Raw genomic sequence first — 53,578 nt, 5'->3', positions numbered from 1 at the left:
TGGGATGTCTCGATTGACCGTAGCGTATCGAACCTCGGGGACGAGATGTCTTCTACTCTACATTTCCCTTCTACAGAGCAAATACTCGTCTAGCTGGACTCACATCAGCCAGCGCAACTCCCTTTGAGAACGCCGTGTACCAATGCAGTGAGAAACACGAACCATGCTCTGGACGGCTAAGCGGTTCGCGCTCCCTCATTTTCACCCTCCCAAAACATCCCCCTACATCCTCTCCACAGGGCTCAACCCCAATAACCTCATCCCATTCCCCAGCACCGTCCTCGCCGCCTCATACAGCGCCAGCCTTGCTCTCTTGATCTCATACTCACTGCCCACGACTTGGAGATGGTCATAGCTCGAACTCAACGCATGCGTCATCTTAAACAGATACGTCAGCACCGTAACCGGCTCGAGCGTCTTCAGCGTATTGATAAACACATCCGGCCACTGCGCCAGACTCCGCACTAAATCAATCGCGTGTTTCTCCTTGAGCAGCGACCAGTCGGCGTCCAGGAGGTCGGCGGCCGGGATCTCGGCGCGGCGCGTGATGGAGCACAGCCGCGCGTGCGCATATTGCAGATAGGGGCCTGTGTCGCCTTCGAAGGAGGTCATGCGGTTGATGTCGAAGTCGTAGTTGTTTATCCGCTTGCCGGACATATCTTGCACCATTACGGCGGAGATGCCGAGGGTGTCGGCTGTTTTGTCGGGGTCTTCCACTTGTTCGTACTTTGCTTGGTTTGTGCGCATGACTTCGTGCATCTTGTCTCCGACGTCCCGAAGGATGTCGTCCAGGAATCTGGAGGGTCGATTGTGAGCCTCGGATCAGGGACACACATAAAACACGAATATCGACTTACTTGGCCGTGCCCCTCCTTGTTGACATGCCCATGACCATCCCTACAAGGAGTCAGCAGAAGTCGCGAAACAGTTACAGCCCTATACACACCAAAGTTGATGTGCTGGCACTTCTCAGCAATGTCCTTCATGCCCATCGCCTCCGTGATCTTGAACAGCTGCGCCAGATGCAAGTCCTGCTGCGACGCCACGACATAGATCATCTTGTCGAAGTGGTAATTGTCGTACCGTTCCATTATCGCGCCGATATCCCTGGTGAGGTACAAGCTGGTGCCGTCCTTCTTCTTGACAATCGCCTTGCCTAGCTTCTTCGAGTACTTTGTGAGATCGACGATGATAGCGCCGTCCGAGTTTTCTGAGACGCCCTTCTCCTCCATGATCTTTGCGGCTTTCTCCATGCTTTCGTCCTTGACCTGGCTCTCGCCGCTGTAGTCGTCGTACTCGATGTTGAGGCGCGCGTATGTCTTCATCATCTTCTCGATGCTTAGGTCGCGGAACCGCCGCCATACGCCTAATGCTTCCTCATCACCATCCACCATCCGCTTGAAGTATTTCCGCGCCTGCTCGTCCACGCCCTCGCTAACTATTCTATCCAGCTCTTCCTGTTTCTTCGCTTTCTCCTCCCCTTCCAGCCCCTTAATCTCCACCGCCAACTGCTTACTCCTCTCATCCTCCTCCTTCTGCAGCCTGCTTATCTGCACATACACATCATAAAGATGCCCCACCGGATTCCTCACCAACTCGTCCTCCTGCCCAAATCTCTCAAATCCCACCGCCAGGACGCCATACTGCTTCCCCCAATCTCCCAGATAGTTCATCTTGACAACCTCCCACCCCGCGCGCTCGTACAACTTGGCCAAAAACCCGCCAATAATCGTACTCCTCAGATGCCCCGCGTGGAACGGCTTCGCAATATTCGGCGACGAGAACTCCACAATCGCCTTCTTCTTCCCCTTGCTAGGATCCCGCGGATCCCTGAGCCCAAACGCAGGGTTGAACCCATACCCGCTCCCCCTCTTCAGAATCGCGGGCAGCACGACCCGCTTCAACGGCTCCGGCCGGAAGAAGAACTGCAGGTACGTCCCGCTGACCGTCGGCGCCTCGACCAGCTTGTCATCCTCGGGGAATTTCTCGCCCAGCTCTTTGGCCAGCTGGTCCGGCTTCTTGCCTTTTATCCTCAGCGCCGGCACGGGCAGGACGAGGTCGCCTTTGTCGAGCGTGTTGGTGTATTGCAGCGCGGGATAGATTACGGACGCGTCTTGGCCGCTGAGGGGCGCGAGGAGGGTGGCGAGGTGCGAGCGGTAGAGGTCGAAGGGGTTAAGTTCTGGATATGTATTCGGGGCCTTGGGGACGTCGGAGACGCCCAGGGACTGAAGCGTGGTGGTGAGGTCGTCCATTGCGGTGGTCGTGATGAGGAAGCGCGCTGGTTGCGTGGGAAGGAATCGCGGATGGCAAGATGGCTTTATGGGCGATTGGCTGGAGATGTGATTCAGAGCTCTGCGCGGGTGAGTCAGAGCTCTGAACATAACATTTGGCTGTGGGGTGGAGATGGTCGGTTAAACCTCGCCATGAGATTTTTTGGATGCAGGTCGGGTTCGTAGGGCTGAAGTGTGATGGCAGCGGCTTGGTCGAAGCATCCTGGTTGTGGCCTGAGGCACGATTTGTGCGCCTTTTGACGTCCGACACTGGTTACGAGAAAGCTCTTCCAGGTTCTAGACGAAGATCAATCGAGTACCAACATGCTAATATATGCACCGGCCCCAGCAAGCGTCAGGGGTATCCAAATCCCAATGCACACGCCCAAACTCCCTTGTCCCATCCCCTCCCATCTGCTCACCCCTTTTCTAGAACATCCCCCACATAGCCCAGTCGGTCCCTCGCATCATCGCAAATCCTCGCGAACTCCAGCAACAGCCTGAAGACATAAATCTCCATGTCCTCCGGCCTGAGTACCTTCTCCGCCCACGCCTTTCCCCCAAGCGCCAGCTTCTTCGCCACCTCATCATGTCCTTCCAGATCCCCATAGCCCAGAAAATACTCCATGATGCCGTATATATCGATGAACGTGTTGTCCATCGGCACAAAATGCAGCCACGGCTGCAGCCTCGAATCATGCCACTCGCTATAGATCGTCGCCTTGATCGGCAAGCTCGTCGACCTCAGAAACCCACGGTACCTCCCACTAAACGAATTCCCATCGATATCCGGGAGGTACTTGGCGTCATACTGCTCCTTCATCGGCTGCGGCTGCTTAATCTCAAAGAAGCTCCCCGTGTAGTCGCACTTGCGGTTATCCCCCTCCGGCGCGGGGAAGCATAGCAGATTGACAAACGCGGCGTCGCTGAAGCCGTCCAGCCAGTCTCCCAGATGCGCCTCGCGTGCCGCAGCAAGCGGATACGCCTTGAAGTCCGGCAGCACGAAATTCGGCGCCGCGTCCGCGCTCTCGGCCAGCCGTACCGCGGTCCCGTTCACCATGGCCACGAAGCGGTGCCGCTGGAAGCGCGTCCAGTTCTCGGCCTTGTTGCGCCCGCCAGATGCGGCGCCGCGCCACGTCATCTTGTCGCTTTTCTCGTCCCAGGCGGGGCCGTGCGCTTCGCCGCCAGAGTAGAACTCGTCGCGTGTCCAGTACATGGCGGGCGGGAGGAGGATCTCGTTGTTGATGGGCAATTTGGAGCCGCCGAAGATGGGGAAGAATTGGTGGGTGGTGGATTGCGAGATTGGTTCAGTGAAGGTGCCGTGCAGGCCGAGGATGTTGGGGATGATGCAGGGGTCTTTGGCGAGGGTCCAGTTCTTGACGTAGCCTTCGTATGAGTTTATGGGGTGGCCTGTCGGCATGGGAGGAGGGCCGGAGAAATCGCCGTCGAAGGGGGTTTCGCGCATAGGGGCGCCTGGGGGACAGCCTACGCGCGCGACGTCCCAGTAAGGGCCCATGCGGATCCATTGCGGGTCAGGCGGTTCGCCGGGGTTCTGGTCCAGCTCCGCCAATCCTGTGTATTTTGATACAACATTTGGGAGGTCGACTATCCGCCTGCTCTGCAGCCCGACATCTGTGTAATTTTTGATTGTCTCCCATGGAACCACAACCCTCGACTCATCCATGATGTTGATAGGAACGTCGACATCTGGAAGCTGCTTGGCAATTGTCGAGATTAGCTCGTGCCATAGCCGCATCCACGGCCGGTCGTTGTCGTCGGAAAAGAAGCTCGCCGTGCCATTGCGGACACTGATACGGAACTCGAACGTCCTCGCTTGCTGCCGGATGACACTTGATTCCACGCCCCAGAAGGGGTTCAAGTCGTGATAGATCTGGTCGAAGAAGTCTTCGATGATAATGGCGTCGTGCTTCTGGGCGAATGCGAACCAGTCATCAAACCCCGGGGGAGGATGTCGGCCTCGGCGCAACCGGTACGCTTCCGCAGCGCCTTTAAGATCCTTCGTCTCTTTCTCCAGCACCGCCGCCCATTCACTTCCCGCATCTCGTACTAGCGTGTCTATGGGGTGCGGCTTTTGTGTCGAAACTGATGTAGTGGTTGTAGTAGGCGAGGCAGTTGCCTGTGTGTTCGGTTTGTGTCCAAAGGAAGGAAGGTGCATCTGCTTCGGAGGCCCAAAGGACTCTAGATAGAGCCATCCTCCGAGGGATATGATAGAAGCTATTAGTACAAACTGGAGAAATCGGCCGTTGAGCCTTCCGAGTCTTGGGAATGCTAGCATTGCCGTCATCGTGAGAAGAAGACCCCTAGACCCTGCGCTGTTTTCGCCGCGCTACTGTAGGTGGGTCGCACTGGCACAAGGTTCATCGCTGTGAAGGCATGTTCGAGATGGAGCCGCGAGAGAGGGAGCGAGGAACAGCAAGGAAAAAGTATTCTGGAGGGCGTGAGATGCCGTTCACAAGTAATGCTTCAGGTTTCCAGGCCGCCCGCCAAGCTCATCCGAACAAACTTTGACGGAAGGCTGAACGGGCGACAGGGGCGATCGACCCCAGACTCACCCACGTCCACGTGACTGTCAGCCCTGCATGACTCGTGCATTCCAAAATACCTCTGAATTCAGCTATTAACGAGCACGCTTGAACAGCCTGCTGCATACCGACTGGCACTGTTCGCACTCAAATGCTGCTAGTGGAGTTCCGGAGCGCCCCAGTCTGGGTCAATCCGCTGTTCACGGATGTATCAGCATACGTATCTCACTCTGTATCGCTGTAAATGATACAGCGTTCTGGTATCTTCTTTCCAGCGGGAAACGATAATGACTTCGTGTTGAAGGCCGGGACGAAATGTTCATAATGCGCTGGGTATCTAACTTGACACCAATAAGGATGACACTACAGTCCGCCTGCCTGCGCCAGAGGCCTGCTGCCTAATACAGGCAGCCTTGCCGAAGAACTAGTGGCCATGGAGAGACGAGCTGGTCTGTCCGCCTTCGGGTCGCTTATCCTAAGCTGCTGCAGAGCATTGAGCTGCATCTCCTCCAGCGGAGACCTCAGTGGTACAGCTTCCTCCTCGTCCGCTCCAGGAAGGGAGACCTTTTGCGCCTCAAGGGTACGCTTAATGTCCTCCATCAGGACCTCCATGGGGCAGATGTACGCAACGGCGTTCTTGTTGCACCACGCCAGGACATGGCCGCACACGCGGCCGTGTTCGTTGTCGATGACCCAGGCTCCCGAATCGCCGCCGACTGGGAAAATGTCAGCTTCCGAGCTAGCACTCACACAGCGCATGCTGCCGCTGTAGGTGAGAGTGCATCGTGACTTACCTCCGAACCGACCCACAACATGCCAACTCGAGGAGAAGCTCCTTCTCCCGTAAAACCTGACCCAGCTCATAGTCCGGCTAACTACACCTTCCTGCAGTCCACTAGTTCTCCCCAGACAATGCACCTTTAGCCCACCTAGCTGCCCCGCTTTTGCAAGCTGAATGGGATATTCATCCTCATCCGCCGAGTACGCAACACCCCTGCAGATCGGCTCTTCCAGCTTCGGGCATAACTTCGGCCCCCCATTCGGGCAGTAGCGCTTGCCGCCCTGCACTAGGTTATACGGCTGCAAGCGCTCATCGTCGAGCTTGAAGAGCGCCCAGTCGATCTCATGCTTAATGCCGTTACGGGTCCAGCGGCGGATGCCGGAGGAGGCGTGCACGTAACCAAGCTTGTGCGAGTCGAGGTGGTCTTCGTCGCGGTCTTCGGGGCAGGGGAAAAAGTCATCGTCGACATCATCGATGGCGGGCTGCGTGATGATGATTTCCTCATCATTCTCAGGGTCGACGCCGTCTATATCGCCGAAGGAGCTTGCGGTGCTTGCAATTGATAGAGCATCGTCGGGTTCGTAGGCGGAGAGCGTATCGTCCATTGAGTCGTAGGCGGGATCGTCATGTTCGGAAGCCTGCTTTGGAAAGTCAGAGAAGCGGGAACGAGAAGTTGACTGGCTCCTGAAAGGTGCACTCACTGCAGACGCAGCGTGATGCTGATAACGTACTAGGCGGAGACGGTGGACTTACCTCTTCAGCGTCGTATCCTTCATCATCTTCGTCGTCTGAGATTTCGAACGGATATAGAGCTTCGGGGCAGTCAAGTGCGGGTTGGGAGCCCATGCCTGCTAGCCAAGGGTGATTACTTGGACGGCCACTGGACCGAATAGCTTCTTGGTCTAGCTCAGGCACCTGAACGAAACGTCAGCATGGTCTGTAAGAAAGGGTGTGCTCGGTGGTCATTCTCCGCCTCTTACGTATTTCGTATTAGTGGGAACTCATGTGCTACTGAGAACGACGCGGTTCGCATGACGAAAGCGGATTGAAAGATTCATGTGCCTGTAATTGTTCAAGTGGAACTCACCGTGATATCCTGGCGATGGCTTGGTTCATCTTCGTGCTCGCTGTCTTCGTCGTCGCTTGGTGCGTCAAGCAGATGGTGCACACTCATCCCATAGGGACTATCGTCCACAAGAATAACGCCGCCATAGGATACTGGAGGCAAGTGCTCTCCATTCCTGTAAGCACCGATAGAAGCACCGCATAGCGGACGTTTTTGATGAAAACGGTTCACAGGCTCGGAATCATCTGAGCACCATCTTTCATTCCCCATCGAGCGGTGAGGCACTGGACGCTTCTTTGCTGACTTGTTTGCCTTCGACCGTCTGATCTTCCCCCTCAACACCTTCAGGTCGAAGACATTTGCATCATAAGCTAGTCTTCGGGTCAGCGCGGCCTTGACCTTCTTTGTACTTGTGCAAGTGACAACAATGGTTGGTCGAGTGATGGATTCAGTCTCTCCTATAGCTAAGAGACTGATGCTACAGCTCTCCTTCTCATCTTTAAGTATTCGCTCAACGATGCGGGCAACGCGCGGTCCAAGGCATTGGTGCCATTCCTCGGTGACTTCGGCCGCAAAATGGACCTTGGGATGCACCTTCAGCTTGGCCTTCTCCTTCTTCTCTTGTAGGAGATTACTGGGGTTTGGCTCTGTTGACACAACATACTCCTCAGGTTCTGGCTCGGGGGTAGGGTACCAAGTCTGCGACCGACAGACGCTGCGTGTCTCCGCAGTGGATCTCGCTTGTAGCTGCTTTCTCCACTGGCGCTGTATAAGCGTAACTTTGCGCCTCTTCTCTCGGAAAGCCAGTGCCTCGCTTCGAGCACGCCATGCGCGCTGGATTGTGCTTGTAGCAGCAGCTACCCTTTCTCTGTACAACGAGGCCGTGTCAACAGCGTCATCATTGGATTTGCTCTTGTAGAGTACGGGCCAATGTTGTAGACTAGTTTGCTCCTGGGGTTGAGAGCCTTGCCAATCCATATCCTCGCTTCCGATCGGTGGGATGAGAGGCCGCACTAGCTGAGAGATAGTGGGTGATCTTGGTTTAGAAATCGATGGCCTCCCAGAGCGGAGGCTAGATAGGAGGTCGAACCGACGCTTCTCGGCAATACTGTTGTCCTTCTCTGAGCTTCGACGCTTCTTTCCCATGTCTGCCACGCCGCTAAAGGACGAGCGTGCCGTGCGGCGCATTGGTTCGACAAAGGGACTGGGCAGTCCCAGGTGATTGACAGACAAGGTGGAGTCATCGTTAACATTGATAAAGTCCACTTCGTCCAAGAGACAACAGGTCTCCAATCTGCGGAGTATTCTGGGATAAACTTCAGCAGGCGGAAAGTGTTCGGCGCCAACACTACTAGCCATCAGGACTTGGTCTGCTGCCGAGAGGCAGTCACGGACAACACGCATGTAGGCAGATCCGCATTTGGCGGCCAGCCTTTTCACCCAGATGTCTTCAATCCGAATTTTCCAATCTTCAAGGGTGTACTTCGGTTTGAAAATGTCCGCAAGGGGTACCCAGAGGCCGATCTCAACCAAGATGAGACCCAAGGAGTAGAGATCGAATTGAAATGCGTATTTGCTTTGTGCATCCCCAGTGGCGCGAGGATCAGCTGGATGGCGGTAGATGTTTGTCTTTGATGGAACGGAAGACGCCTCAATATTGAATTCGGAGAACAGGTCCCAAGAAACCAGGAAGGGTGAGCGAATATTCCAGTCAGGCGTCTTATTGTATGGGTACGGAGTCCAGGCCCGACCTCGGAACAAGAGGATATTGCTGCTGTTGACATCCTTGTGCAAGAAACCTTCATGGTGGAATTTACTGAAAGTAGAGACGAGGCTGAGGGCCAGGCGAAAACGATCCTCTAATGCTGGCACGGCTGGAACTGGTGCAGCGGTCGCGGGAGCGACCGACTTCGAGGAGGACTGCAAAACATTCAAGAGGGTCCCAGGCCGAAGCTCCTCCAAGTCCTTCCACTCATCTGTGACACCGCTGCGCCCCGAGATGGGTAGTTCGAAGACGACGCCGAAGCGCGGCTGGTTTGGATCCTCAAAGTAGCCCAAGCATTTGAGTGTCGCGGAAAGTGGCGGCTTCAGATCGCTCCAAGCACGGTCAAGAAGGGCGACGAGCGACTCGAGACGATCCATGGGCGGTGAAACACCCGTAGTTCTGTACGCCGGATCAAAGGGCGCATACTCGATCAGGACTGGGGTAGTCCTGCTCCATGGCTGTGTAGGCCCCTTGTTGTCACGGAGGCGGCCAACAGGACGGCTGCATGAGGTCCTCTCGATGCTTTCGTATGGCGGAGGCTGTTCCTCAGGGAGGTCCAGACAGTCCAGATCAATCTTTGGCGGTAGTGTCGCGATGGACATAGACCTGACAGAACGGATGGTAGGAGGGTTGACAAGCGTCAAGTCCGAAGCGCTGTAATCACCGGTGCTGAAGATTGCCTTCTGTGAGACCGGACCATGAGAGGGTTGGATCGTCCTCGGCTTTTGGCTCTGAGGGTCTACACCTACGTGTCCCTTCTGAGAGTAGAGGATCCTGTATAGATCGTCCACAGAGCCTGTCAATTGTCTTTCCAGCGTCCTGTAATCCGAGTAATTCGTTGCCCGCGTTTTGCTCTGCACTCCAGTCCACAAGCTGGATTTCCGCCAGTTCCTCCCGGCTTGAGGTGTTGCCGCAGTAGGAGACATGAGCTTCGTCTTCTCTGCTTCGTCGAGGATGTTTCTGATATTACTGAGAGTGTCGGATACAGACTTGCTAGTTTCGGCAGCATCGGTGTTTCCTTGCGCAATTGCGACCTGATCTTTCCACTCTTGCGCCCAGGCGAGATATCTGTCTTTCTGCATCCGGAATCTCTGTTGCAGCGGACTGAGCTCCGGGACATCCTTATGTTCCTCTGGTCCCGTGACGACGTCGAAGGACCGTCTGGTGTCTGTAAAGAGCTCCGCAAGCTTCCCAGGCGCAGGAGAGATTGACTCCATCCTCAGTCTTAGATTGGCATCGGCGACCATTCTATAGTACACACTTGCTGTTGAACTTGTCAAATTTCATTGATGGTCTTGCGGTTTTCTTCATGTTGGCAGTTGTTGGGGGTCCCGCGCTTAAGGTAGATGAGGTCCAAAATGCTGCTGCCTGCAAGACCGCGACGACAACCCTTGGGACTCAGCCACAGGCACAAAGCGGAAAACCTATCCCCACCAAGCTTTGCGCAGCACGCCGCGGCACTTGGTAAACTCAGCGCAGGTGTTTTGCGGCCGCAGGCACAGCAGGAAGGTCAAAGCTGCCGAGTTCTCAGGTTGTTTGCTTCGTGATTACGCACGCGCGGTGTTGCAGGACGCTCGCGGTGCTTGGCACTAGCGGTCACGGGCAAACTGAGGTACTGTACGTTTTTTTTGCTGCCTCCACTGGCTTTTAGGCAGCGTTAATTGAACCACGCGTCGCTTACAAGTGCGTGAAGTATTACTCCGTACATGGGCCATGCAGAAATAGAAACGCCCGGCGAAGGCGGCACTGATCGCCTAGTCCTACACAAGGCCGGATGACCGTTCACCACAAGAGGGCACTACATCCTCTGACTGCTACTTCTACCATCCCAGACCACTGGGTTGCCTCTTGCCCGTCATATTCTAGGTCACGACAGTGACAAGCATGATCATGCCAATAGCAGCCGACGGCTAGGCGACATTTAGGCAATCGCCAGATATAAACACAAAGAGTATCACCATCAGCAAACAGATGAGTAGGACTAGACGTTGATCATGCTGAACAGTACGGTCAAATTAAATGCACAAACAACTCATCCAATGCAACTGTGATAGAAGGCTTACAAGACTTCACTCTAATGTTGTGAATGCCGCTCAGGACCGTTTAGCAGTGAGAATGCTTAAACTGAATCCGATGGATTCGAGCATATTTAACTTGTATCTTAGCTTTGAGCAGCTGCTTTGTATAACCTCTTGCATCTCTCATCCCGACAGAAATAGTCATTCCGACTTGAAGGATTAGAACCCCGTTGAACTGCGTTGACAAAAGAGATTCTCGAGCACCTAAATAATAGAACACTGCGCTTACGTTCTACATTCGCAGCCGCCGTTCGGGCGCAACGCTGGACATTGGGCCCAAAACCATATGTATTTTGCTTGAGCATCTCTCGATCACAATGTATGCCGCATCTTGTCGCGTGTGGTGTGTCTTCATGGCTTGTCTGCATGTTCCATCCCATTGATCGACGGGCTATTCGACCTCGTAGCATGCTGTAAGAGGTGACCAGTTGTTCTCTCTTGCTGCTAGTTCTTTCATGGTGCTGAAGAGGATCGCAGTCACGCCTGCGCGAGTGTCCCCAGTGAACCGGCATACCGGCTTCAGATTTGTACATCGCGAGGTGGGACTTGCCTGGGATACAGAGGCGCTGACAGATATGAGAGGGAAAACCACGTGACGCAATCAATATCTGCTTCTAGCATCGGGCAGTCATCCACTAGGTATCCGAGCATTTGCAAAACTGAGGACTTGGTATCTGGTGCTTAATCCAGGCTACCGTCTTGTAGAGGATTCCATGCAGCCAGCAATGTGAATATAGTAGGCGTTGAGTTCGCAGATGTCTGTCAAATGACAAGCGTCAAATCCCGCATTAGCGGGAGATGCGTAGGTAGAATGTAGTCCTTCGCACCGTCTCAACCACTATCAATAGTCAGCTTGGGCGTCTGTTATGTCCCGAGCTTCCAACCTCATCATCTCACTCGAGTCAAGCTGCTGACAGGTCAAGCTTCTGACAGGTCAAGCTCACTTATTATTGAGCAATCCTATCACGAGCAACAATCCAAACCAAATGGCAGCAGCAAGGCCCTACGCCTGGCCTCACGATGCCTCTTTCTCCCGAGAGACCACTGCGCTGGTCATTGTAGACATGCAGCGCGACTGTACATTCCCTGTCTCCTTCCCAATCCCCATCTCCGCCACTCTAACCCACCCCTCCAGGAACAGTCTGCTCCCCGGGCGGCTACCTCACCAGCCAAGGCTACTCCATCACCGCCACGCGCTCCATCATCCCCTGCCTTCAGCGCCTCCTCATCGCCTTTCGCGCCTCCGGCTACCAAATCTACCACACCCGCGAAGGCCACCGCCGGGACCTCTCGACCCTCTCCCCCCGCGAGGCCTTCCGCTCCCGCAACAACGCCTCCGGCCTCGGCATCGGCGACCCGGGGCCCCTCGGTCGCCTCCTTATCCGCGGCGAAGAGGGCCACGACACGATCCCCGAGCTGTATCCGCTGCCAGGGGAGCCCGTTATTGATAAGCCCGGGCGGGGCGCGTTTGCGCATACGGACTTTGAGCTGTTGTTGAGGGTTAGGGGGATTAGGAATCTGGTTGTTTGTGGGGTTACCACGGATGTGTGTGTGAGTAGCACGATGAGGGAGGCGAATGATAGGGGGTTTGACTGTTTGCTACTCGAGGATGGGTGTGCGGCGGCTGAGGAGGAGTTGCATGAAGCGACGGTTAGGGGGGTGCAGATGGAGGGGGGTATTTTTGGGGCGGTGGGGAGGGTAGACGATGTGATTGAGATGCTGAAGCGTGCTGGGGCGGATGAGGTTTGAGGTGGTGGCGTGTAGGGAAATTGAAATGATGTTCTATACCCAGCAGGACGACAGGGACGTGGTATTGTCGGCGATCATGGATTGGCCTTGATCGGTAACCAGGAGAAACAGACATACATGTGTGAGCTGAAAAGCATTGAGCAAACTTAAATCACAGTGAGGACGAGAAATGGGAATAGACTGCTGTGGTTGAGTCTATCGTGAGTGATGGTAGCTACGTTCCGCAATTCTCCCTTCGTAAGATATTCATAAAGCAATCATAAGCAATCCCAAACGCCAATCTTTACCATCCTCCCGTCCGAAACCCTTGAGCCACTGAGATACGCCATCCCTGATCCCTAGATACGCCACGCTTGTGTCCGACCTCTAGCAATCAGGCCGTGACAGCTAGCAAGGCGCAAAAGAATGCCCACGGATTCATGGAGCGCCGGGGAGAAGATAGGCGAAGATGCTTAGCCGCCGAAACCGTACAAGGTACGGCCCTGGCGCTTGAGGGCGTAGACGACATCGAGGGAGGTGACAGTCTTCCGCTTGGCGTGCTCGGTGTAGGTGACGGCATCACGGATGACACCCTCGAGGAAGGACTTGAGGACACCGCGGGTCTCTTCGTAGATCACTGTAGGAAGACGTTTTAGTATACGTAAAGTGAAGTGATGTCTGGTGGATGACTTACTGGCAGAGATACGCTTCACACCGCCACGACGAGCGAGACGACGGATAGCAGGCTTGGTAATGCCCTGAATGTTGTCGCGAAGAATCTTGCGGTGACGCTTGGCGCCGCCCTTTCCGAGACCCTTCCCACCTTTGCCGCCTGTGGTGACAGTATGTTAGCACAGTGCATCATGGTTTTGAGCGACAGCATCGATGATGTTGTGTGCAGGCAGTGGTGGTGAGACGTTGTGGCAGCCATGGTGTTGAGGCTGAACGCGTCGGGTCACGCATCACGAGATGCAGCGACCGTGACCGCGTCGAGGCGACGACAACATCACCAAAGTACCGTATACGATGGCGAGGACGATGGAACAAATGTACTTACGTCCAGTCATGTTGTAGATGTGTTGAAGTTCGATGGATTTGGTGTTGAGAGGCTGATGTGATGGTTATTGATGGTTGGAGTTGATGGCGTTGATGCTTCGTGAGATATGTGTGAGAGAAGAGGAGAAAGAAGAGCAGGAAAACGAGCGGGGCTTTCAATGAAATAAGGGAATCAGTGATCAGACTGCAACTGCCTGGAAAAAGTACGCTAAGCCGTTCTGGCACGGCGAAATGGGTGCACGGGGCGGGAAGAACATCAGAAATCACCCTGCCAGAGCCGAGCACAAGATGCTCTTTACGAGTGCTGGAAAGCGGCACTCGTAAGCTTCTGTGACGTTCCTGCCTGGTTGGCCTGAAATTCGTCGAACTTCGCAGGTTTCGCCGCAGTTTCTCCGCTCCCGCGATTAGATTAGATGCGCTCCGAGATGATCTAAATTGGAGGCTGCCGTATGTTTTGGTTCAAAAAGCATCTGGCATACGGCAACCTTTATTTTGAGTCGCTCTTGGCTTGGGAACGACAGCACGCGAATGAACAGTCGCGGCAACCGAAAGAGCATCTTACCTAGGGGAACAGGCATCATGAGAGTATATGAAGTCTCGCTCAGCTGCAAAGCTGGATGGTCTAAGACCTCCACTTGAAGGATCGCCCGTTCGAGTCACTAAGATTGTCTTTATCTTGCATCAAACAACTGTCCGAACGAAGAACAGCCGAATGGTGCCTATCTTAGTACTGCCAGTAATCTCATTGCACCTATCTTATTCATACGCGTTCGGTGTGGTACAGGGACCGCCGTTCACAGTATCATTCTGGAGTCCCTACAACTCACTCACAACGGTTTGTTACGTCAGATAGCGTGTATCGGCAACGCTACACGTATTAGACTCATCTATATACATTAGGTAGAACTGTGGTAGAACGTGTCTGAATAGCTCTCTTGCGTACTGTCCAGTATCAGAACTTGTGCGCAACGCAAGGGACGGCCTCAGGGCTTCTCCATACCCACTTGGAGTACTGCTTCCTTCCAGAAGTGAGATGATACAAGCAGTACGCTTGACGCTCGGGAAGAGATTTCATATCGTCGAAGTGGCTGCGCAGGCGTGATGTCCGCTGCACAACACATACAGCTGCTTCTTCGCCTACATCCGCCTTGTCACCGATGATTGATGTTTTCTGTCGGTGTCGATATGCGCCAATTCGCCGCCTGCTGTAACCGCGTCCGATCAGCGCCGCTGGAGATGCATACCCACATCGGCCACTGGCTGCTCGAGAGCTCGCTCATCAACTTCGAAAGTGGCCGCATCCTCAGGCACTGTCGGCAGTACCGGTTCATCGGCTACTCGAAGTTTTGCCTCGTCACGCACGCGTGCTACTGTGACGACTACAGCCTTTATTTAGGCAGCACGGAGGAGCCGGAGGAGTGGCGGGCGATGCTGCAGGAGTAGGAACGTACGGGTAAGAAGATCGAGAGGCCAAGGCAAGTGAAGTCCGCAGTTGGATGATGGAGAGCATGAGGTGAAGGGTATGGAAGCGAGGGCGCAGGTTTTGGAACGGGAGCTGAAAGAGGGATCAAGGCAGGTTATGAGAAAGGCAAGGACCCGAAGAGCAAGCTTTGAAGGCTGAGAAGAGTTTTGATAGGAGTGAGGATGGCGCATGTTTATTAAACAAGTGCGCAGCTCTTAAAATGATGTATAAGCGGCCGATTTCCTCCCCTTTACTCTATAATGAGCGATTCTGCAATAATTCCACTTCTGCCACAGCCGGTCTGAGTTTCCGTCCGCTTTCATGACCATTGGCCCGATGATTCAGCTGAACAGCGTATGCTTAGATCCCAGACTCGATGCTGAAGAGTTGATCAAATAGTCGCTAGCTTCGTTCCTGGCCATACCGTGGCGCAGTAGCTATGAACAAGTTAGATACTGCTTCAGAAATCTCCAGGCGAAGGTAGGAAAGCCTACAATGGTCATACGAGAGTCGACAGCGAAGTAAGCCATTGAACTGGCTACAGAACTCAAGTCTTTCAGAGCCAACCAGATCATTTCACCCTGCTGAAGCGCTGACTTTCATCCTCTCCCTTCTTTCTTTCCTCTTGACTTGCAACTGGTAGAAGTCCTTCTCCATGGACAATCACTTCCTTGCTAAGCGGTAGATCTCCGCAAGGCCGAGATGACAGCCTCGTCGTCAAGAATCTCTTCGAACGCGCGCTTCCTGCTGGCTACCTCTGCAATTTTCTCGACGTACGTCTTCACCATGCCGCCCATCAAAACCTTGTCAAAGACCGCGACTTTGCCGATGCGGTCCAACAAATCCCCATCCGCCAACAAATCCTCGTTGGCCTCGAGCACGGCCTTGATCCGCGTCTGGACGAAATCTGAAAACCAGGGGTCCGTTCTTGAGAGCTTCTGAAAAGCTTGGGAAGCGATGTCCAAGAACTCGAAGATGGAAATCTCCTCATTGAGGCTCTTGATCTTGCGTTTTGCTAATGATGCCAGGCCAGGCAATCCGTGTCTCCTGCCGGCGCAATACGCAAATACACCTCTCTTGTACTCGTTGACCTTTGGGGCATCGAGCGAGACGTCTGTCGGCTTGAGTGTCTGGTAGGTGCCGGTGTAAAGGTAATGCACTAATGTGTGGCCGGTATCCTGATCTACCTCGGATAGTTTGATCGGCCTGGAGCTGTGTGCCGATCCCTTCCAACCCGAAGCTGTGAATCCTGGATGCTGCTGAAGGAACGTCTCCAGAACAGTGTACGGTTCGTTGGCAGAGCCGAACCGTAAAAGACAAACTTCTGAGATGTAAGGGCTATATATATCGTTGAGTCAGCAGTGTAGAAGCAGTAGAACTTCGGTGAGGAGTAGTCCCTACGAAGTCTCGAGCCGCTTGATTTCTTCCGTTGAGGTACCGCTGGAGCGAGTCTCCACGGCGGGAATCTTTCTCGGCGTGCTTTGCACGATGTTCACGTCGCTAGCTTCGGTCTGAGCCGTCGTGTGCGCGTCCATGTCACTACTAACGATTCCGACACTATTTTCCGCCGTCTGCGTGTCAGAGACAGCCGACATTAAGAATCGCCTGAAATGACGCGGTTCTGGACCCGAGAAGCTGAAGCACGGTAGTAATTAGAAGTCCCGCCTAGTCACCTTACGGCTACGTCTGGGCAGTGAGAGGCGAGCGTTTCTGTCGAGGTGTTTGCAACGATGACGCGTAGGTATCAGCCGCAAACTGCAACTCGCGATGTCTGGCAAAACAGCCGCGACCTCAGCCCAATGTGCTCGCTCGATGCATAGCACAACTACCTTATGTATGTGAGAAGGAAATGTCGCGCGCAATCACGTGTTGGAGGATTCGTGTCATCGCAGTCAATAAAATCTACAGAAGGCTAACAGACTTACTTCTCCTCCCTCGCGTCAGCGGTACTGCATCTTCTGACCGCCCCTCTTCTCCATCTTCTGCTGTCTCTTGCTCTGCGCCGAATCTCCACCCTCGCCACCCGCGCCTGCCATACCGGCCATTCCCTGACGAGCACCAACGAACGTCGTGTAGGCGAGCCAAGCTGAATAAGCCGGCACAGCAGCCTGCAATGCACACGTATCAGCAAGTATCCCCAGTGTCGCTTCAAACAGACTTCGGTAACTGAACAGAATGAAACGTACCCATGACCACCATGCCCAATCGCCTAGAATCGCTGCGAACCCCAGACAGATATAGGTCCAGTACAGCACGTCCCACATCCACTCTGTCAGCCCCTTCGCCTCAAGATCCTCGCCGCTTCGGCGAAGGTCGCCGGGTGCGGCGCCATAGGTCGGCCGGCCAATGCGCTCAAACCAGAATTGGATGATGAGGGATGGTGCGGAGAGCACCAGGTAGAGCGTGAGTGAGCGGGTGGTGAATGAGTGCCGGAAGAGAAGACCGCGGAGTAAGATGAAGACGGCATGGACGGCGGCTGTGATAATGAGGGTGCGGTTGAGGGTCTGAGTGTTGCGCGCGGCAAGTGTCTTGGCCGCTTTCTGGGAGGGATCAGCTCATGCACAAGTGATCTTGGGGGAAACTTACATACCTGTGCCATTTTGGTATCTTCAATGGCTACGGACAGACAGAGGTGCTGCCTCTAGTTTTGTACTGCTGTCGCAACCAAGTCTAAACTGTCTTCCTACAAAACATCACTTTTCCGCCCCGTAAATTCACAGAGCGCCCTATCCTCGCTGCACACGACAGGTGGTTTGCGGCAATCTTGAATAGGACCACTGATTTGTCGGTGGTGCTCGTTCCTGTGCTCGCCCGTCAGCCGCGCCGAGCCGCCGACTGGCCCTTTTCGTCACCAGGGCAGCGCTTGCTGCTTCCCTGCTTCCGGACTTTCGCCGGCCAGTCAACACCAACACCAACACCAACACCAACACCAAACCGCGACAGCAGCACTAAGAGGGACAATGCAAAGCCCGTGTACACTGGGACGTACCTACCTCACCTCCGACGGCTTCAATCTCCTCCGTGCGATCAAACCTGCGCGTCATTCATAGCCGCACACCTGTTCCATGGCAAGATCCAGCCCAGTTCGCAATTAGCTTTGTAGGACTGCCGAAACCGTCAAAGACATCTCGCCGCGAGTGCAGCACACGCCAGAGCTGCCTACATGAAACCAGCCCACGCGTCCCGCCCTCTGTCCGAACCTCCCTTCACCTCTGTAGCTCTATCGCAGTCTGTGGAGGCCCACCCGCCACTCCACGAAGCCCCGCCGCCCACGGCCCTCTACCATGTCACCCAACCCTGCAATAGCGACACAGCTCCGGCAGCTCATCTACTACCACCTCGATAACGACCTTGCCCAGAACGCGTTCTTCCTCGCTGGGCGACTGCATGCTTTGGAGCCTCGAAGTCCGGAGGCGTCGCACCTCGTGGCCCTCTGCTGCATACGGCTAGGAAGATTAAAAGCCGCCTGCGACTACAGCCGGGACAAGGGTGGGAGAGGGCAGCATTTAGGATGCGCATACGTGTTTGCGCAGGCATGTTTGGGTCTCGAGCGGTACACCGACGGAATCGGAGCACTAGACCGAGCGCGCGGACTATGGGGCGGCAGAAACCACTGGAGTGAGTTGGAAGACTGTGAAAAAGAGCTTAGGGCACACGTCAGGTGCTGACACAATGGTAGATAAGCACTCGGAGAGCTCAAGGCGACACCTACCGGATGCAGCAGCGGTCAACTGTCTGCTGGGGAAGCTATGGAGAGCTTACGGTGACACCAAAAAGGCTGTGGACTGCTATGTTGAGGCTCTCAAGCTCAACCCGTTCATGTGGGACGCATTCCTTGACCTCTGCGACATGGGTATATACGATCACACTGCATTGGGTGCGTGGACTGACAGCAGTACAGGCATCGTTATCCGGCCATCCAACATCTTCAAAATGACACCGGAGATGATTGCATTTCTTACAACATCCACAGCCTCGAATGGCAGCCTGGAAGGCTCTCCACCAAATATCCCTCTACAACCACAAGTGAACGTCAGCAACCAAAGTCTCGCAACACCTGGAAACGACCCCTTCAACCCAACTGTGCGAAACGTTGGCGAAGTGGGACTCAACCTCGGAGGACCGAATCTGCTCTCTCGCCTCAATGGTAGCGTGCCAGCGCCTAACGGAGGCTACGCGCAACTGCAGGATTGGGATAGTCCGGCTGTGAACGGAGGCGCACATGATGACGACATTATGATGGGAGAGGCCGGCGGCCCCGTCAGTCATGCGCAGGCGATGGAGCCGCCACACGCTCCGATGAGAACGAAGACGAGGCCATTGCAGCATCTTGTACCTGGGGGGCCGAGAGAAGCACCAAAGATGCGGTCAGTTTCGACAAGGAGCAGAATCAAAACAGGTTCGGAGACTACCGAGACATCGGAAGGTTCACGACTGGCAATGCCGAGTAATCACAAAAGAACGATATCCGGCCACGCATCACAAGCGAGTTCTGCTCTAGAGCTAGATCCGACCGCAGCACCCCAGCGTCGGAGTGCTCGAATATGGGGTCAACTAGCTCGCCCGTCAAGCAGCAAGCTGGCTTCGGCAGTCGCCAAAGATCCGGAAGCTCAGCAAGCCGGGGAGTTGAAGAAAGCTAGGGCGACGGGGACGAAGGGTCGGTCCGCGACAGGCTCAACTGTGGGACGAGTGGTGAGTGGGAACAGAAAACTAGAGCCTTCGGATCGAGACGCGAAGGAATTGCGCCCGCCTAGCGTCGCTTCTGGCATATCGACAGCGTCGCAGAGAACTTCAGCACCGCAGGCCGAGCCGCAGCGGGATCAAGAGGCTTTGCAGTGGCTTCTGGATCTCTTCGCTAAGCTTGGAAGCGGCTACTACTCTCTGAGCCGATACCAATGCCAAGCCGCTCTGCAGACATTTGCTTCTATGGCGCCGCAACAGCGAGAAACGCCATGGGTTTTGGCTCAGATTGGGAAAGCATACCACGAACGAAATGCATACGCGGAGGCAGAAGAAGTGTTCCAGAGGATCAAGAAGATGGCGCCTTCGCGGATGGAGGACATGGAAGTCTACTCAACCGTTTTGTGGCACTTGAAGAAAGAGACAGACTTGGCCTACCTCTCACATGAGTTGATCGAGGCCGATCGACTATGTCCGCAAGCTTGGTGTGCCATCGGGAACTCATTCTCGCTTCAACGAGAGCACGAGCGGGCCATCAAGTGCTTCAAGCGAGCGACGCAGCTAGACCCCAAGTTTGCATACGCATTCACACTGCAAGGCCATGAGCATATCGCGAATGAGGAGTTCGACAAGGCTCTTTACGCTTACAGATGCGCCATCTCTGCAGATCATCGACACTACAATGGCTGGTATGGTCTTGGTCTTGTCTACGAGAGGATGGGCAAGTACGAAATTGCAGAGAAGCACTACAAGTCCGCGGCGCAGATCAACTCATCCAACTCGGTACTCGTTGTACGCATAGGAATGGTCAGTTGCTCAACTCCGCTCATGTGACTAGCGAACTAATGATGAGTAGGTCCTCGAAAAGATGAAGAAGCCCCAAGCGGCACTGATCCAGTACAGCCATGCGTGCGAGATTGATCCTCGGTCGGCGATGTCGCGTTTCAAGAAGGCACGAGCGTTGATGAACCTACATCATCCCAAAGAAGCCCTCAGGGAACTCCAAATCCTGAAGGACATTGCGCCGGACGAAGCGAACGTGCACTTCACGCTCGGCAGAGTGTACAAGAAGGTGGGCGACAGGGCGTCCGCGCTCCGCCACTTCACGATTGCGTTGAACCTGGATCCAAAGGTGACTCCCCATCCTTCTGTGTTTGCAAAGCCTCAAGGCTAATCATCATGGCAGGCTGCCTCATACATCAAGGAAGCCATGGAATCGCTCGAAGAGGACGACGACGACTTTGATCCCGAGGAAGGGGACGTGTAATGATATCCCCTCGACCTGTATCCCGCCTATTAATACCGTCCGCATCCTCACAGACCTTGATACCGCTTCACTTCTCCATAGTGGTACTATTGACTCGTCATCTGGCGTTTTATACCCCACGATACCACGTATGCACTCGTTGAACGAAGCACTTTAGGGAGTTTTAGGATTAGCGAGCATTGTGCATTTCAGGAGGTGCATCTTGGCGGCGTTTCCGGGTTTCGGCCAAGGACGAATAGGTAGCTTTGGAGCTCACTGGCTGGATGGTATCCGTGTCCATCAGCGGACTTCTTTGGGCATGGTGGATGAATGAGGCCAGCGATAACGAAGGCATAGTCAAATTGGAGTGCGCTTGAGGGTTTGTGTGCAATGTATGACCGTGATAGGGTTCCTGGCTTGCCAAGAAAGTCTGTGATATCGGAGAATACCCATGACGTCCATTTCAGCGGGCCTTATCCATGGATTTACCTTCCGCCCTGACAGCTGAGTATGCATCTGCCGCGGCTTGGATGTCGTGCAGCTGCGCAGTGGTTGAATTTCAGGGATTCTGATGCGGCCATGTGAGCATTCGTCCCCCCACCTTCACCGCCCGCCCTCAACAACAGCCCGCAAAACATCCGCACACCTGATGCTTGAATTCCCATCCTGAGGGCAATCCTCCTCCACCGCCGCTCTCTTCTGGATACAGGAGGGATCACAAGCCTCCATCACAGAAACAGCTCCCTCAATTGCCATTGCACTCCCCATCCACCTGTCACCAGACCAGACCAGACCACCCCACCACCAAACCCACGATGCACGCCCTCATAGCCTACCCCCTTCTCGGCATCTTCTCCTATATCAGCCTAACCGCCGCCCTCTACGCCCTCTCCCTCATCTCGCCCCCCTTCCTCGCCACAAGCATGACATTCTACGCGCGCCTCCTTGCCTCCTGGTTCAGCCTCCTCCTCTGCGCAACCTACGGCGTCATCGCCTCTCTATTGCTGCGCCTCGCCGGCCACGGTGGGCTCTCACAATGGACCGTCGCGCGAGCCTTTAAGTGGAGCATGTACCTGACGACCGGCGTCTGGTTCGCCATCGAGGGTGAAGAGCACCTCCAAACGCGGCCCGCGGTGTTCGTAGGGAACCACCAGACAGAACTCGACGTCGCGGCTCTCGGGCACATCTTCGCGCCTTACACGAGCGTGACGGCGAAGTCGAGCCTCAAGTATATCCCCTTTCTGGGCTGGTTCATGGTGCTGAGCAAGAGCGTGTTCATCGACCGGACGAATCGGGCGACGGCGAGGAACGCGTTCGATGGCGCGGCGGAGGTGATGCGGAGGGAGCGGCAGAGCGTCTTCATCTTCCCCGAGGGCACGAGGAGTTACGCGGAGCAGCCGATGTTGCTCCCGTTTAAGAAGGGGGCGTTTCATCTGGCGGTTAAGGCGCAGGTGCCCGTTGTGCCGGTTGTGGTGGAGAATTATGCGCACATCCTAAATGTTAAGAGGAGGGTGTTTAGGGCGGGGACGATCAGAATTTCAGGTACGTTGCTGTCGGCGAGGACTTTACGGGCTTGTAGAAAGGGAGCTGATTGAGGATAGTATTGCCGCCGATCGAGACCACGGGACTCACGCCGGCGGATGTGGATGACCTGACACAGAGGACGAGAGATGCGATGTTGAAGGAACATCTGCGGATGGCGCAGCGGCACAGCGAGGGCTCGACGATGTCTGCGGATACCGCCGTCTCGTCAGGAGTGGACTCGGGAAAGAAGGTTGTTGCTCAGTTATAGCAGGCAAGAGTGCAAAAAGTGCAAGTCAACGATAGACAAGAGGCCAAGTGGGGTCGAGATGAGACATATACGGCGTGATCAAGTGTTACAGCATGGCGTGGAGTAGGTGGTGCATGTGAGTCTTTACCAATTTTCTGTACACGGTATTTTCCTTCCTCGTAGGCATACATTTTTCATGTCTGTCAATCAAGAACACGAGATTGGGTCGATAACCAATACCACATACGCATCAGGAGGAGGTCGTGCTTCCCTTGTACATCACTGAGTAATCTCGGTGTGAAGAACGGATTTAGATATCACAAGCGTCCAAGCCGTAGACGAATACCATGTACGAGCGATATGATGGATCAAAGTTTAGATAGTCTAGACATCGCGGCAAGCCTCATGGCCGCTGGCGCAGAAGATTTTTGATGCGCTAGATATTCCTCTGCCAATCCGCACATCTTTTCCATACAGCCTGTACATCCAATCCTGAAACCCTCCCCCTACCTTATGCACGATCCCCCATCCCGCCACCCCCCTACCCCTTCATCGTCCTCGCCTTCTCACTCTTCCTCTGCGTCTTCGCCCGTTCCTTCGCAAGATATTTCTCCTGCTCCTTGGCACTCATCCCCTTCAGCAGCTGATCCCTCTTCTCCTTGCGTTCCTTATCGCTCTTAAGCTTCCTCTCCTCGGCCTTCTCGTCCTCATCTACCCGCCGTATCTTCCTGATCTCCTCTTCCCGCGTCGCCCGCACCTTGCGCATCGCTTCAGGCCGGAAGTGCGCGTGCGCGGCGAGCTGGTCCGGCATGCGCAGGAAGTAGTGGAAGAGCGGGAGGGTGGAGTCGTAGGCAGAGGCGGTAGAGGAGGAGGGGAGGTGGAGGGAGAGGGTTATGCGCTTCTTGGGGACGGTTTCGTCGAGTCTGAAGATGAATTAGGGTTAGCGGGTACGGGGTAGGAGATGGGGATGTAATGGGGGAGACGTACTTCTTGGGCTGCTCCAGCGGCTGATCGGTCACGATGAGCGCCTCGAGCGCCTCGCCAGCCTTTTCGACCGCGCTGATTAGCTCGGGCGTGAGCAGCGCGTCGGTGATCTCGGCTGCCTCGCTCATGACGGTCGCCCAGGCGGGAAGCTTGGGGTTGTCTTTGGTGCTCGTGAGGGAGATGTCGTAGCGATCGTCTCTGAGGCGCCTCATGCTGTTCTTGTGGACGATGGCCCACACGAATCCGTCGAATGTCGAGTTGGGAGCTGACTTTGTCTCTGCGCCGCCCATGCTGGGCACGAGCTGGCTCTCCTTCCCATCAAAGCAATAGCTTGTCGCTTCCATGCGCTCGACAGGGGCGTTCAAGCTATCGAAGAAGAACCCGAGCACCATCTCGCTATACTGGCTAAGCGGGTTATACCGCTTCAGCAGGCTCAGCTTAACATCCACAAACGCGACGTTCTGGCGCCCAGTCGCATACGTAACGAACTCATTCCCCGCCTTTTCCTTCATCAGGGTCTCCGGAATGATCAGCTCATCGCTCGTCAGCGCATTCGCGAGACCAGACGCCTGCACGTCGTCCGCCCCGGGTGCCCTGCGGCCGCCGAAGCCGACGACTGCGAACTCTTGCTGCAGCACCGGCGCGTGCGCGCGCATCCAGGCCTTGGCTTTGCGCCGGTTCGTGCGCGTGCCCCAGAGGTGGACTAGCACGATCAGGATGATGAAGGGCAGGATGAAAGCTTCTTGCATGAAGTCGGCGGCGGAGGTGCGCTCCCAGACTCGGTACCATTTCGTGTAGGGCACGCCGGGTCTGCCTCCGAAGGGGGCCGGTGTGGGGCTGATGTGCGCAGCTGTTACCGGGGATATGGAGGCGGGAGAGGGATCGGGAGCTCCGGCGAAGTCGGCGAAGTCTGGTAGGGTAAGCAGTGTGTTAGGCAAAAAGTCGACGGCTGAGGGAGAGGATAGGTAGGTGGAAGCATTTCGCAGACTTACCAGCATCATGTGCCGCCGGTATTGGCGATTGGGCGGCTTTGGGGCCACCGAAGAGGCCCTTGATGTAGTCTGCCATTGTTGCTGCGATTTTACAGCGCCACTGTAACAGACAGTAGCAGGCAATTGTTCGCGGCTACGGAAATTGGAGGATTTCGAGCTGCGGACTTGAAAGCTCGAGGGCTCGGCAGTGAAATGGGGTCAAGCTTCGCGTGGGGACGAGGCTAACCGCGTTTGTCATGCGGTACTGTATTGGATGGCCGCGACGTGTAAACTAAGATGACATAAGCATTCGCCTCCTTTACAGGACTGCTCCTTACTCGAATGCCTCAATCATGATGCTACAGCATTCTCGTAAGCTTATGGGCGGTGATCCTGCAAATCAACTTGTTTGATTCAGGATCTAGAAGTGTGGCAATGTCTCACGACTTTCTTCTCCTGTGCCTCCTGTACGTTGACCGGTGGCTCATCTAAACGCCAAGTGCAATGCAGCCCGCTACCTATAGCCCTCTCCCCTCGGTACTCAAGCCAACTCATCCCTCATCTCCCTGATCACGTTCTTGATCCTCGGCTCCTTCCCCACGTTCTCCGCCCTCTGCAGCGCCCTATCAAAATCAAACACCTCCTTCGCCGCAGTCCTGAAGTCCTCCCCCAAACACAGCAGCGTGCCCGCCCCAACCAACGCCCGATACAGGGCCTCAGAGTCCGTGGCGCTGTTGACGACTTTCGTCAAATCATCCAGCAGCGTAAGCGCCCGGTCCGCATTATGCGCCGGCGCAGCAAGCATGACGCCGAAGTTGATATACAGCGTCGCGATCGCCACGACCAGGTTGCGATTGCTCGAGCCGACGAAGGGCTGGACGAGCTCGTGGATCTTGTCGAACTCGCCGTCGGCGATGAAGCGGCCTTCTTCGGTGTTGAAGAGGTTCACAAAGGTCCGGATCGCCATCATTGTGTTATTTGGGGGTGCGTCTGGCGAGAAGACGCCGGATACTGCTAGCTGATCCACGATGGTTTGGTCGGAGGAGCTGGTGTGAGCCGCCAGATTAGGAGATGCGGCTGCGAGGAGGCGGAGGAGGTCGAGGCCGGGGAGGCGCTTGTCTTGCGGCCAGGCGGTCGCGAGCTTGAGCGCGAGATCTATGCCCTCGTTCAGTGCGGGGGCGGTAGCTTCGGGCTTTGCGGAGGCTTGTTCCAGCTGCTTGGTCATTGCTGACAAAATCTGGAGATCCGAAGGGTTGAGTGATAGGTCTTTTGATCCTTGATCGATAAGATGCTGATTTAGCTCCTGAACTTTCTTCTGGATCGTTTTTAGGTTGGCGGTTGTTATCGAGAGGTATTGAGTTTGGGGGAGTAGTTTTGGTCTGGACTCAGCCGGCATATTTTGAGGCGCTGCCGAGTCCACCTCACCCGGTCTGTAACGCGACTCTGAGCCCCACGGGTCTGAGCCAGGAGCTTGCGTCTGGCTTCCAGCTCCTGGGCCGAGAGAGGCCCCTTGGGTGTTGGTGACAATGAAATTTGCCACCTGGTCCAGGTAAGAGATTGGGAGCTCATTGTCAGCGATGAACTTGTTCGCGGTCTCGTATGGGTTCTGTGAAAGATTGTACGGGAGCTTGAGCGGCGGCTTGCCGTCCTCTATGTCAACATCAAACACATAATCGTAGTCCTGACCCTTGTACGATATCTTTCGCCCGCTACTGCCAGCAGCATCAACGACGGTGCCAACATTGATCCACTGATTGGCAGCCGTCGACCACTGATACGCAGAAACGTTGCCGTTGTCTTCTCGGATCATCTGCACTTGGCCTTCCTTTGTCCCTGATTTCTGTTGGATGAACTCCGGGCCGGGTAGTTGCTCCTTGTTGATGTTACCAACCTGCTGCTGGGGTATTGAAGAGGACTTGACCGAGTCTTCAAAAGCCTTGATTGTGTCGATATTCGCTTGTCGATCCTCTGATCTGCTGAATACTCGTACAACCCGGTCGCTGGCTCCCGTGACAATGTCTCCATTCTCTGGACAGACTGCTACGGACCACACTGATATCGCTGGGTGAGTAATCGTTTGTATGCATTGATTGTTTTTCCAGATTCGAGCTGTCCGATCTTCTGAAGAGCTCACTAGCTCGCCGCTTGGCGACACTGCTAGCGAGTAGATGTAGTTCTCGTGGCCATGCAGCTCTGCGGTCTGTCTTCCTTCCAACGTCCAACATCGGATTACCGCGTCATTCCCTGCTGATGCGAATTGCCCCCCGGACGAATGCTTGGGAGGAAGCCTGCACAAGGCTCGAACAACATCCGAACTCCCTCTAATAGAACGCAGCAGCTTGCCCGATGGGTCAAACACGCGTATGAGCTTGTCGGCGCAGCCTGATATGAGATGCCATGTCAGTAATACAGTGGGGCAAGAGTTACAGAACCATCCCTAGCGGTTCTTGCCCAATCTGCGTAGCTCACCTGTGATGATGGTCTCCCTATCGTAGGCCAGCACCGCCCATACACTCGCCTCGTGTCCTTGGAGTACTGTTACCGCTGCTTCCCAGTTCCCCACTTGCCAAACCCGAGCTTCCTGGTCCCAGCTTCCACTGACGATAATCCGCCCATCCTCACTGACGTCCAGTGAACAGACATTCGAGGAGTGTCCCAGTAGTAGCGCGTCCGCATTGTCCTGCGGTGCTTTTCCGGGCTGCCGCACTTCGATGATGGTGTCTTTGCCGCCGGATACGACCAGGCCTTGGGGGTATGCGGGTGAAGGCGGAACGTAGGTGAGCGAATTGACGAAGGCAGAGCCGTGTGAGATCAAGGTGCAGTCATAGCTTGGCGGTTTGGGGGCCAACAAGTTCCATGACCGGACGGTTGCGTCTCTGGAAGCTGAGAGGATGAACTTGGGATGGGGGAAAGCAACGTCGCGAACCTGGGAGAAGCCGTGTTAGCTGTGTCGTAGGAGCAAGGCCAGCCAAAGTTAGTCACGGCTCGGGGATGTGTCTCGCGCACAGTCATTTCGAGCTGCTCCGCGACAGTGTGCTGGCCCTGATGAGGGAGAGGCTACGCGCAGACAAGTGCTTACGTCGTCCTCATGACCCTCTAGCGAGGCAGATAATTTGAATTCGCCCATGGGTCAATCAAAACGGAGCCAGTGCTAATTTAATTAGTCAAAGCGAAGCAAAGGACCGCGCAGTTGACGAGACTGTGACTAGCCGAGCAGGTCGGTGTAGGTATCTACAATGGCGGCAGCGACGGCTGGATGAAGGCGTGGCTCGCGGTTAAGTTACGTTAGAAAACGCGACACCATGCAACGTCACTCAGGGCTAGTTCACGTGCCTCAGGCATTCGCATTAACCATCACCTGCTTTCGGATCCCTAAAGGTAACTTGCTCTGAGGACATTCACTTCCAATGCCGTTGTTCTTGGAAGCGACACAACGGAATCCCGAGAATCCAATCCCAGGTTCCTGTTTATAGATACCAACCTAGACTCCTCGCTCTTGAATATACAAGCTCTCGGAACTCTCAAAGGCTCTGAGTCGTTGCGGCTTTGCTAGCGTGCAGGAAGGTTAAGATTGACTTGTGCGGTCCTGCCGGCGGTCTACTCTACCTTGGGACACGTCAGCTTCTTTCTTTCGCACTGAGACAGCCATCCAGAGTGGTCTGTCAGGGTCTGTCAGTGTCTGTCCAACGCCAATGTTGAGGGCTCGACCTCTCTCAGCGCTCCTCGGCAGCGCCGATCTGCTGGCGCTCGCGAGCCCGGGCACTGCAATTGTTCCACGCATGGGCCCGTGGACGCTTCGTGGAAGCCAATGAGTCGGTTCTCGGTGCCGCCACAGGGATGCGCCCCAGATGAAGCTAGCCTTCAGCTCTCCACCGGCGATGTGGCGATAGTGGCCATGTTCGAGAGCTTCAAGCGTTGCTCGCTAAGGTGCCATGCGCGCCGGCCGCCCACGTTTTTTGCGGTTTCATCCTGTTCTGGAAGCGGCTGAGGTCGGGTGTCGTGCACTTCCCTGCGCAGCCTTACAGAAGAACCCCTGAGCCAAGTTGCGTAAGGCATGCATGTTGAGCTGCTCTGGAAGTGTGGACCGGCACTCGCAGGCGCTTGCTCAGGCTGAGGGATCGTTTGAGTTGGGAGATGATCGACCCCCCCACGCCAATCGGTGGCCGACCTTATACTCCCGCGTGATTCTCGGTCTCGTCATATGGCACGGGGTATACATACCTACTCCAGTACAAAGGCAGAGGTCTCCCATCCTTGTACTCAGCTTTATCCTCGCCTTCTCTTACCATCAGAACCAGTCACTCTTCCTCGACCCCTCTTCTGTTGCCCAGCAATCGACAACCCGGCTGTAATACACCAGGACTGTTGCTGTGTGCATGTGTTCGATCTACTACTTATAAACACCCTTCAAGTATGGCATACCACCGCTGTCGAGGTAGAATCGTTGCTAATCATCCTACTTCCAGCTGATCTATCAACACGCTTAACTCGTCCACCTTCATTCAATATCACAACACCATTCGATCCACCAGCATGGACGCACCACACAACGAGCTGATGTCCGCTTTGGCGACGCTGCTCGAAGCTGGAAAATATTCAGACCTCACTATTGTGTGTGGAGAGAGGCGATGGGCCGTCCACAGAGCTGTCATCTGTTCGCGGTCCGGTTTCTTCGACGGCGCATGTAGCAATCGCTTTCGAGAAGCCGAGACCGGCATTATTGACCTGAGCGAAGACGAGGAAGACGCTGTTGAGCATATGATCAAATGTACGACTTACTCTACCAACAACATGTCAGAGGCCTTGGCTCACATCACAGCCAGATTTCTACCACCTCGATTACCTGGTCAAATCTCGTCCGTCATCTCCGCGTGCACGAGGAGCGCGCAGCCCTTCCCCAAGAAGACCTCGCAAGCTTAATCTCGCTCTCGTTGAGGACCCGCTGTTGGCGCAAGCCGCAAATACCACCATTCCGTCGCACGCAATACCATTGACACCACCAGACGAGGCTGCCAGCCGGTTTGAGTCCTTATCTCTAAACGAGAAGACCCCTATGACGCCACATGAGATGGAAGAGGAGGCAGACGACTACTTCAGTCTTGCGATGCCTGAGCAGGAGGTAGACTCAGCGGTGCCGCATCTCATCCTCCACGCCAAAATGTACGCAATCGCGGAAAAGTACGTTGGGCTTTTTTCTTTCGACTTACGCGTCCTCTCAACCTCCCAAGTTTGTTCCCTGCATGTCCCAAAGGTGGCGTTCCGAGCGATGCACGCACCCACGCACGCCCCTACCCCCTGCATCAACCCCTCACCTCCTCATCCCTACCCCTCACCCCTCCCCCGCATCGACCCATGGTTCCAGAATCGCGCCTTGCGTTATCTTCTGTTTCACAATGCTGACCGTCTTTCCAACGAATCAGATACGGCATCAAAGGCCTCAAGTCTCTCGCCCGCAGTAAATTCTCGACGCAAGTCGAACAGCATTGGTCATCCGCCGAGTTCCCCGAAACGATTCAGGACGTGTACGAGACGACGGTTGACTCTGACCGCGGGCTACGCGATATTGTCGTTCAAACTTTCCGCGCGCATCCCGAGCTCGCGAGGCGGAAAGATGTCGAGGCGGTTGTGAAGGAGACGCCGGGGGTGGCGTGGGATCTGTTTAGGGTGGGTTGGGGGATGCCCGTTACCGCATGAGGGGTTAGATTTGGTGCTTGGGAAATCCCGGTTTCGGATCAGGTCTTTTTGGACAGGTAGCATGGCGTTTGGGCGAAAGGGGAGATGCATGGCTGGGCGCTGGGCATGAAAGAGGGTGCAGGCAGGATTTTCGCAGACCGCTCGTTTTGCGAATCGAGGCGAATGACACCAGATTTGCTTTCGGTAGGGAGACTTATAGATCTTCGCTCGCCGTTAGAGGAGTACTCTACAGGAACTGTTTCTGAGAAGGCGCTTAACTTTTATGCTGAGAGTCTCATAGTCACACGCTAAGCAGTCCGCTTCCTCACTATACACCACTTCCTTCGCCAACACAATGATGATCTAGGCGGGAGGTGGCTGCAAAGACCTGTCTGTTGTGCCCGATGTTGCACCAAGTCTCACCATCAATCGAAGATATTCCAGAATGGCCCCGTCAGGGGAAAATTCGTCGGGACTCCGATGATGCAGGTTTAAAAAAAAGTTCGTGCAACTGGCCAAGATCCGCCATGTGGTAGATTAAGGAGGTATCTCCTGCAGAGCGGCCACGACGCGTGTTCCTACTGCAACACCGCCCGCCTGCAGACGACCTCCATATCACAGAAGGTCGTGAGACAAGATCAACCGGAGGGCCGGACCATGCGGCAGGGCGAACTGGGAAGACAGCATCACGTGACCATCCGACGCGTCTCACGTGTTTGAGGCTCTGCTCTTCTGTATGTCCATTAGCGCATCGGCTCACCTCATGTTCATCTGTATTTAGTGATACCAATATCATCCAATACCACGTATGCGCCACTTGTGCATGAAAGAGCTGGGGAACGGCGTGCCGTAGCAGCAGAATGGACGGTCAGCAGAAACTCAACCCTACAGCCGCTGCAGCCCTGCGGTTCAGCTTTCGACCACATGCACATTTCCTGCGGCTAGCTGGTTGGCAACGAGGCTGAGACTGCTTCCTGCATGTAAGACCACTCACGCTGCGGGACTGTCCGTTTGAATGCCGCTGCGGCATCCACATTGTCCATCACGTTTCAGTTGATGTGTGGGCCGCTGACCGCTCTGTGAGCATCGCCGACAACCAATGACCAGCCCTGGTAAAGACGCCAACGCACAGATTCCGGAGGACGTGTTGAGGCGTATGCTGCGTCCCCAGGTTTACAGATGTAAGGACTTCTCCCGCGGTCTCCGCCTTCCGCAGCCTCGCAGGGCGTGTTGCAATCCCCGTCCACTTGAACACGCTGTGTGGCACCGAAATCTCTGCAGCAAGACAGACGCTCGCTATCTGGTTGGAGGAGAAAGAGTTTGGGTGGTCAGACGGGACACAAAGGCGTGGTTGACATCCACCGAGCTCACCTTGGCCGGTAGCGCATCCGTTGAAACGAGTCAAGATGGGGCGTCTGCAGCAAGAGGAGCTAGTCAAGTCTCTAAGGAAGTAGGCTATCGCGTATTAATAGTTTCTTACCTCCGGGTAGTGCTAAAGCTTGCTGCCCAGACTGTACGACTCTACCGATTACTCCGACCTCACTATCGTCACAGGCATCGACAGGCACAAGGTGCACAAAGCGGTCCTATGTCCACGCTCGGAGTGGTTTGCGGCGGCATGTAGATTCGGCAAGGTTAGTTAGAGGCCTTACAGATAACACAACACTTGATAGCTGTAGCTAACGAGGTAGCTTAGGAGGCGTTGAGCGGCGAAATTACTCTTGAGCATGATAATCCATACATTGTCCGATGTATGATACAGTATTTCTATAAGCTCGACTACCCGCCATTCGTGGAACCCGAGCCAGAACCCGAGGCTTCGAGCGTTCTCGGTTGGGGAAACCGTGCCGTCTCCAGGGGGCTTGGAGCCCCTTCGCCCGAGTCTCCACCTGTCGCCGCTCCGGAAGGATTCGTGGAACCTGCACCCGCTCCACAAGACATTGAACTTGCCGTCGATGATTTCTGGGCTATTCCGACTAGAAAGAAAGGAAAGAAGGGCAAAAAGGCCGACATTTCATCCCGCTTGCAGCTGAAAGCTGACCCTGACGCAAGCCTCTCGACGCATGCCCAGGTCTACGCCATAGCCGACAAGTACAACATCAGTGGGTTGAGAGCGCTCGCTGTCGAGAAGTATGAAAACGCTGCCTCAAAGTACTGGGATACGGAAGGCTTTCCGCCATCTATCCACATTATTTACTCGTCTACCCCAGACGAGGACAGAGATCTCCGGGACATCGTAGTCCAAACCATTTCTGACCACATGGGCCTGCTAGAGACGCCGGAGATGGAAGCCACCATGCGGGAACTCAATGGCTTGGCGTTTGACGTTCTCAAGAGTAAGTGGCATTAAGCAAATGAGGGCGTACGAGAAGAAGCGGGATAGATGCTGCACAGGGCCGCAGGATACATAATCCGATCGGGGAAATTTTCTTTTCCCTTTCTTTATGAGCCCAAAGGCGCACGACGATGGTATGAAAAGATACGAGCATTCAGGCTGCCTGGAACAACATCAAGCTTTGCCCGGGAGAACCTGCTATTTTCCCCCCTCCTTGTTCGTATTCTAAGACTCGCTAGTTCAACCGTCCCAGTAACAAATGCATCCCCTCAGGCTATGCCAGATCTTCAAGTCAGTGCCTCGCCCTATATAAAATGCAACTGCGTTTTTACAGACAACGAGTGCACGATACCAACCCATCCTTTCCATGGTGAAGCCGTACGTGCGCAGCCTATCCCATTCCGTCTCCATCATTAACGGATATTTTGATTGCTACCCACCAAAGCAAGAGCAACCGCATACGCTGCCTAATCTCCAAGGTCACCACCGCGGCGTCGCTGCTGTGGTACTGATCATTGCGCCGGAGAGAGGACTTTCGACAAAACGGCTTTATCCCAGGTTTTAACCCTCGCATCAATCAGCTGTGCATTTTCTGTTTCTGTTCTATTTCGTTTTTCTTCAGCAAGAACAAGCTCCATTGGCAACTTAGTATTGTCCGCCTTCCTCATCAAGTTCGATCCGCGTATGCCGTAGACGTGAATACTGCCCTCCCGCATCCGAGGGACGTGGTAATATCCGGATCCAAGAAGGTACAACCACCTTGCAAGTCGCCGCATCATAGCCCTGTTGCAGCAATAGACGCTCAACAGCCCCATTAAACGCCCCGGAACCTCTAGGACAGTAATATGGACGCCCAAAACGAATTGTAGACCTGTGGGCAGCTATGCCCAGGAGTACTTAGCAAACAGCGGCTCACGACGGCTCCAGGATGCGACAGTTCTGACAATCCTGGAACCGGAGCTCGGGTGAAGAACACCTGCAAGCTCTCAAAGAATCAGATCCGGTTCAATAGATCCGGTCATCGATTCCATCTCAATGTTCAACACATTCTGAGGTACGGCTACGAATACAATGTTGAATGGCCGTGACTCTTAATGCAGTTGGCAACAATCCTCCAGCCACTGGTTGAAGCTGAGAAGATGGTCATGGATGCCCCAATAGTGGTTTCAATAGACATGGCGCTTTTCTGTTCACTTGCCGGCCGCCGCTGGAGTTGTTCGCCGGCAGTCTTAGCAGCTGAGATTAAGGTATCCTGCTGCTATATCACCTGAAGGATGCCCTTGCGAAGCGGACGAAAGATCGAGGCTAGCCGGAGATTAACACAAGATACCTAGACCGTTACACGAGCGTTTCAGGCCTTTCTACAGATATGGCGTGTTCTACGCTGATCCAACCCGCCTTGGGCTAAAGAATCCGTCTTACAGCCCTTACTTGTCCACTTAATGGACGCCTTCGAAGCGTAATAGATACCTTCATTCCGATACAGCCTACCGAAGTCCTAATCCTTTCTAGAATCGAACCCATCAATGAAGATCATAAAGGCTTCGGCGAAAGCTCCTGGATATCCCCCTCGAGTTGAATGTATGGTGACTGACAGACGTTCTTGACGCTCGTGCTCAACCTGTTATCCGGAGAAAACTTAGATGCGGCGGTCGCGTCGTTGGATCCATGCAGCAAAGCCTTCTTGGTAGGTACATAGGTACCAAGGATGCTGTCATCAACCCACTTCATGCTAGAACCATCAGCCTCATCAACGTGGGGACCGACCTCGTTTCAACATTATTGTCAATATATCTAGTCCTATATTTCTAAGAGGAAATCTTGGAGACCCACCTGTTGTCTTGAGGCACAGTTTTGTCAAAAAAAAAAAAAAACGTAGTCTGTTGCGCGTCGGACTGAGATGAACGCTCGGTGTCTCCCACACGTCTTGGAGCTGCTCGAAATAACACCTCGTGCAGCAATGGCCTTTGTCAACAATCCTCGGAGGCAAGCTACGCTGCCACACGGTTCTGCTCGATACTTGTTAGTACTGAATAAAGCTGCTTCGGTGACTTGATGCGCTTTCCCGGGGTGTCCTGCAGGTCTCTCTCTTTAGCGCTTCCATGCTCCTTCCCTCAGCTGTCAAACTCCTGATCAGCTCCTGGCAGTCTGTAGTTATTATGATTGCAGTCAGCCAAACCATCAGCGTAGGGCAAAGCACACAGAAACATACTCCGGTTGCTAGGCATTCGTTGCAGACCGCGAAGTTATCTATCTCATGCTGCGGAGCGGCTGGTACCCCTCAGTACCGTTGATTGATCACTAGGACTAAGAAAAGGCTAGCATGCTCGCGGATTCGGACTGTGAGATGAACCTTTCTGCCGCATATTGTATTTCGCCCGGCTGTCAAGTGATGGCGCAGCGGATTTAGTATCACCTGTTATCAATTTCTGGGTGACTGTGCTCGTACGCTCGCTCGCTAGGGAAAGAACGTCGAACTGTCTCCTGTACCCCGGCATAACATGCCGCCAACCCGAAGATGGTGGGGCATAACAGTTAGCAACAGGTATGAAGGCCGTCTGCTGGTGAGGCATAAGGAGCAAGCGAAGCTGGCTTTTAACACTTTTCTTCCGAAATTTCGGACGCTCAGCTAGATATCTGAGTACAAAAAGGATGCCGAAGTGCTGCTTAATACCAACCTGTTCCGGCTGGACCACAAGCCTACAGGCTTCCCAGTAAGACGCTTAGAGACAGTCAGTCATCTTCCGATCTACCGATGGGCCTTATGACTTGAATAGAAACTTTCTAGCATTTGTGCATGGAGACCTGCTGCGAATGTAGTAGAACTGCTCCGGTGGATAGAGACTGCAAGGCATTTCCATTTCTCAAGGATGCTCATCCTTGGGATCAGCATAAACTATAGCCATAGTAAAGGCTTTCAGATTTGTCTTAGAGGTGTTCAGTCAGACGGCGGGAAATTGTGATGACACTTGGTTGGCTAGGACATCTCAGCAGGACCGTCTTCACTCTTGAGCACTCGACCAAAGGCCAATTCTTATCAACCGAATACACCGACCATCCTTCCAGTTCCGCCACTTATGGATCAACATGACATGAAAAGAAGAGACTACGATCGTCGTCACTTCGAAATATAAAGCATTGATCATTAATTCACTCGAAAGGCCGATTTGAATCGTTTGATGCACTCTACGAGAGTTGATGGTACACTTGTGTATGGCCGGCCTAAAGAATCCTACAACTCTAGTATTAGGGACTTGGGCAAATAGCTGTAACAGGCGTTTGAAGGTGGCAGAGCCCATGCTGGAACAAAATGGAGGTGGTTGCGAATATCTAAGTCTAAATAGCAGCGGAAGACAGGGGTTTCAAGAAGCTTCCAACAATCAGTAGCATCACAAAGCAGGAAACGGTCAGCGAAAACACCATAGCTGCAACTGGTTCAGCGGGATCAAACGGAGACGGACATATTACCCGGGTGATGCCACTTCGCCCAGCAGTATGTTACGAGCTAAGACTCGGAAATACGGCAAGATAGACGGGGATCGATAATTTGCTCATCACACTGAGGATGACGTGCCTGATTGATAGATCCAACAGACCTATGTGTGTGATGTGCTGACTCTGCTTGAAACCGTCAGCGGTTTGCAGGGGCTTAGGAAATGCCATGATCGGGTCGTCCTTCCACGGGCGGGGCTGCCAGACTCGTTGACACACAACCGGTGATCCACTAGACTCTACTAGAAGCTCGCAACCACGGCCAGAGTCAGGAGGCACCACAATGGCAGGCAACGTCCCTCCAAAAATATTTGTGGGTAACGAAGCCGTGCGGAGCGGGGCGCCCCTAACCTTGGTTCACACAACCTCACAGACGTCGACACGAAACCTCCTTTCGGTCGTAATGCTGCAACAATCGTTTCTGCAGGAGGTGCGTAATCTCCACCCGAGTGGAAAGGTTCCTCAATAGGCTGCTGGTAATTGCTGGAGCTTCCAGAAAAGCATGTCGTCATGCGCATTCGATCGCGTCACCCATAGGAAGCGGACGATTACGCTGCTGCTAATTCGTATACCAGGTGGGGTGGGCTGTCATGTGCTGTACGCGTTGCTATGGCAGAGGTAGACTCGCTGTAGACGGTGTAGGGTACCGCTTTGGCTAATTGCACGATATTGCGCGTTTTATCCTCGAGTGACCAATAGATCGCTGTAAAAGCGTGATGATTAACACCATCCTCATCTCGTGACAGCACTCCAAAAAATTGAATGTTGATGAAGGCCGGTAGGCTCGGACTTGGATGCCTTTGAGATGATGACGACGAGCGGCCGGTAACAGCGTGGCCGCTACGGACTCGTATTGAAAGTTCCTTTTATTGGCACGTAGAGCGTGACAGGGAGGCCATCACTCCAGAAACCCACGCTCGTGAAGCTCGTTTTGGTGCCGGTGATTCAGAACCAATGATTTGACCCCAAATGACCTACAGTACGGTTGGACGGTTCAGAATGGAGAATCTTTGACGACAGCAGTAATTCAACAGGCAAAAACAAGGGAAACGGTGGCCGTGGATCAGGCTTCGCCGATAACAACATTTTGATACGGATGCTGCAGGGTGCATGGCGTTCGAGGAGAAACACCCCACCGCGATCGGTCACGTGGCGTGTTACTGGCGCTCTGTGAAGAAGAGATCCATCGTTTGAAGCATTAAAGAGCCAAGCCCAGTTGATTAGGCCGACAATGGATGCGTCTTCGTTGTGAAACGACGATGCTTTCGGGTCAATCAGATGTGACCCTGGTGGCTTGCTCTCCAAGCCCTGTCCAGGACGGCTGGCGAATCGCGTCTCTTTGATCTCCTAAGACCATCTCCCCGGTCCTGCGAGCACGCGATGTGATGGAAGGCGGATGGACCGGCAGATGCCCGTGCTGTCACTGAAGGATCGGCGGGAGGAGCAATCTCCAGATTCTGCGCGTCGCAGTACCGACGTCCCGACCGTTGGATTGCGGCTTGGTACTCCATAAGTTGCCCCTTTGGTTCGGTGGGAGCTGGGCGACCACTGCTAAAAACATCAGATCTCGTTCTTTGATTGAAAAATTACAGCGTACCAGAGAGGCGCCCCTTCCTCTGCTTTTGCGCTATGCAGACGATGGCCGAGCAATAGGGCGTGTCGTTGCTTCAGAGCTATGGCCTTTCATCTTCCTTATCCGGCGGCCGGGCCGGGATCCAATTCCACAAGGCGGGAAGCCGCAGTCTAGTCCCCGTACCCGGTTGCTGGGCCGTCCGTCATCTGCTGTGCTTTGCATCGTGAGGGGTATTCGTCGTCCCTTTTATAGCTTTGCTACGCCTTCGAGGAGACACGAGCACGATTATGTGTTCCTTGTACACCGATCACTGGCCGGAAGGCTAAGGGGAAGCAGTAGCAGTGATATCGTACGTTGAAGAGCGGTGACTGATGAGCTGAGTGCAGCGAATCTAGTGCTGTTGAGAGCGCCGTGCGGAGTAACGCTTCGTCGCCTTGTAGAGTAACGCTTCACAGGCCCACCAGTTCCCACAAATTTGCTGTGCTCGTGCTGCCGTTAGAATGCTGTAGCACATTCGACGTTTTGGCTCAAATCGCGGATGCAAGAGGAACTGGACCACATCCATCCGTCTCTGGTGGGTTTGAACATGGCCCCGATCGGTCTGTCCTGCAGTCGGAATGTCGGCAGACAGCTGATGGATCCTCAGGCGGCAGCTTCAACAGAAACAGCGGATGTTGCGGCTTGTTCAACGTGGGACCTTTCAGCAGGGCCGCTCTCAACCATGCGAGGAACTCAGAAAGAGGAGCATAGCTACCGTCATTATTGCCGATTCAAGTCCATGGGCAGCTCCCTAATCCTGGAAGCTTGTCGCTCCAGGCATGATAGGGCCCGTAAGCTGAAAGTGGATGAATGAGCCTCCCAGTTGATGCCACTGCGATGCAGAGTACTGTGGCAGCAGTCACCAATCAAAGCCATGCAATCTCTGCTCAAGATCATTTCTTGTTACAATGGCTTGAACTCACCGTGTGTGCGCATGGTGTTCATCAACTTGTACATGCACCTGGGCAGTACAGCAGCTCCATCTCGGCGCTCAACGCGCATCAACTGCGCCTTCACAAAGACCGCGTCAACTTGGAAGCGTCGCAAACAAGCCCTGATTCGCCGCGCTGAGCGGAAGCGGCAAAGGCACAGGACTGATGTTTGTAAGTAATATTGCTTTTCGGCAAGCAGTGGAGCATGCAGCAGGGACAGCCCAGCATACGATGGGACTAGATCGCCTAAACTACAGTAAACTGACAGCTTGACAACGACCATCCTGGAAAACAAGACTGTCAATCACGCAAGCTGTTGCTACTAATAGTGCTCCGGGCAGGAGCTAAGTACCGGAATGCGTCAAGCGAAGGCCGGTCACGCTCTTAGGCACATTGTGCTGCAAGCCCCTAAATGCTTCATTGGGCCTGACAGATGACACTTCGGAGCATTGCTGTCATGCATACCGCGTCCTCTGCCGTGCTGATGAGCTCGGACCTGGGGTTAGGCCTGGCGCACGCGCCGCAAGTGCGCTAGGGGTACGGAGGCTCTCATATTTCGTCCCATTAATGTTTCGTCTCCCGCCTCACGCATGCGGGAAGGCGGAGCGACGCCCCTTTGTCGGCGTTTGCCGAGGATTGATTAACCATCTGGTGGAGTTGCTCGGACAACTTATCAAACTTCTGCGACCAGGGAGACGAATGCGGAGGCCCCTGTCCTCCCGCTCCCCTAGTCTCTGTGGCTTTCCGACACTGGCTCCGTCCTGGGTAGATGGGTAATTCGGGACGCCTGCCGGAGTCCATCTGCCGCAGAGGGCCGTGGGTGCCGCTTCCAGGTTCTTAGTAGCGGGGCCGAACGTCTCGAGATCGGTAAGTGGTTCAGATCCCTCGTGCGTAGGCCCTTAAGACGACAGATCGGTTTAGACCACCACGATATCTTCAGCGCTCGCAAGCGATCGCGATCGCAGCGCCGCACGTCTGGGCCCCCTCCGCTGTGAGGCGGTTTGCCGGCAATGGCAGCTGGCGATCTGGGATGGAGCGAAGAGCGGCAGATGATTTTGAAGTGCGCCATACAGCGCGCTAGGAAGGCGAATCCCTGCGCGAATCACTCGCGACGTCCAACCACCCACCCATCCTGGCCCCCCATCGCCATCGCCCGGCGTTGCATCTATGTACGAGTAGGTATGGGGCGAGGCCGGGCCCGGTGTCAAGCGGCTGTCAAATACGAAAGAAGGGGTATCTGACCGGGAACGGCAGCCCCTGCGCGGTTACCAGATACAACAGCTCGTGCCGCCTGCGAGTGTGAAAGGACATGGTCTACGAAGGATTCCAAAGGCGTTCCGCTTTTGGAATATTGAGGAAAGACCGGCCAGAGTCTGCATGTTCTGGCAAAACACCTGCTTTGCCGCAGTCATCGCGCGGGACAGTCTGGGTTGATAATCCGCGAAAGAGGAGTAAACTTTCCAAGCCACTTACCGTACCTCCACTAGCCTGTGCAACTTAAGTATCCCTACTCGCACTTGGTTGTCCACGCTGACTACTGCATGGCTAGGCCGGGTAGACTCGAACAATCCCTACTGTGTGTGTAATTATGTAGTCTCGCACTGCATGCACAGGCCACGAAATGCGAGCCATGTCTTCTGTGCAACACCTCTTAACAAGGGCCTGGACGGAAAAATCCATACGACATCTAGGCAGCGTTGGCGGGGATTTCGCCACTGTCAACGAGCTTGACATATCCGAGGCCGGCATAACGCTCGCTGTCAGTCTAGGGCAACCCATGACCATGAGCATCAGCCTTGAGGAAGATACAACCCTACCTGTCAACGTGGCTAGATGAGTCCTGCGTTGCGGCACACTTGGTAAGAGTCAAATTGCAGCAGAGCGATGTACGGCCATGCCGCACTCAATGACAGTAATCTGTTTTCTTCCCTCTCCGACAATTACGATGACGGAGCTTGTGCCAGCATCTGGTACCCTAGAGCCGCGATCCCGGGCTCACGGATCTTAGGGCCATTTTTAAGCTTGGCGGCACGGCAGGGCTGCTGCAATGTGGACCTCCCAGGACCGCCGCACTGTCGCTACTGCGAAGGCTTGGCGGTACATTGTTGGATTCGTGCGTGAGTGTCAGCATGGGACCCGCTTCTTTTATGCTGGTGAATTCAGCCACCGTAAGTCGGCCTACGGCTGACCACCGGGGCTGCCCTCTGAAAGACGCCGCATAAGCTCGGCCACAGCAGGATTGGGACACGCCCAGACCATTCGTGGTCGTCTCCAGCGAGTCAACCGTTAGTGCGTGCCAATCAACCCGGGCCCACATCCTGGCTCTGTTCCATGGAGCGCAGATCAGGACCCACGGCGGCCTTGCCCGCGCAAGCAACCGGAGCCATGTCAAAACGATGCTCGTGCTGGAAGCTGCCTCTAGGGGCACTAGGAGCGGGTAAACGAAAACTCTCAACCATTAGCGCACCACCCCTCAAAACTTATCATGCAGGACCTCGCGAACCTTGGATCCGGGCAAGCACTGGGGCCAACGCTCGACAAGGGCCATTTGATCGATGCGGGCCGCTGCAGTCTTGCCGGGTGATGGCTACTGAATTCACTCCGTCGAGGTCGCATCTTGAATCATCTACCTACATAATCTTACAACATGTCAGCTGAGCGGCTACGTGCGCTGATGCGTCGCGATCAATTGAGAATTTGCTCAAACAACCTGTGAATGGAGACAATATCCTGATGGCTTGTACTTGTTTCTCCTCCAGCTCATCGCATGGTTCCATAGCGTCGGTTGCGGACAAAGTGTTCTGTGCTGCTTGTCTGGATGGCATCCTCAGATCATCGACCTTCCCCTCCTTTCGAACCCAGAATCATCGTTTGCGACCAGTGGGTTCTGCGGTTTGATCCTACCACGGTTTCTGCACATCATACGATTGACTGTACGTTGTCTCCATCTATCTCCAACAGTGTCGACTTGCTGCGCCGCGGACACGATTTCATCATTGACCATGGTCTTGCCGCTTACCTGAACCACACTGCTTCGAGTTTGAGACAGTTACCCACCAGACTTCGCACTGGGCTGACATTGTGATTTAAGAGGCGCGCCTTCCTCAATCATGGAGTATCTCAGCGTCCGCGACGTTCCTACCCGACACCTGTACAAGATGTCAAATAGCGCATACGAGAACAGAAGGGACAGGCTGCTGCTACCTTCTATTTCTACTGTAAGTGTATTCACAACTTGTCAACCACCGCGGTACCAGTCTTTTTACATTGAATTTTCCACTTGTGCACTCCAGCGAGTCGACGATCACCTACCTTTCAATTAGCGAGCCCCATCTATAATCGCACTTGCAACAGCCTGAGCGCAGCGCCGGCCGCGACAACCACAGCCATCTACTCGTGGCGATTGCACAAGATGCATTCAGCCTCAGTCTTATCGCCTCAGTACACGAAAGTTGTTAATTCCAATTCGCCACAGGCTCCCTCTCCTCCTTATCTACAGGGAGACCGACCGAACTTGCCACCTCTCAGAGATGTACGTTCTCCATAGATACATATCAATCCACACCAGCTAACATAAAGCTTTGCTACAGTTGTTCAAACCTGAACAACAGCATGGAGGCCCTAGCTCACCCCCAGAAACACCCATTCGCGGCTCGCAGGCCTCATCGCCAGCAGGTCAGCGGTATGAGCAACAGCAATACCCTTCTCACCCGGACATCATACCGCAAGCTCGCATTGACTCGTTCTACCCGAAGGAGCACCCTGAGTCCCGCAAACAGAGCCGCATATACCCCGGGGCACCTGTTGGACACCGAGAACCTTTCCATCCTTCCATGTCGGCGGGCCCACCACCTACAAACTTCGGGCCTTCTATGCCCAGAGCGTCGTCGTTCTCGCGCCGAGAGAGCACTTTACAAAGCCCACTTTCCGTGCATCCGCAGTCGCAGTACTACCAGTATCCTCAAGGGCCGGGACCAGGGACTTGGGTTGCGCCAGAGGCGTATCACCGCTCATCCATTCCTCATCAGCCACAAGAGGAGTATTACGATTACCGTCGTCCGTCATATGCATATCCGCCACAAGCCCAGACACCACCTCATTATCAACCCTATCCACCTCCTCAAGACCCTCGAGCGAGCCAGCAACAAGTTCAGTACTACAATTTCCATCATGGCGACGGCGCTTATCCAGGCTATCCCTCCCGGAAGCGTCGAGGAAACCTACCGAAGGACGCGACGGCAATTCTCAAGCAGTGGTATGATGCGCACAGAGCTTCGCCTTACCCGACGGAGGACCAGAAACAGATGCTTGTGCATCAAACGCAGCTCACGCTCAACCAAGTAAGTTGCTTTCGCTTGCTCTACTCTTCGGTAATATTATCTTGTGAAGTGTCGAAGCACGTCTTCGCCATGAGACTGAACTGCCTGGACCGCCTTGTGAACACTTGACAGTCCGCTAACTTGACTCCAGGTCAGCAATTGGTTTATCAATGCCAGGCGCCGCACGCCGGGCAAGGAGAGGCAGGAGCGCGTTCAAAATGGCGACAACGGCGCCGATAATAGCGCCGACAACAGCGGCCAGAACGGCGACGACAACGGCGGCGAAAACGGCGCCGAGAACGACGGCCAAACCTGATGTCCCGTTGTTCTGTTGCACGCGATGGTCTTCATGGATTGTCGACACGGAAGCGAAGACACTCAATCTCCATTTACAATGTCAGACGTCGGGCTGGCCGTCACTGCTAGCTGGAACCTCTGACAGCACTCCTTTTTTCATGTTCTTCGTATGGGAAGGGAGCGATACCCTGGGACTCTCTGGTGGAGTTTTCGGCGAAGCCGAAGGCGTGAACGGCAATAGCTGCACTTTTGGCAGAGTTCAACAAGAGCGCGCGTTGCAAAGCTGCAAGGGACGGACCGTATACTCGGTAACTGGGTCGACCACCGCCTTGGGTCTTCCAACGCATGACACATCATCGATCGAGGTGCCACTGTTCTCAAGCACAGTCAGGAGCAGCATGGTATGTCGAGGTTCTGAACTCCTAGTTTGTCACTCTTGCTAACTCTGGCTTGATCGCAGATCTTCCTCTCAATGAATTTGAGCACGATCACATTCGCTATCTATCGCTGTTTGTACACCGATTCAGAAGACTTTTGGAGCGATCGCCACGTTGGTGAATGCCTCGTCGGATTGCTGGAAGGAGTCACGATACCGGACATTCGGATCTTATGAGAATGGCGAATGGCCACTCAGGACTTGGGGGAAACAAAAGCATGGCTGTCACGTGTACGAGGCAAACCGACAGGTTTCTTTTAGTTAATAGACGTAACTCTTAATCTTCCTCTCCTATCCGTTTCCATGCTAATTGAGCATGCGATGTCCGATGAGTGCTCCATACCTTGATCAAGCTAACACTTCACTCACTCTTTACTGATCTCTGACTCAAGGCATGTATATTCGATTTGGCCACAGCAACTTACCCTTCTTTGTGACCTCCGAAAGCAAAGAATGATCGCGGTGGAGAAGATCAGCTCTTGTTAGACCAAAATCAGACAAAGCGCAGAGATCACTCTCATGAATTAATCACTCTTCCAACACATAACATCCGAAGGACGAAGACTCAAACACCATGAACTGCTAGAACCTGTGACAGTCTACGGGCATACATTCGGCTACCGTTATGTATGCTGTGCTGAAGCTTTCCTGCGCCAAGCTAGCATAGTATTTTGTTGACACATGTTGTGTGTTGTGACACTCGGAAACTGCTCGCACTCCTGCCATGTAACGCGTCCTGTCTGCTGCTCCAAAGAGTGTACTACGCCATAACAGGCGGGTGAAGCGCTCAAATGCACGGTCTGTCATTGGAATCGATCGTTTCATACGATAAGCTCAATGCTAGCAGTGTTATGTCTCGAACAGGCCTCACTTACAGCCATTGACGACTGAAGGATAGGAGAGCAGGCTATGGCTATGCCCATGCCCAGTAAAAGTAAGGCGCTCAGGCATGCGCGTACAAAAACAACGTCGCACGATTCCACCCACACGAGGCTGATGACAAAAAGGAAAGATGTAGAAAAATTAAGTTGTATAATGCGTCGGCCGGGAATCTGCGAAAGTCAGAAATCGCCAGATTTGGTTGAATTTGAGCTAAGAGCTTACCGAACCCGGGGCCCATCGAGCTTGCGGTGATCTTATGGCAACGATGGATTTTACCACTAAACCACCAACGCTTTGACGACGGATCAGGAGAGTAAAACAATACATATAAGTCAAATAATATGGCAGATTGACGTTCAACCGGTCAATGAGCCGTCAAGATAGAAGCCGTTAACTGAATTGGATCGTATCTTACCTGTGTTGCCGGTTTGTCGCTAGCGATTCCACTATCAAGACTGATCGCTACAAGCACTTCTTCAAAACGCTCTCATTGCTCTTTCATAAGGCGTTCTATTGCATCTGAACAATGTCTCTCTCCCAAAGGGAAAGTTGGCAGTAATGTATACACAATACCATTCACGCATGTTACAGAATCAGGAATCAAAGTGGGATACCAGTTTCTTGGTTCGAAAGAACGCAGACCTACTAATATGGCTCTACTATACTACTGAATCCTATATAAGACTACTCCCTCCTCCGGCTCCAGGGCCTTCTTCCCCTTAACCGGCGGAACCCACCCATGGTCAAAGTGACAAAACAGCCCCCTCGCTCTCCTAACCGCCTTAACCCTACCCGCTACAGCTCTCGCCTCCTTCTCCCTCTCCAGCCACCCGTTGACCTCCGCAACAGTTGCTTCCTCATCACACAGACCATCCTCGCCATACTCGGCGTCGTGTTCGCGCAGCCAGCTCAGCAGGTCGCACCCAATGAGGCCGGACGGCAGACTACGTATCGCACGAACATTGCGCGGGGTCCAGCCTTGGCTGACGTTCACGAAGGTCAGGTCGCGCCAGCTGCCGTTCCAGTCGATGCCGAGTGGTGCGTCGGAGGCGCTCCATGAGTCCTCTCTCCCGCTTGCTTTTGAAACATTTGTACTTGACCGGTGTCCGGTGCACGAGGCCCAGCTTAGTGCTGGAAGCCATTCGCAGCCTTCGAGGTCGAGCCACTGCAGACAGTAGGTGTTGCTGGACAGACATCGCAGGATGTGTGCGGCTTCGGCCCAGTCGTTGTCCAGGGCGGAGTAGAACGAGGTAGCTCCCATGCTTACGGGGTTGCGGTGTTTGCTTACTAGGGAGGTGGTGAGGGAGTTGGGTGTGCGGGAAGGTGTCGGCCAGTACGCGAGCGACAGGTGCGTCAAGGGCCCAAGGTGAGCTGATAGACTAAGAAGATGGTTCCATGAGGCTGATGTAGGGTGCGATAGTGAGAGGTGTGTCAGGTTTGGAAAGCGAGTTGTGTGAAGCGCTCTTGGTACAGTCACTGCTTGGGTCTCTGCTTCGAGTTCTTCCTCCCAAGAATCGACGACATTGGTGGCAGACCTCATCTGCTCCGTGCCATGACTTGGTCCGTTAGTGGTTATTGAATTCTGCAGCGGTCCTCTCTCCACTTGGTGCGCAGTGCCTTCTGTCGCTGGACTTTTGAAGTACTTTAGGAGCTCATGGAGGCCCAGCTTGGGTCCAATCAATCCCGAAAGATCCATGGATATGAGCTCCGTACCACCTGTCGCTCCTACGAGTTCTAGCTCGGTAAGGAAGAGCAACTTAAGCGAGCTAATGTTGATTCCCTCTTCTGGACCGTATACCGATAGATAGCTCAGCAGCGAGCTCTTCAATGAAATGGGCAGAGTTGCCAGATAATGCTGCTCATACTCCACAAGGAACTCCCAATTCCTAGCTATAGTCTTCAACGTCTGGTGCATGAGACTTTGTGGCCTCGGTAACCTCTGCGAGCCATTGTCAAGCGCACAAAGAGCGCTGAACCCTCGCGGTCGCCATCTCGTGCCTTGCAGCGGCCCAGCAGGCGTGGCCCTCCGCTTCTCTGCTTGCGGCCGTGTATGTGCCGGTGCGTGTACACTCGATTCCAACCAGCTCCTCGGCGGTGCCGGTCCTGGTGGCCCTCGTCTGCGTATTCTGGCGCCTGGTTTTGGTTGCAGCGGCGCAGGCTCAGGCAGGTTGAGTATATGACGGAGATGTGGGGGCACTGAGCGTTGCGACAACTGGTCCAGTATCGAGTCTCGGACCTTTTCAGGACCGTTTTTGGCATTCTCCTCGTGTCGGAGCTGACTGAGCCGCTCGTTGACGGTACGGGTGGAGGGCGAGGTTGCCTGCGCCTGCGGCTTTGAGCCGCCTAGTGATGGATGGACGTAGCTGCTGGCTGGTTTGCTGAAGGACTGATGATGCTTCTTTGGCATAATGCGCCTCTACAGAGGTTGGCGTCTGTCACAGTATAGTAGGCCTTGTATCCTGTCTGGTTTGAGTCACTTGCCGATCAAAGAGTAGGTAATTACAGTAGCAGTAATGCAAGAAGGCCAGGGTAGATTGCGGTTTCGCAACGCCGCTGCGTTCTCTCAAGCTTCTCAGGCAGATGTCAGTGTAGTGAGTGTCATTCAAGAAGTCAAGGCGATCAAAGCTACTGGAAGTCTCGTCGACGGTCAAGTCGATTTGCCCCCCCAGGGAAGCTCCAACCCCTCCGGAGGCACAGGACGCCCGCCACCATCCCACGCACAAACTTCTACCTTATCATCTAGAAAAATAGTCGTGGGTAGAGGCAATGAACCCGTGTTTGCAATGGATGCACTACTGCTTTCGTCGGGAGCTGTCGCTTGCTGGCAGTTCAATAATCTCAGCCCAGATAAACTTTGCAGCTCAACTGTCCAACCAGTCCTACGACCAACCGGTCAACTCCTCGGCCTGAACTCAGCGATCGGCCCTTTCTTCTCACTGACAAAGATGTCCTCAAGCTGAAACTCATGCTCCCTTTCCCGTCCATACCCCAACCCCTTCCTACCCTCCCCAACCCTCCCCTCTTTACCCGGCGCCAACCTCATATCAAACGCCCAAACCAGTCTCGCAAGCGCAAGGCTAAGCTCCAGATACGCCATCGGCTTCCCAATGCACCCCCTCGGCCCAATACTAAATGGGTTAAACACACTATGAAGCGCCTCCAGACTCTCAGGCGTCGTTCCCGGTTCGTCTGCTAGCCACCGCGAGGGGTTGTATATGAAGGAGTTGGGTACGTAAGCTGCATGGTGATGCAGAGCGTAGATTGGCGAGCCTACCCCCGTGCCTGCGGGGAGCTTGTGGCCCAGAACTTCGAGCCCGCCTGGTAGGACCGTCCGCGGGAGGATAGCGCCGACGGGCGGAGACATGCGCATTGCTTCGTCGATGCAGGCGCGGAGGTAGGTGCAGCCGTTGAGCTTGGGGCCTGAGCGAATCTCTTCGACGGAGTCGAACGTGCTGCGGATCTCGGCGTTCAAGCGCGAGAGGACAGAGGCATCGTGGAGCAGGTAGAAGAGCGTCGCCGTGAGTGTCGTGGATGTCGTGTCGGAGCCTGTTGGAGATTATGTGAGTAGTGGCCAGATCAGGGGTCAAGGGGTTGCCGTACCGGCGATGATTAATGTGTTGCTCTCGCCCCACAGCTCCCTCATGCTGAAGCCCTCGCCAGTCTCGGGATCTTTTGAGCGAAGGAGGTAGTAGAAGAAGTCTTTACGCTCGGACTTTAAGACGTCACTGTTTGTGCGCTCGCTGACTTGCTTCCTGCTGAATGTCAGGTAGGCCTTGCGGTCGTTGTATATCTTCCGGAAGAGGATCTTGTCAATGCCACTCCGGTGGAGGAAAGGCATCGGTCCTGTCTGCCTAGATGATCAGCTTCATTTCATGGAGTTTCCAGGTGGCTGCCACGTACAATATTGTGGCGACGCGCCGCCTGCTCAAGCAGAAAGCAAGCCTCTCTGTTCTCAGGATGGTTCCCGAGCATACCGAAGGACTTGCCAAAGGAAAGATCGCCCATTACGTCGAACCCGAGGTAGCTGCTCCACTTCGACAGATCTTTCCCGTCGGTCCACCCGATTTTCTCGCTAGACAGAGAAGGACCATGGCGATTCGAGCTCTTGGTCGTGAGACGCTCGATGTATTCTTGGATGTGGACAAGCACGAAGTCCTCCACGCCCTTCAAAGCTGAGTCGGAGAAGGCATGGCTCATCACACGCCGCTTGCGAGCGTGCTGGTGACGGTCGAGCGCCGTATGAGTACTGAACACGCCAGGCGCGGCCGGAAAGGCAAGATAGAAGTCAGATTTGCGAACATTCGCTTTGTGGCCGTAAATCGCCTTGAGTGCCTGCGGATCATTTATCGAGAGCGTGTTGGGCGCATATCTCACGAGAGTCCCTAGACTCGGTCAGGCTCCACCAGGACTCACTAAGTGGAACTATGGGTGAGAGAGAGAACCCGGCGTACCATATTTTTCGTGTAGGTAGTGGAAATGAAGATGTTTGTCGCCTTTGTAGGCATGGTATACATCATACCACGACGTCAATTTTGCGAGCAACGGTCCCGGGAATTTTGCGAGAGGATGAAGCCACAGGCGGTATACTATGAGAGAAACAAGCTGGGTGGCGAAGCGTATATCAGAATCCGACATACGGAACAGAGGAAGGGACATAAACTTACATAGAGCGACGCAAAGCATAGGAACGTGCCAACAGCGAGCGTGGACAGGGACAGATTGTCACTTGCAGTTTCAATCCGAACGGCAGGCATGTTTGCGTTTTACGAACTCGACATTCAACTCTAAACAGGCCAACAGCTTCCAGATCATGGCTGCAGCCAGGCGGCCTTCTTGTATCTTGTTGACGGTGCGTAAGCCCGGTTTCCGTCGGCTCTGATGAATGGACGTGTTGACGTCCAAGGGACCCTCTGACCCTCCACCTGCGCGAAGCTGCGGGCTTACCGTGCCATTCCGCGTCTATCCCAGACTGCCACCTCAGCTTTTTCTGTGGCATTCTTGGGCCCCGTTGCTTTGAGGTGTGATGACCGCTGTTTCCCGCCGTCCCGAAGCGGATAGGTGAGGGAGGTCACGTTCCGGAGAAACGTGTCTTGGCGACCTCATACGAGAGCCTTGCAGTTGATATCACTTGTTTGATCTTCTCTTCGAGATCAGGATGTAGAGAGTCTTTCTCGACGGCTTTGTGTTGCATGACTGTCCTGGAGATGATGCACTTCAGCTTCAGCCACAGAGGTGAGACTTACACTAGCAGCCCGACTAGCTCGAGACGATACCCAGCTAAGGCACCTTGCCCAAGAGTTTTGCCGTGAGGCTACGTTTGGGGCATATGTACATCACAATTCAATAGATTTACAGCTGCGCGCACCAGTTATCCAGACCAAGCCGTATCTACAGTTACCTATCTTGAGATCATCCATACATGGCAGTAGGTGGCCTTATTGAAGCCCCTTACCCTCTCTGATCAACTGCATTGCCCTTTCCCTAAGCCTGAACTTCTGGATCTTCCCACTGGCTGTCTTCGGATACCCATCCGTCCAGAACACGTATTTCGGCACGAGATGATTGCTCAGCCTACTTCTCACCCATTCTTTTACATCCTCCACTGTGACCTCCGCCATCTTCCCGTCGACCTTATGCGGAATCACAAACGCCGCGACAACCTCGCCGTACCGCTCATCCGGCACGCCGACCACGCTGACCTCCGCGATGGCCGAGTGGGCAAAGAGGCAGTTCTCGATCTCGAGCGGGTGGATGTTCTCGCCGCCTTTGATGATGAGGTCCTTGATCCTGCCCGTGATTTTGATGTACCCGTCCGCGTCCATGCTCGCTTCGTCGCCGGTGTGCATCCACATTTCCCCGGCCTCATTCGGCACGAGGACTTCGCGGGTTCTGGCTTCATCGCCCCAGTAGCCCTTCATAACGAGGTACCCCGAAACAGCCAACTCGCCTCGCTCATCGATGCCTAGGGTACGGTTCCAGTCCGCAGGATCCACCACCTTCGCCTTCACGTGTGGAAGCAGTCGCCCAACGCTGTCAATGCGCTTCTCCATCGGGTCGTCTGTCGTCGTCATCGCGGACACGGGACTGGTCTCCGTCATACCGTAGCAGATGGTCAGCTCGGTCAGGTTGAGCACTTTGTGCAGTTTCCGCATCAGTTCGCTCGGGATGCTGGAGCCGGCGGCGATGCCGGTGCGCAGGTGCTGGAAGCCTTCGTAGGGGACAACGCCGTTGGCCAGGAGCTCGAGCTCTGCGACGAACATGGTCGGGACGCCGTAGAGCGCTGTGCATTTGTATTCTCGGACGGCTTGTAAAGCGGCGTAGGCGTCAAAGGCTTCGGTTGGGAAGACGATGGCGGAACCGTGGGTGGCGGTTGCCATGTAGCCTAGGATGCAGCCGAAGCAGCTGTGCGGGTTGGTGAGTAGGTCAGGTTGTGGGACTTGGGGGAAAGACGTACTGGAATAGCGGTGGTGGACAGCACACCACATCGTCTGGCGTTAGGAGCATTCGATCGCCGATGCTCTTGCCGTTGTTGAGGATGCTTCTGTGTGTCAGACATGCTGCTTTAGGCATGGATGTTGTGCCGGACGTAAACTGGATGTTGACGATCTCATCGGGACTCAATGCTTCGGTTTCAAGTGGCCGGCTTCCGTCTCCGCCGTCCTCGAAGACATGCGGATACTGGGCGGCACACTTGAAGTCTGAAACATCTATGCGCCCATTCGAGTTGTTGACCAGCACAACGCTCTTCAGGGACGGTACTAGCTCGCTCTCTACCTTATGGCCGGCAAGATTGGGTACCAAGTGTGTGAGAAGCGGAACGTTGGATCGCGGGTCTTTTCGCGGAAGATTCGTCTCTGTGCCGATGATGAGATGAGAGGCGGTGAGGTGGTTGAGGGCGGAGATGACTTGGAGGGCGTTGAAGGCTGGATTAAGCGGCACGAGTATGGCGCCGAGCTTGAAGAGAGCGTATGTCACCTGTGTGGTTTGAGCGTGATTCTGCAAATCACACTGCTCGGTGGACCTACAGTCGCAAATTCGACGTTGTTCCCCAGAGATACCGCTATCCGATCGCCCTTCTTGACGCCAGTCCTGGCAAGGCCGCGCGCCAAAGCATTGCTGTCCCGGTCGAGTTTGTCGTAGCTCAATTGCGCCTGCTGGTGCCGTGATATCACGCTGTTCCATCCGTCAGACTGCGACACTTCCGATTTCGTAGGCCATGCTTACGCCGTGCGGTCGCCATGCTCACTGACGATGGATGCAAAGTGTTCGCCGACCGTTTGCTCAAGTAAAGGGGGCTGGAGCTGTGTCAAGGAAAGCACAATAATTCAGTAAGGAGCGGCGCATGTCTACCTCCGTTGGTCCCTGGCTATACGCCTGGGTAAGAAGAGTGCGCCGCGACAAGCTCCTCCCGAGGAATGATGTGGCCCAGAGTCGCCTGCGAACGGCCATCCGCAGCGACATGTCTCCAAGATGGCGGCATGGAGGACAGCAGAAGGGTGTTTGCTTGATCCATTTGGTTGTGGTGCGGAGAAATTCCGTGCGGACGCTGCCAGCAATGCCGAGGGTCGATGGCGCAGGGGGGTGCGGATATCATCGCTCCCCCGTGGGGAGATCTGCAGGAGTTCCTCCGCCTTTCCGCCTACCTAGGTACCTATTTACTCGAGCCTCCTGCATATCAGTGACGAGACTGGAAAGACCGCAAACTCTCCAAAGGATTTGGTCCATGCTCCCGACGTGATAAGCCGAAGGTCCTAATCTGGCGGCTTCAATCTCCACCCAGCTGGTGGGTTTTGTTGATTTGGTTGATCTAGTGTAACTTGTCTCTTACAAGAGCACTATTGGGGCTTGCGCAATTTAGGTAACATAGGCGCATCCCCGTTTCGTACTCACCATTTCACATTCACCGTTTCACCTTCCCAGTTTCATGTTCCCGTTTCACATTGGTCTGTGCATGAAGGGTAGTTTGCTGCCCTGTTTCAGCTCGTCCGTAGACGCAATCCCAAACAACACACACTCTTCAACAACACACGCTCTTCAACATCTCAAAGCCATCCAGGTCATTGACTGTATTCTGTAGCAAATTGTGTCCATTTACCTGATGGACTTCGTGAACAGCAATCCGACACTGTTCGCCAGTGACAGCGAAGAAACTGACTACGACTCAGCGTCTGAAGGGGTGGCATCAGATGCATTTGAGGATGACGGCAGTTTGGGTGACTTATTCGATCGCAACGATTTGGAGGATGTCGAATCCAGCACCACCGTGCAACTGGGCATAGAGACGAAGTATCAGCCGTCCTGGAAGGGAGATGAAGCGTTCCGAGAATTCTATCAGAACTGGTTAGCATACGTCTGCTGCAATGCTTGGACGAAGCTCATCTTCGCATAGGAAGGATGCAATTATCAAATCTTTCACGCTTGTATTTTCCGATGGTCGCCAGAAGTGAAGGAACATCGTTTTACGGGCTTGCTCCTCCAGCAGTCTCGCCCAACCGCTCCCAAATGGAAGAAACTGATTCCCGATCAACCCGGCGAGCAGGCCAAGAGCCGTCACTGTCAGCACGCTCTTCAACGTCAATTCACGGTTATCAAGCGCCGTATGTAGAGAGCTACCATAGCGCTCCTTCAGATACTTCCAGTCCGCCAGCCTTCGGAACGCCATTTGAAGAAGGCGATGACGATGATTCCGTGGAGTTATTCATTCACCCACGTGGCACCATGCCGCCGTCTGCGCCATCAAACAGTGTCCCATTTAGGCAGACGGAAGAATTGAGTAAGGACATGCTTCTGGCGCTCGGATGGTCCAAAAAAAGCACAAGCTAACCGCTCAAACAGCTATCGGGAACCAAATATCCTTGGGAGATGTAGTGAAACGACCGGGATTCCCGGATACTTATACCTGGTTCTGCACACCGGATCGACGCGGTGCTATGATAGGACTGCCTTCCACGACGACACCGCGTCAGCTCCCAGATCAATATGGGTCGTTAAATGATAGGTATGCTGCGTCAGGGAAGAGACGACGGACAGAGAATTGAGGGGAGTTGCGAGCCTCAGCAGCCGGGCTCATACAGTCGGGAACGAGAAAAGGGAGGAACGAGGCAGCGGCTTTGATCCAGGTATATTTGTTTATCGCCTCGAGCGCGGTTCAGGAGTAAGGGTATTCTAATTGGCTTCTTCGGTCCTACGAATTGGATCC

At 54.4% G+C, this 53,578-nt stretch overlaps 17 protein-coding genes across 17 annotated transcripts; 6 read left to right on the top strand and 11 right to left on the bottom strand.

Moving 5' to 3' along the window:
* Positions 1 to 222: 222 nt before the first annotated feature.
* W97_04840 (arginyl-tRNA synthetase) lies at positions 223 to 2,252 on the bottom strand (the record flags this gene model as incomplete). Its single annotated transcript, XM_007782729.1, has 3 exons — positions 223 to 796; positions 858 to 897; positions 947 to 2,252. 3 exons carry the CDS (start codon positions 2,250 to 2,252, stop codon positions 223 to 225), a joined length of 1,920 nt encoding a protein of 639 aa, XP_007780919.1.
* Positions 2,253 to 2,688: 436 nt separating this feature from the next.
* On the bottom strand, positions 2,689 to 4,575 carry W97_04839 (uncharacterized protein; the record flags this gene model as incomplete). The annotated part of the gene is made up of 1 exon (XM_007782728.1): positions 2,689 to 4,575. The coding sequence occupies one exon, from the start codon at positions 4,573 to 4,575 to the stop codon at positions 2,689 to 2,691; it is 1,887 nt and encodes a 628-aa protein (XP_007780918.1).
* A 601-nt stretch (positions 4,576 to 5,176) lies between these two features.
* On the bottom strand, positions 5,177 to 9,672 carry W97_04838 (uncharacterized protein; the record flags this gene model as incomplete). Its single annotated transcript, XM_007782727.1, has 4 exons — positions 5,177 to 5,529; positions 5,608 to 6,290; positions 6,337 to 6,509; positions 6,682 to 9,672. 4 exons carry the CDS (start codon positions 9,670 to 9,672, stop codon positions 5,177 to 5,179), a joined length of 4,200 nt encoding a protein of 1,399 aa, XP_007780917.1.
* Positions 9,673 to 11,489: 1,817 nt separating this feature from the next.
* W97_04837 (uncharacterized protein) lies at positions 11,490 to 12,252 on the top strand (the record flags this gene model as incomplete). The annotated part of the gene is made up of 2 exons (XM_007782726.1): positions 11,490 to 11,580; positions 11,645 to 12,252. The coding sequence occupies 2 exons, from the start codon at positions 11,490 to 11,492 to the stop codon at positions 12,250 to 12,252; spliced, it is 699 nt and encodes a 232-aa protein (XP_007780916.1).
* Positions 12,253 to 12,704: 452 nt separating this feature from the next.
* Positions 12,705 to 13,298, bottom strand: W97_04836 (histone H4; the record flags this gene model as incomplete). The annotated part of the gene is made up of 3 exons (XM_007782725.1): positions 12,705 to 12,868; positions 12,926 to 13,063; positions 13,289 to 13,298. 3 exons carry the CDS (start codon positions 13,296 to 13,298, stop codon positions 12,705 to 12,707), a joined length of 312 nt encoding a protein of 103 aa, XP_007780915.1.
* A 2,125-nt stretch (positions 13,299 to 15,423) lies between these two features.
* On the bottom strand, positions 15,424 to 16,284 carry W97_04835 (uncharacterized protein; the record flags this gene model as incomplete). Its single annotated transcript, XM_007782724.1, has 2 exons — positions 15,424 to 16,087; positions 16,151 to 16,284. The coding sequence occupies 2 exons, from the start codon at positions 16,282 to 16,284 to the stop codon at positions 15,424 to 15,426; spliced, it is 798 nt and encodes a 265-aa protein (XP_007780914.1).
* A 405-nt stretch (positions 16,285 to 16,689) lies between these two features.
* W97_04834 (uncharacterized protein) lies at positions 16,690 to 17,348 on the bottom strand (the record flags this gene model as incomplete). Its single annotated transcript, XM_007782723.1, has 3 exons — positions 16,690 to 16,857; positions 16,936 to 17,289; positions 17,340 to 17,348. The coding sequence occupies 3 exons, from the start codon at positions 17,346 to 17,348 to the stop codon at positions 16,690 to 16,692; spliced, it is 531 nt and encodes a 176-aa protein (XP_007780913.1).
* Positions 17,349 to 18,033: 685 nt separating this feature from the next.
* Positions 18,034 to 20,696, top strand: W97_04833 (uncharacterized protein; the record flags this gene model as incomplete). Its single annotated transcript, XM_007782722.1, has 5 exons — positions 18,034 to 18,367; positions 18,429 to 18,602; positions 18,651 to 20,236; positions 20,286 to 20,561; positions 20,616 to 20,696. 5 exons carry the CDS (start codon positions 18,034 to 18,036, stop codon positions 20,694 to 20,696), a joined length of 2,451 nt encoding a protein of 816 aa, XP_007780912.1.
* Positions 20,697 to 21,490: 794 nt separating this feature from the next.
* W97_04832 (uncharacterized protein) lies at positions 21,491 to 22,467 on the top strand (the record flags this gene model as incomplete). The annotated part of the gene is made up of 2 exons (XM_007782721.1): positions 21,491 to 22,217; positions 22,277 to 22,467. 2 exons carry the CDS (start codon positions 21,491 to 21,493, stop codon positions 22,465 to 22,467), a joined length of 918 nt encoding a protein of 305 aa, XP_007780911.1.
* Positions 22,468 to 22,987: 520 nt separating this feature from the next.
* Positions 22,988 to 24,498, bottom strand: W97_04831 (uncharacterized protein; the record flags this gene model as incomplete). The annotated part of the gene is made up of 4 exons (XM_007782720.1): positions 22,988 to 23,369; positions 23,434 to 23,948; positions 24,006 to 24,340; positions 24,423 to 24,498. The coding sequence occupies 4 exons, from the start codon at positions 24,496 to 24,498 to the stop codon at positions 22,988 to 22,990; spliced, it is 1,308 nt and encodes a 435-aa protein (XP_007780910.1).
* Positions 24,499 to 24,942: 444 nt separating this feature from the next.
* Positions 24,943 to 27,528, bottom strand: W97_04830 (uncharacterized protein; the record flags this gene model as incomplete). Its single annotated transcript, XM_007782719.1, has 3 exons — positions 24,943 to 26,783; positions 26,871 to 27,327; positions 27,481 to 27,528. 3 exons carry the CDS (start codon positions 27,526 to 27,528, stop codon positions 24,943 to 24,945), a joined length of 2,346 nt encoding a protein of 781 aa, XP_007780909.1.
* A 1,406-nt stretch (positions 27,529 to 28,934) lies between these two features.
* On the top strand, positions 28,935 to 30,095 carry W97_04829 (uncharacterized protein; the record flags this gene model as incomplete). Its single annotated transcript, XM_007782718.1, has 3 exons — positions 28,935 to 29,169; positions 29,225 to 29,579; positions 29,822 to 30,095. 3 exons carry the CDS (start codon positions 28,935 to 28,937, stop codon positions 30,093 to 30,095), a joined length of 864 nt encoding a protein of 287 aa, XP_007780908.1.
* A 1,385-nt stretch (positions 30,096 to 31,480) lies between these two features.
* W97_04828 (uncharacterized protein) lies at positions 31,481 to 32,424 on the top strand (the record flags this gene model as incomplete). The annotated part of the gene is made up of 3 exons (XM_007782717.1): positions 31,481 to 31,524; positions 31,585 to 31,708; positions 31,771 to 32,424. The coding sequence occupies 3 exons, from the start codon at positions 31,481 to 31,483 to the stop codon at positions 32,422 to 32,424; spliced, it is 822 nt and encodes a 273-aa protein (XP_007780907.1).
* A 9,854-nt stretch (positions 32,425 to 42,278) lies between these two features.
* Positions 42,279 to 43,080, top strand: W97_04827 (uncharacterized protein; the record flags this gene model as incomplete). Its single annotated transcript, XM_007782716.1, has 2 exons — positions 42,279 to 42,785; positions 42,916 to 43,080. The coding sequence occupies 2 exons, from the start codon at positions 42,279 to 42,281 to the stop codon at positions 43,078 to 43,080; spliced, it is 672 nt and encodes a 223-aa protein (XP_007780906.1).
* A 1,963-nt stretch (positions 43,081 to 45,043) lies between these two features.
* On the bottom strand, positions 45,044 to 46,786 carry W97_04826 (uncharacterized protein; the record flags this gene model as incomplete). Its single annotated transcript, XM_007782715.1, has 1 exon — positions 45,044 to 46,786. One exon carries the CDS (start codon positions 46,784 to 46,786, stop codon positions 45,044 to 45,046), a length of 1,743 nt encoding a protein of 580 aa, XP_007780905.1.
* Positions 46,787 to 47,272: 486 nt separating this feature from the next.
* Positions 47,273 to 49,133, bottom strand: W97_04825 (uncharacterized protein; the record flags this gene model as incomplete). Its single annotated transcript, XM_007782714.1, has 5 exons — positions 47,273 to 47,925; positions 47,980 to 48,222; positions 48,276 to 48,761; positions 48,831 to 48,981; positions 49,044 to 49,133. 5 exons carry the CDS (start codon positions 49,131 to 49,133, stop codon positions 47,273 to 47,275), a joined length of 1,623 nt encoding a protein of 540 aa, XP_007780904.1.
* A 681-nt stretch (positions 49,134 to 49,814) lies between these two features.
* Positions 49,815 to 51,680, bottom strand: W97_04824 (uncharacterized protein; the record flags this gene model as incomplete). Its single annotated transcript, XM_007782713.1, has 4 exons — positions 49,815 to 50,781; positions 50,834 to 51,354; positions 51,405 to 51,552; positions 51,604 to 51,680. Coding segments are annotated over 4 exons (1,713 nt in total), but the record flags the coding sequence as incomplete, so codon positions are not given.
* Between the last annotated feature and the right edge of the window lie 1,898 nt (positions 51,681 to 53,578).

This window comes from Coniosporium apollinis (genome assembly GCF_000281105.1).
Source record: "Coniosporium apollinis CBS 100218 chromosome Unknown supercont1.22, whole genome shotgun sequence".
Classification (NCBI taxonomy): Eukaryota; Fungi; Ascomycota; class Dothideomycetes; genus Coniosporium; species Coniosporium apollinis.
The sequence above is the reverse complement of the archived record's forward strand: the minus strand, read 5'-3'. Positions and strand labels throughout refer to the sequence as shown.